General features: G+C 32.8%; 2 protein-coding genes and 1 pseudogene across 6 annotated transcripts in view; all 3 read left to right on the forward strand.

Moving 5' to 3' along the window:
• The first annotated feature begins 12813 nt into the window (after positions 1 to 12813).
• LOC142607945 (putative LRR receptor-like serine/threonine-protein kinase At1g06840) lies at positions 12814 to 32059 on the forward strand (annotated as a pseudogene).
• A 19119-nt stretch (positions 32060 to 51178) lies between these two features.
• On the forward strand, positions 51179 to 54098 carry LOC142606234 (cation/H(+) antiporter 14-like). The gene is made up of 3 exons (XM_075777617.1): positions 51179 to 51409; positions 51554 to 52552; positions 52995 to 54098. Exons 1-3 carry the CDS (start codon positions 51179 to 51181, stop codon positions 54096 to 54098), a joined length of 2334 nt encoding a protein of 777 aa, XP_075633732.1.
• Positions 54099 to 60008: 5910 nt separating this feature from the next.
• LOC142607776 (putative LRR receptor-like serine/threonine-protein kinase At1g06840) overlaps positions 60009 to 72089 on the forward strand; it is a 12125-nt gene continuing 44 nt past the window's right edge. Inside the window, exons 1-21 of one of the 5 annotated variants that reach the window (XM_075779401.1) lie at positions 60009 to 60119; positions 60480 to 60672; positions 61345 to 61495; positions 62028 to 62099; positions 62261 to 62332; positions 62593 to 62736; positions 62819 to 62890; positions 62985 to 63056; positions 63233 to 63307; positions 63886 to 63954; positions 64124 to 64192; positions 64370 to 64441; positions 64777 to 64863; positions 66872 to 66937; positions 67091 to 67596; positions 68166 to 68324; positions 68848 to 69131; positions 69855 to 69906; positions 70142 to 70392; positions 70936 to 71070; positions 71499 to 72089. The exon at positions 71499 to 72089 is cut by the window's right edge and continues 44 nt beyond it. In XM_075779401.1, coding sequence (XP_075635516.1) covers positions 60567 to 60672; positions 61345 to 61495; positions 62028 to 62099; positions 62261 to 62332; positions 62593 to 62736; positions 62819 to 62890; positions 62985 to 63056; positions 63233 to 63307; positions 63886 to 63954; positions 64124 to 64192; positions 64370 to 64441; positions 64777 to 64863; positions 66872 to 66937; positions 67091 to 67596; positions 68166 to 68324; positions 68848 to 69131; positions 69855 to 69906; positions 70142 to 70392; positions 70936 to 71070; positions 71499 to 71843 — 2859 coding nt within the window. In that variant the 5' untranslated portion in view covers positions 60009 to 60119; positions 60480 to 60566 and the 3' untranslated portion in view covers positions 71844 to 72089. Of the gene's footprint in view, positions 60120 to 60172; positions 60390 to 60425; positions 60673 to 61344; positions 61496 to 62027; positions 62100 to 62260; positions 62333 to 62592; positions 62737 to 62818; positions 62891 to 62984; positions 63057 to 63232; positions 63308 to 63885; positions 63955 to 64123; positions 64193 to 64369; positions 64442 to 64776; positions 64864 to 66871; positions 66938 to 67090; positions 67597 to 68165; positions 68325 to 68847; positions 69132 to 69854; positions 69907 to 70141; positions 70393 to 70935; positions 71071 to 71498 lie in introns of those variants that run through there. The other 4 variants (XM_075779398.1, XM_075779400.1, XM_075779399.1 and 1 more) reach the window with 4 other exon arrangements.

Genomic DNA, 72089 nt, shown 5'->3' on the forward strand with positions numbered 1-72089 from the left:
CCACAAAATGAATCATAAAAATCCAAACCCAAAGATTAATTTCCCCTAAAAGTTCAAATACACAATCTCAAAGTCTATTGTGGTTCCATCTTGATTCAAATTAGAACCTATAAATCCCAAATGGAAACCAAAATGAATTAGAATTTAAAATTCCTTATGAATTTCAAATTTATATCTAGAAGAGAAACTATACCCTAAAATCAAGTTTCTAAGTGGTAGACACATGAACCCAGATAAGAATTCACAAAATTAAATCCAAGACCTTTTCATTTTGAACAACAAGACTTCTTTTTTTTTATGAATGAACACAAACACTCACGTGCAAATACACACACACTTAAAAAGATGTAATGTTTTATGTTTTGGGGTGTATTGTGTTTTTTTACTACCTCTATTTTTGCTTTTAATACACATACATTCACTTTGTGTTAGAAGCTTCCACTGCCCATTTTAGCACTGCTCGAATTCTCGCCTACATACTTTATATGCCTTTTTTTTTCTTCTTTTTGCTATTGCTTTTTTATATTTTACAGTTCAAAATTTATGAACCCAAGAAAGACAACTCGAGGGCCCTTATCTTTTGCACTTTTATATTTCCCTTAACTTGTATTCTCTTTGAAGCTATCCATTTCACTAATCAACGACATATGTTCAACCTCATAGAAATTCAAGCTCTTATTGGTGTCTTTGCAATTTAATAGATAATCCGTAATGCATTGGTAGTAAGACCGAACAGCCTACACAACCAAACGATAATATGAATTTATTCTACCATACCAAAAGATATAACCAAAATAGTTTAGCTTAGCCTCTACTTTTTATTTCTAATTGAAGAAACAATCCAGCTTTATTTACAATGTAATTTTCCAGCAAAGCAACTCATTGCTACCAATTCATATAAATCAAAAGATAATCTATTGGCGGTTTTTCTTCAGCATCTGTCAGTATTGAATCGATTCATTTATATGACATTGTAATTTTCTTCAGCTTCTTTCAGTATTGAACCAAAAGACACAGCTCCAATTAAAAAGTCCAGCAATCAAAACAACTGTCCGCACCACAGCAATGCAATTCATTTTTATTTATAATTGAACAAACAATCCAGCTTTATTTACAATGGAATTTCCCAGCAAAGCAATTCAATTTTATTTCTAATTAAAGAAACAATCCAGCTTTATTTACAATGGCATTTCCCAACAAAGCAACTCATTACTGCCAATTCATATAAATCAAAAGATAATCTATTGCCAGTTTTTCTGTAGCATCTGTCAATATTGAATCTATTGATTTAGATGACAATAATTTTCTTCAGTTTCTGTCGGTATTGAACCAAAAGACAGAACTCCAATTAAAAACCCCAGCAATCAAAACAATCATCCACACCATAGCAAAGCAATTCATTTTTATTTTCCAGCAAAGCAACTCACTGAACAATGTCGTATTTCTTTTGTTTAATTATTTTGGTTACATAAACTGAAGAAACAATCCAGCTTGAGGGATACCATGGAACGTGATGATGTGCCTTCTGCATCATAGCTTGTGGCATGAAAGTTGACCCACAATGTTTCGGATGAAAGTTGACAGGTATAAATGTTGTGTTGGGAATTTTTCTTTCGGTTTTGTTAGTATTGAATCTATTATAAATAAGACAATGTCTTTTACATTATATTTTGGTAGTAAAACCAAAGAGCCTACACAATTCATATAATTCAAAACCGAGCAGCAATTCATTACGGATATTCTATTGGCGGTTTTGCTATCAAATCATTACTATGGAAGGTCTTTTGGATGAAAATTGACCCACAATGTTTCGGACGAAAGTTGACAGGTATAAACGCCGTGTTGGGAATTTTTAGTATTGAATCTATTAGAAATAAGACAATCCAAACAGCCTACATAATTCATATAATTCAAAACTAAGTAGCAATTCATTACGGATAATCTATTGGTGGTTTTGCTACCAAACCATTACTACCAATTCATATAAATCAAAAGATAATCTATTGGTGGTATTTCTGCCGCTTCTGTCAGTATTGAATTTATTGATTTATATGACATTCTAATTTTCTTCAGCTTCTGTCAGTATTGATAATCTACCATGTGGATCGTCTCTCTCCTAAGTTTCTCTCTATCAAAATTGTTCTCTTTCATCTCTATGGGTCAGAATATTTTTTTTGAAAAAATTTTAAAAAGTGAGAAAAGGCAAAAAATAAAAAAAATAAAAAACATACCTAACAACTAAAAACTAAAAGTTAAGCTTATAAATTGATAAAAAACAAATACTAGAATTACTATTTAAAAAAAGTGTACACTCATTAAAAACAAATATTATTTTATAAAATTTTGAACCTTTGACAGAAAAACGAGAAAGAAGCCTTTTACAAGTGATTTTTTATTTTTTATTTTCTGTGGTAGGACCTTAGGCCTAAGTAGCCACAAGAGCTTTGTAATTTTTTTTTTTTTTTAAAGAATGAGCTTTGTAGCTCGATTAATATCTTTTACTGTTTTCAAGAAGGCATTTGAGATACTGACCTAAAAATTTTAAAATACTAAATAAATTCATTGGTTATTGTCTTAATGGTCACCTCAGAATCTAACGTGGCATCTGTGCATTTGATGTGCGGCATAAATAATTTTCCTTGGTAAGATGACATCATGACAGCAAAGACTAGATTGATAATAAACTTTTATTTTTGATTTTTAGGGACACAAATGTATTTTTCCCCTCTCGTTTAAACTTAAAATCTTCTTTTAAAAAAAAGCATTTTCCCTCTCGTTTTTTCCTGTTGTTTTCTGGGAAAGAAAAAAAATCCTGAAAATCACAATAACTAAACAAATACTTACTTTACTAATCGATCTTGAATGGGTTTAAGTGGCTAAACCCATTCATAATCAAGCTTAAAAATCTCGGTTTGTGAAAGAGATGGGTGTGATCACCAACATCACCAACAACTTGGGTGTTCCTTATCATGGCGACCTGGTCAGGAAGAAGCGACCGCTACTAATGTCAAGGTTTCCTTTTTCAAACATGTGTATTCTCTGGTTATTATTAAGTTGCAGCTTTTCTCTCTTGTCTACTTGCCATGTATATTTTTATTAATGAAATAGGTTTCATTAAAAAAGTTGTACTAGTTGTAGGGCAAAATAACAAAAAATAGACTTTTGCAGAGTGGGGCGGGGCTTTGCAAGGCCTCAAGGGGTGGAGATGGGGCAAAAAAATTTTCTTCGTCATGCGAGGCGGGGCGGGGATAGGGCAAGACAAAATCTTGCAAGGCGGGGGCGAAAACCCCATCCTTTGGACCCGCCCCGCCCCATTGTCATCCCTGCAGTCCTTAATTGGTTTTGGACGTTTGTCTATATTAAAAAAAAAAAAAAAAAAAAACCTGCATTGATTAGGAGAAAGAGTCATTATAATTTAGGCTAAAATACAAAACCCACTCCCTATGTTTCACCATAATTTATTTCAGTACTCTAACTCTGCTTTTGTTCAATTCAGTTCTCTAAGTTTTAAAAGTATTCAATTAAGACTTTAGTTAGTATTCCATTAGACTGTTTGTTAACTATCATTAAAATTGCATTTGTTTTGGTCTTTCACAATATTTAATTAATAGCATTATTATTTTATTATTTCTTTTGAAAAAGAGGATAGAATTTTATATATAAAAGTAAGAAAATACTGAACAAAGATGCCTGGACCCAACAACTACGAATTGATAGATGATATCATAGGGTCACACTATGAATTCTCAATCCATTCCCCTAGTGCCAATAAGAGTTTGGAGCTATTATTTGAAGATACTAGTCAATAATCCAAGAACTTGAAAGTGATCTTGTTTGAAAATTGAATAGTAAAGAAATATACTTTCAAATTAGTGAATCTAATTTCTGCAATGACAGAGACAGAGTAGGCCTACATCTTTGTTGTTTCCTTCAATTTGCTAACAACTACCTAAACATTGTTTTATTCAGCGATAGGCAATTTTGAAGTGATCGAAAATTTTGTCTTAACGAAAAGACTTTCTTTAATAGATGATGAGTGAAAGAGACTCCGTTTGCAAATTGAAACTTGGAGAAATATACATCTTTTTCTTTTTCCTTCAACTTGCAAAATACATCGTAAATAATATGGGTCGGTCATTGCATGCCTTATATTTCCACATTGAGGTGATCGTTGAAGAACACCGATCCACGTTCATATTTTGAAAAGATATTTTCCGAAATGGGCTCCACCTTTCCCAAAATGCCGATCCCATGTTACTCTCCAAAAGCTGATAATTGTCCTTCTACGCATCTCTCTCACTCTCTACTTACAATTCAAAAATACAAGATAATGAAAATTACTAAAAAGACACTCCATCCATCCCCCACAGGCACAGTACCTTGTCATTTCATTTCTATTCCTATCTTTAGCTATAGCTTATAGCTTCAAGCTCATTTTGTATTTTTAGGGTTTCTATCTTTCAACAACCGGAGAGAGAGAAATGGTGAGCCCTGGATCGCGACGAATCGGAGAGACCGTGCCCTGCGATTTCTGCAGTGAGCAAATCGGGGTTCTCTACTGTAGAGCCGACTCGGCCAAGCTCTGCTTGTTCTGTGACCAGCACGTTCACTCGGCGAATCTTCTTTCGCGGAAGCATCTCCGGTCACAGATCTGCGATAACTGTAGCTCCGAACCGGTTTCGGTTCGGTGCTCCACGGACAACCTCGTGCTTTGCCAGGAGTGTGATTTGGACGCTCACGGGAGTTGCTCTGTGTCCGCCTCACACGATCGGAGCCCAATCGAAGGCTTCTCTGGCTGCCCCTCAGCTCTCGACCTCGCTTCCTTTTGGGGCTTAGATCTCGATGATAAGAAGGCGAATCAATCAGCGCCGACAATCCAGGACTGGTGCGGCGGCGGCGCTGCTCCAGATTTGTTCATGCCTTCGTCGGCGTGGATGTTCAACAACGATTATAACAACAACAGCAACAGCAAATCGAGCGCGGCGTTGTGTTATCAGGACTTGATTGTTCCCAACGACAGCAGCAACGGCGGCGCGATTCTCGGCGCGAATTGCGGGGGGATCGTAACCGCTTCGAAGAGCTGCGGGAAGCAGAGGCACGTGATTTATAAGCAGATATATATATATATATATATATATATATATATATATATGGGTGATTTTAAACTAGCTATCACTGTCAAAGGGGTAAATTGAATTTTTTTTATTATTTAAAAAAGGGGTTCTAACTGAAAACTTTAAAACTTTGTAATCATCCCCAAACTATGGGAATGAATAGTGTGTAATGGTTAAGTGAGCAGTAAGAACTCAAACGCAAAAATCAAAAAGTCAGAGCAGAGGAAAGATGCGGCATGAGGAGAGGATATATGGAAAGTCAGGAAAGATCAAAAGAAAAACTTTTGGGTAAAGAGAAAGAAAAAACATTTAAAAATTGATTATTGAAAATGAAATGAAATAGATTTTTTTTTTTTTTTTTTTTTTTGAGGAAGGACAGAATAGATAGTTTATTGAAGAAGAATAGATAGTAAGATCGTAATTTAGCTAGAACTTTCAAAAAGTTTCAAGATAGGCGGCTTAAAAATTAATAGTCTCTCCATCGTTGTATTCTCTATCACTCTCCCCAATTTGATATACCTTTTAACTAAGAGAATTAGATATATTTTTTTAATAGACAAATGTCTCTTTAGTGCTTGTTTGGGTACTCTGCAATTTTAAGTGGTTTGTTTTCATTGTGTTTATTAAAATTCATAGTTTTTGGTAATTTTTTTGTTAACATGTGTGATAAGAAAATGAAAGCTAACTTCTTCTTCTTTTTTTTTAATAAAAAAAATAAAAAGATTAGATTATTTGCAAGATAAGAAACAATTTTTTTTTCCTCATTCCCAAAAACTCCCCCAATGTCTCTTCGCTCTCTTTGATGTTTGGGATGCCCACAAGGAGATATTGTTTAAATATAGTAGTAGATTATGAACTATTGCTAGAGATACTTTAGTACTTTAATTTTAAAGTGATCACTTTTAGTTCCTATCAAACTTAAGTGATCATTATTAGTCTTTTTGTCAACATCCATTAAATCTCTGTAATAAAATAAATGTGGCCAGAAGCGGCCCAACATAATTTGAAACTTAAGGCAAAAAAATTAAGTGTGGCCTTTTATATGTAAATATTAGTTAAAAAATATTTAATACTAATCTCATCAATGTTAATTTGATACATTAAATATATAATTTGATGAATAATACCAACTATACTAATTTCAATTTCATATAGAGAATTGAATATCATGATTGAACTATAAATTTTAATAAAAATATATTAGGATTAAAAAAGATACGTTATTCTAGATATATAATAGTGCATAGTTAAGTAAAGTTGTAAATTAATTTTAAATTTTATATCTTGATTTTAAGAGATATAGAGATAGATATTATTTGGTATGTGACTTTGTAGGATATTGATTTACAAAAACTAAAGTCTCAAACTATTATAGGAGATTAATTTATAATTGATGATTTAATACATTTGCAACATTTTTTTGAAATATTTTAGGCTTTCAATTTGGTTAGGTTTCTTTTGGTCTCATACTTTAGGAGTCTTGATAGAAATGAAAAGAAAAAAATGCCCTAAAAGCATTACAAACTGTTCACAATATGATGTAACAATAACTATAATTGATGAATTTCATAAATCTAATTAATAAATGTTTATCAGGCTAGAAAAGATAGAAATGCAATGTGAGTGCAGCAACATTAAAAGTTACGCTTCAACTTTTAATGATAGATAGATAGATTACCTGCTTCAGGCTAGCTAATTGCAAATTTCTTCTTTCACACTAACCGTAAGCCCAATGGGTCTCTTGAAAATGTCAGAATTGATACCAGTTTCTTGCCTATGGCGCATTTAGTTGCTTCTTCCTTATACCAGACTATCACATGGTGTGGATCCCATGTTTGAGAGAGACTTAGAGCCTGTTTGACTCGATCCATATGACTGCTACATGAGATAAAATAGATATATTATTAACACAATACAATCTTACAACACTCAATCTAATATTTTATTATTTTATTTTGATCTACGAGGGGTTGACACGTTAGTTATTGTGAAAATGTTATTTGTCGTGGCCTAGCACAACTCATGGAGGTGTGAAAATTGAGGGGTGTTTGGTACATGAACTTAAATAACAGTTTTCAGTTTTTAAACAACATTACACGTATTTTTACATACTTTTTCATCCACATGGGCTCCTCGATTATTGACCAACAACAAATTCTTCGGCATCAAATTAATAATCATTATTTTTAAATAGTAAAGCAATAATAATTAATTGATAAGATTAAAGATGACTAGATGAGAATGTTCCTTTTGGCGTGAACCAAATAGAGCCATATCATATCTACTTTACTTAATTACGACACTCTTCGGATTATGCTAAAAATCTTTAGGTTATCATTAAGCAGACAAATTGACAAAATACGATCAATATATAGGATTCAAAGTTGAAACTCCTTGGAATTGGGAGTTTGAAGATTGAGAGAAGAGAATGAAGCTTAACTATTAAGGGTGTGTGTTTGAAGGTCTTGATTTATAATTATTTAAGTGGTGTTTGTTCATTTGTGTGTGATTAAGGTGCCTTTTTTATTATTTTATTTGGAAAAAAGTGTAATTATAGATTTACATTATACTAATAATAACAATGTAATATCACAATGTAAACTACTTTTTTTTTATTAAATCTTCATAAGATGTCAAAGTCACACATGGCGAGTATGTGTTTGACTAAACATATTTATTTAAAGGTGAAATAATTAATGGGTTTAAACAAATAAATTAAAAAATTTCAAATAATTCAACTTATTTACTTAAAATCGCTTTTTGTCTTACTTTAAAATAATTAAACTAATCATATGCAAATTAACAATTTTTCTAACCGCATCGACTCTTCTAAAAGATTCCGTCTATTTTACACAAAAAACCTACTTTTTCTATTTTACACCATCATTTTTACAAGACACACACATCAGTTCATCTATTATATACTATATTTTATATAAATAATATTTATATGAGTTGAAGAGAGAGAGAGAGAGAGAGAGTAGGTGGAAGAGAGTATGTGAGGGGAGAGAAATAATACTAAAATAATGTATAGAAGTGTTACAGTAACCATGCATATATGCATGGTTACTGTAGCATTTATGCATTTATGCACAATTTTACACCCACTAATGTGGGTGTTTTTTTATATGTTAAAATGTGTAAAATAAGTTACTTTTTGTCTTTTGTAAGATTTTGCAAGAGTTGATGTGGTTGCTACATTTTGTAAGATTTTGAAACTCCCTCCTGAAGATTTTGTAAAATTTCTCTCTCTCTCTCTCTCTCTCTCTCTCTCTCTCTCTCTCTCTCTCTCTCTCTCTCTCTCTCTCTCTCTCTCTCTCTCTCTCTCTATATATATATATATATATATATATATATATATATATATATATATTTACCCTTACATTAATGGTGGATTGAACTACATATCATTCATATCCTCTTGTTTGATTTTTGAGTACTAATTGCTTCATTTATTGAGCCACTGCCTAGAAGTTGAAGTATCATATTAATTATTGACCACTTTTAATGTGGTGGTCACTCCATAAGTATAAGTACTTGTGGGGTGTGGGGAGCAAGAGTTAGGATTCAAGTCTTCAAGGGGGAGTTTCACACACATATACACTTAAATTAGATTAAAGTAGAATTTTTATCTTGTATTTTTTTTTTTTTAAAAAGCCAATGAGTATTGTTTGTCCCATATTGCTTAAGGGAGTGTGTTGTGTGTAGTATAAATTTCCCTACCCTTTCTTAAAAGTTATCATGACTTTTGAGTGGAGTTGTGGTGTGCCTTTGTGTTAGAACCATTTTCCCTCTCCCTTGTATGTGCGTGTGTGTGTTTGTTTTTAAAAAAAAAAGAATGGATAATTGTCCCACATTAAAAGTTACCATGACTTTTGAGTGGAGTTGTGGTGTGCCTTTGTATTAGAACCCCTTTCCCTCTCCCTTATGTGTGTGTGTGTGTTTGTTTCTAAAAAAAAAAATGGATAATTGTCCCACATTGCTTAAAAGAATGTGTTGTGTGTAGTATAACTTGCTCCACCCTCCCTTAAAAGTTACCATAACTTTTGAGCGAAATTGTGGTGTGCCTTTGTGTTAGAACCACTTTCCCTCTCCCTTATGTGTGTGTGTGTGTTTGTTTCTAAAAATAAAAAAATAAAAAATTTCAAATTTGAAATCGTGGGTGGAGCCCACATTTTTAGTTATAAAACACGTGTGTCTAGGCACATGTGTAATAAATTTTGTTTCTAAAAAAAAAAATAATAATAATAATAAACACTGTGTAGAGCATTAGTATTGGTGGAGGAATTTTACTAAAATGCAAAATTTACCATCAAAATATAGAAAAAGTGGGTTGCATCAGTGGAGCCAAACCTATATTTTCTTGTTGTTGAGCTATAGTGCATAGCCAAAAATGGCTATGCACCGTAACTAAGATGGTAAAAAAAATTATTAAAAGGTATATTTTATTTTATTATGTTAGTGGTGGTGGTTGTTGTTTATTGTAGTAAATATTATATTTTATTGTGTTGTTTATATTATTTTATTAAATTAAATGCTTGAATAAAATCACTGATATTAAGTGTTTTTATAAAATAAAATAGTAAAATAAATAAAATTCTTTTTGTGGTGCCAACCAAATTGCTAAATTTTTGGCACTGATGCGCGGTAATAAGTTTTAGCTAAAAAATAAATAAGGGACTTGTCTACACGTCGCATTGTATATGGCAAAATCTGACGTCACTCATTGTCCTTCTCTTCAAGATTAAATCCTCATATTATTTATTTATTTTTTTCTAATTCAAATCTTCAAACCTACTACTACAAGTTTACACAATAATTAAATTTCATCTCTGCCCCTGTATCTCCTGCAAATCACTCATAGCCAAAGGTCCATCTGATCCAAAAACTTTCAACATGATAGTAGACCCATGTTGAATGCTAATATTTTAAGGAAAACAAAAAACTTAGGGTTTAGATACAACTTATTTTGTTGAAAACTGAAAACACTGTAGCAAAATAATTTTTAAATGTGTAAATAGTGCCGTGGGACTCATTTTTTATGAAAGTTTTGTTGAAAAAAAGGTTTGTGAGTTTCGTAAACAGTGCACGAGACCCACTGAACAGTGCCCTAAAGCAAGAGAAACACACTTCAAAAAAAAAAAAAAAAACCACAGACGCTGGACGCTGATAAGCTGAATCCAAACATGTATTTAATGTGTAATTTATTAACTTTCAACATGATAGTAGAAATGGTTTAAAGCTTGCTGCTTAGTTGGGAATTGGGTGCTTGGAAGTGGAACTTGATGCCAAGGTTATTGGGGAGATGTTAAACAATACTGATAGTGCTAATAGTGCTAACATAAAATTCTCTCCATTGCTTTTTGATTGCAGATTCCTCATAGCAAGATTCATACAGGTTCAGGTAGCTCATATATATAGAGAAGTGAACAGGTGTGCTGATTTTTTGGCCAAGAAAGGATGCTACATGAGGGAGGATTTTGTTATATTTGAAACTTCCCCCTCAAATGAATTAGATATATACGATGTTAGTGGATTGTACTGTTATAGGTGGGTAGCCACTACTTTGGCCTCTGTGGTCAAGTTTGTAATTCCCTTTGTTGTTAATATATATATCATGCCTTTCAACCAAAAAAAAAGAAAGAAAGATAGTATCTGCTGCTAATTTTTCAGTTTTCTTGAACTTGCGCTATTGAATATGTGTGTGTATATATATATATATATATTTATATGAATTGTGACTCTTTACCCTAGAAAAAGAAAGATATTTAGACATATTTTTATCATAAAATAATATGTATTTTATATGTATATTACACAGATTTTCTTTTTACAGTAAAAGAGTATTTTATTTTTATTTTTATTTTTTTTACCAATAAGCGGGATAGAGAGGATTCAAACTATTTTTTTTAACCAAAAGCTTTGCATCTCATCATTTCCGTGGTACAACCTACTCTCTTTTACTAGCATAATTAGGGTTAAAATCTCACTTCCCTATTTTTATAAATATCAATTATTAGTTTTTTTCTTTAATTAGAGAAAATTAGGTAATGTGACCAAAATACAACTTCTAACGCATTCTATTGTTTTTAATAAATAAATTATAGTAATATTTGGTTTGGATATATCTATTGAAGTTTTTTTTTGAGAAGAATATGTTTTTTGAAGTTAAAATTTAATTTTACATATACAACATTTTTCATAAGTCATAAGTCATAACTGTAAAGTCGTTCCATTATTTTAAAATTTTGAAAAATAATTGTATGATATGATACCTAAACTTTCATGACTGCCTTCAATTCTTTTTTATTTTTAGTCTGATGCAATGATGTTATTACATGTGCCATTTAATTGATTTTTGAAACACTATATGTCTTACTTACATATAAATAAAAATGGGAGAAATTAATGAATATTCTAAGAACATTGGATTAGAAAATATTTTTAAAAACTTTTATGGAAAATGAAAAAATAAAGTTAAAATGCAAAACCTACTTTCTAAGTTTTACAGAATTTATTTCAACCCTCTAATTTTGCTTCCGTTCATTCAAGTTCTCTATGTTTTAAATTTATTTAATTAAAGCTACTCTGTAAACTTTTGTTATGAAAATATTTTTCAATAATAAATTATAATTTTTTTAATTAAATAAATAAACTTAAAACTTAGAGGGGATTGGAATAAATTCTGGTGAAACTTAGAAAGTAAGTTTTACATTTTAGTGAGAAAAAAATTGATTTTTTGAACATTTTTTACAAAAGTGATATAATTTTTTTTTTTAACAAAGTCTATTAATAAATGGTATAAAGGCACCTATTAACCCAACAAAGTTTTTTTGGGATGGAAGAGACAGAACCCAACAAAAGTTAAAAGGGATTAAGAAGATTCAGAAATGGAATGAGATCTTGCTTGGAAGTAAAAGTGTAAAACAAACAGTCCACCTTAATTTTGTCTTTCCACGTTTCAACTTCCATTCCGTATTACCATTCCTTACACACTTAAATAAAACTTTAAGTGCTTTAATGACTGCACATTCCCCTCATTTTTTACCTCATTAATATCAAAATTACTTTGTCAAAGGATAAACAAAATACCTCAAAGGCTCAAACCCATTTCATCTCAATAGGGCAGGGCACCTTGATCCAACTATATGCTACTCTGATGTGATCCATAATTACATTAAAACTAATCACTTAGAAAGTTCTATAATAATAATAATAATAATAATAATAATAATCACTTACAAGTAGGGATGACAAATGCGCTTTTCCTCACTTGGCCTACTCCTACCCTGCTTTGCCTTGCACAAATTTTCTCCTCCTCGAAAAGATGAAAAAGGTAGAGATTAGTTTTACTTGTCCGGTAACATTTTGTTGTGCCCCAAATATATAAAAATATATTTATTTATATTTAAATTATTTATATAGTTTAATAATATATATATATAACTTACTTATAATTTATTTATGAAAAAAGAAAAAAAAATATTTTGACATATTTTCAATTTCACACAAGAGTGGTATAAAAACTTTGCTAACATAATTTATTAATAATTATCTTAAGAATAACCATTAGCATGACCTTTTATTTTTTATTTTTTTTATATTATCATTATATATATATTGTTTTTTTTTTTTTTTTTGGAATATATATTGTGTCTTGAATATAATAAGAGTGGCCAACAAATTGAGTTGCAACATATTTGCTTACAAATTTGGAAACGTCAGAGTGAGGAGAGCGCGTTTGACTCCACAGTTGCCCATCATCCACTCTCACGTTGGATGAAGTATACGCTGTTACGGTGGGTGCTTCCTTCCTCTCACAAGCTGGCGGGACCCACAGCTGTGAAAGGAGAGAAACGTACCCCCGTAACAGGCTGTAGAGTCTCCTCACTTTCGGTCTCAGTATCAGTATCAGTATCAGTATCAGTCTCAGTCTCTGAAAGTGATGTATGTGATCATCAACGACTTACTCTATAGTTATAGCGACTGGTCACGAAGAGACAACTATTGTCAAAGTCTTTGTCTTATTTTACAATCTTTCCTTTCTATGGTTCATATTTAATTACAGCAACTTATAATATCCACTTGCATCAATCTGATAATCTTATTCATGTAACTGGTATACCTCTCTTTCTCTATTGGGTAACCTTAATATGCACAATTTTGTTGTAAATTTGGCTGCTTTGTTTCTTTTCAATCTTGAGTGAATCACACTAATTTTGTTCCCTAATAGTTGGAGATTTTCGCTCTACTTTACTCACTGTTGAGTTCTTTGATTATACTTTTATTTACCTTACTTATTTTTGAATTTAATTGCATGGGTTTTGATAGTTGTTTCTTACTATCAGGTGGGGTACTCTGTCTCTGATATTACCAACATTTATAGTCTTTGGGTACTAAGAGGATTTTTAGAGTTCTGGGGTTCCATGCATTAGTGGGATGTATCTGCAGTCAAGAGTTTGGACGTATGGATTATTTATGGTTGCATGTTTGTGTTGTTCTTCACTACTTATTGGAGCTTTAAATCTGGTTACCAACCCTGAAGAAGGTCATTTTGCTTTAGTTTGCTGTTCTTTTGCATTTCATGATTCACAAGCTTCTTTTGCAATTAAGTTATTTTGCATTGCGCTCGTGTTTTCTGAAAATTTATTCTTGAACTCTCTAAAAAGTCATTTTATTAAAGACACTGCAATATGCATGAAAAGCACAGAATAGTTAGAAAGTACAAAAAGAGGAAAGAAAAAAACAGAAAGCTAATTACAAAAAAGAAGAGAGTTAATGAACAAAGGGGTGGCGTCACAAGATGCAAGTCCCCAAGTAATTTTTTATTGTTACTTCACATATCAAATATTCACTTCCCGAAGTTGGGAGTGGTTATTGTTGCATATAGTTGAGCTGTAGTGGTTATTTGATTCATTGATTGTCTGTGCTCAAAACTTGAGGCTACTGATACCCTGATACTAGAATTATAGAAACACAAGGATCAGCAAAGATGTTGATGAAACAGGAATTAACTTTTGTCTTAATTTGCAGTGAAGGCTTTGTGGGCCATCAAGAGCAGTTTGATAGATCCTTGTGGGAATCTGAGTGATTGGGATCAAGGAGACCCATGTACATCAAATTGGACAGGGGTTTTTTGCTACAATACATCATTAGACGATGGATATCTACATGTTCAACGATTGTATGAATTTAACCTTTCCTGATTTTTATATCAGAGAGCATTATTGACATGAATAATGTTGCATATTTTAGAACACTTTTTTCTTACTTTGTTTCTTTTGTCCCCCTCACATGATGAGATGTAAATTAGTCCACTTTTATATCTACTCATTTATGGATGCAGCAGAGAACCTTCCTTAATTATGTAATTCATTTGAGATGAAAAGAAATTTATTAGGCTAGGATCTATTATCCACGTATTTCCCAATGATTGCTAGCATCTCCTAATGGGTTTAAAATTTATCTTCGTGATCTTTTCATTTGTTAATGAAATTAATAAATATTGATATATTATAATTTATTGGCTACAAACACATTGTTATCTAATGCCTAGCATTATATTAGCTTTAGACGCTAGTCACAGATGCACATATAAGGCTATCAAGCTTTGATTTGATGAAACTTGGCTATTAATTGCATGTAGGCTTTTCTTATGAAGACTTAGCAATGGGGCTTTAATGATATTGTTTTGGGCTGCTTCTCTGCAGGCTACTACTACGTATGAATTTGTCAGGAAATTTATCACCAGAGCTCGGTCGCTTATCAAAGTTGAAAATATTGTAAGGCAAAGGATATCTGAAGGATGATTTTTTGTGATACAAATATTGTTATCTGAATCATAGTTTTCAGAGACCTCTTTCACTCAATACTCTGGAATCCCATGGTAGCATTGGATTTACTTATGTTCCTGATATAATTTTCTCTATCTACTCTATTGAAGGGGTTTTATGTGGAATAACATCAGTGGGAGTATACCGAAGGAGATAGGCAGTATTGCCTCTTTGGAACTCTTGTAAGTTGAGCAGCTTCTATGTTGAATTAGTTAGATATTAGATATTGTTATTAGATGATTGATTATATGTTTATACTGTTATGAAATGCAGATATGCTACTAATTCATGTATTTAAAGTCGTTGAGTTTTAAATAATATAGGAGATAATCCTTATGTCTTATTTACTTTCTATGTCAGCATTTTTCTGAATATTTGGTGTAAATTTGCTTTGTCTCTAATTCCATATGTGGTATTCTGTTTTTCCAGGCTTCTGAATGGAAACCAATTAACTGGTCCCTTACCAGAAGAGCTTGGTTATCTTCCAAACATGGACAGAATACAAATTGACCAAAACCAAATATCAGGGCCACTACCTAAATCATTTGCAAATTTGAATAAAACGAAGCACTTGTGAGTGTGTTCCTGATGCTATACTGTCTAAAATCATTTCTATAATGACTAACCCTTTTACTTATCTTTTTTAATGAGCAGTCACATGAACAACAATTTGATTAGTGGGCAAATCCCGCCTGAGTTATCCAGATTACCAAGTCTTGTTCACTTGTAAGTATTTGGTCATATTCTTAAATTTCATGAGTCATCTGTGAGATGAGTAACCATCTTCAACTTGCAGCCTTCTCGATAATAACAACTTATCAGGGTATCTTCCAGAAGATTTCTTCAAACTGCCAAAATTAGAGATACTGTATGGTTTCTACTTTCCTAGAACATAAATATATTTTTGTTTATACATAGACGTCTTTACATGTAAAATTTATGGTTTTTATTTATTTTATTTTTTAATTTTCATCTTTAACATGGCTATAATTTTCTAGACTTTCCTTTTTCTAATGTAATATTACTCAAGTAATCTTTTTTCAAGTTTCTTAGTACTTTCATTTTCTTTATTTTGCAGTCAATTGGACAACAATAACTTCAATGGGACTAGCATTCCTGCTAATTATAGCAAAATGCCTAAATTGCTGAAGTTGTAAGTTCGTATTATTATTGTATGTTTGTAACTAGGTTTCAAAAGTAAAGGCAGAGAAAGGTTCTAGCCTTGTAATGTAAGGCTGAGTATTTTTTTTTGGGCTCAATGATTAAATAAGCTATTCCCCCCCCCCCCCCCAACCCCCCTAAAATGCAAACCTGAAATAAAGAGGAAAATAAGAAGTAATATAAGATATAGTGGTTTACATTTTGTTGGGAAAATACATAAATTATACCAACATTGTTTGAAAGCAAATACCTTTTTAATTGGTAAGTGACACTAAAACATGCACTCATTCGGTCTTGAATCCATGACCTCACCTTCCATCCCATTTATTATGGGAGAAGGAAGTGCCAATTGAGCTATAGATCATTGGAAATTGAAAAGGAATACAAGTGGGAAGTTACTCAACTTAGAAGAGTTGTCGGTTTTAATTTAAGTAAGGTGCCATGAGGTATTTAATTGCATTTTTCTGAAATTTCAAGGCTACTGGTACACTGAACAAGTCAGGATTTCCTTGATTAATCCTTTACCATGTGATGTTCCATATTATATTTATGTAGTCTGCTCAAGTTTTAAAGAATCTAGATTATCTTAATCAGACATCACAATCCTTTCATGTTCTTAAAAGCTTTATACACTTACAAGTTGCAAGATGGCAATCAAAGGGTATACACATTCACATGCTGCTTGATATTTCATGGCAAGATTGATAATATATGTGTTTTGGTTGGATTTTCCAGGAGCCTTAGGAACTGCAGTCTGCAAGGACCAATTCCTGATTTTAGCCAAATACGAAGCCTCCTTTATCTGTAAGTTACTTTATTATTTTTTCCCCTTTTTAGAATCATTTTATGATGACCAAGTATGTTTTTAAATCAGAAAAAATAAACGCACCTGGCTGAATAAAATTTTCTCTTTTCTTTGTCAAAACTACTCCATGAGCTACTTATACTTTCTTTATGTTTTACTTTATATAAATTTCAGAGACCTCAGTTCAAATCAGTTAAAGGGAACCATACCTCCAGATAGGTATTCTAAAAATATTACGACTATGTAAGATTCTCCATCTTCTGAATGTGATGTCATCATTGTTTTTTGTTTATTTATTTATTTTTTAATTTTGCATTTGAATTTAGAATGTGTTTGGATCCGGATTATTTTTTTCTACGTTTTGCTTTTTGCGTTTTCCCTTTTTTTTTTTCTTCGTTTCTGCTGCGGGGGGACAAAACACAGTGCGCGTACTGTTCACGTACTTTTTCAGCAATTTTTTATTAAAAATGGGTCCCGTAGCACTATTTACACATTTAAAAATTATTTTGCTACAGTGTTTTTAGTTTTCAGTAATAAATTCTATCCAAACGGGCTCTTAATATCCATATATTGCAAAATATTTACAGACATGTCTGTCAATTTTAATTAAATTTATACCAGAAATTCCCTTGACTTATGTTATCAATTGTTTGAGTGATATGCTTAGCTTGTTATCTCACAACCGGCTTACGGGAGCAGTTCCCTCTAACTTTTCGGTTTCGGTTCTTCCTGATCTTCAAAGGCTGTGAGTAGTCTCCCTTTCTTTTCCCTCCTTTTGTGTTTATTTCTATAATTCAATGTTATTGTAAATTATTCCGTATAAATCTAAATTTGAGATTCCATTTATCTCTACCATTAAGTTTTAAATTTATTAGTTAATTTCTATAAATAAATTAAATTGTTAATAAAGTAATTGGATTTTTATTTGGTAAATTATTCCCCATTTCAGGTCGATTGCAAACAATTCTTTGAACGGCTCTGTTCCATCCTCCATTTGGCAAAAAAGGACTTTGAGTGGAATGGGGAAACTTACAGTGTAAGACATGAGTGACAATGTTGCTATCCCTTGGTTAAAGTGACATCATCTTTTGGCATGAGTGTGTGTGTGTCCGTTCATTCTCTCAAGCATCTTTTTCTTTTAATGGTGAAAAATCAATTGATGCCTTGTTTTGAGAACAGAATTTTGTAAAATTAAAAGGTATAATCTTCTGGGTTAACTTTATAAATTTACTCTCATACTAGACTTTCTAAGCTATTTCTTTTGGCTCTTTGTTATTGCAGGGAGTTGCAGTATAATAAACTTTCAAATATAAACTTTACAAGCAACTCTTCTATACCTCCAAATGTCACTGTTGGGTTTGCTTCTATGCCTCCTTCCAAATTTTCACTTTCTAATTAGTTTCATATAGAACGTCATTTGTAATGAAATGCATCTTCAAAATGTGAATACTTGATTTAGAGATTTTGGATGTGATCTTTTTAATTTTAGTTTTGCAAGGTGTAATAGACATAGCACATTGATGTGATGAATTCTCATTTTTAACTGTCAGCCTTAAAGGGAATCCCTTATGCCGGGACTCCAACCTAGCTCGGTTTTGTGAATCTGAAACAGAGGATAAAAATTACAGTCAGAATTCAACAAACACCACTTCTGTTTGTCCAGCTCAAGCATGCCCACCCCTTACGAATATTCCCCTACATCTCCAGTAGATTGTTTCTGTGCTCTTCCTTTGTTTGTTGGATATCGGTTGAAACGTCCTGGATTCTCAGATTTTCGTCCGTATAGATATAAATTTGAGGTGTTCCTGACATCTCGTCTTGAGTTGTCTCTTTATCAGCTGTACATTGATTCATTTACATGGGAAGAAGGACCTCGACTGGGAATGCATTTGAAGTTTTTTCCTGTATATGATGCTGAAAACAACACACATGTCTTCAATAGGAGTGAGATTCAGCGAATCTTTGATATATTCACATCATGGAAAATTCATAATCCTGACATGTTTGGACCTTATGAATTTATCAGCTTCTCTCTACTGGGCTTCCAGAAAGATGGTTTGCCTCAAAACCCTTATCTGATATATTTTTGTGATATAGCTTTCTTGATGTGGGAACTAATGCTTATTTAGCAGTTGAAGAATGGAGAACTTTCTTCTCTAATTCATTTGACTTATACAATGAAATCCTCTATACTTAAAAGACAATATTAGGCTCATGGCATTATTCTCTGTTATTATTTTGTGTTCATATTCTGAGTTACACGTGATATGTCTGTGGGTGGCACATTTAAGTGGAGAGCACCTTTTCTTTTCCTGCCAACAATGTTGAAGAAAGGCTTGATCTACGCAGTTTAATGCTTTCACCATGGCAATGCTATGTTCAGCAGTATGAACAGATACAGTTGTACCGCTGTGATCCAGCACATAAGTGAATAACTGCAATGCTAAGTTCAAGATGATTTTTAATGTTCTGGAAAATTAAGTTGTGTTTCATATTGATCAAGAAGGAAGCTTCAAATTCACACCCTCTCACTTATGATTTGACCCCAAGGATAGATGAAATATGTCTCAGTCACATTTTCCCTTCTTTCATGTATTAATATATGAGATGAATATTGTTGCGTGGCTTTGATTTTGTTTGTGCTCATTGTTCTCACCAATGTCACAGATGATGCCAACTCTCCAAGTTCTGGTTTAAGCAAAGGCACACTGGCTGGCCTAGTACTGGGGACTATTGCAGTTGCAGTTACATTGTCTGCAATTGTTACTCTACTGATAATGAGAATGCATGTGGGGAAGTACCATTCACTTTCAAGAAAACACCGTTGTGAGTATCTTATGTTTTTGAAGTTAGGATTTTCAGGTATATATGTCGTGATTTTTTACTTTGCATTCTACATCCTGATTAGGCCTGTCAATTGGGCCAGGCTGATACTAGTCCAATTATAAAGGCCTCAGCCTGCTTGGTCAATATCTTAGCCGTATCTCAGCTAAGCTAATGCTATAGAGCAAACTTCAGCCAAGTTTGGACTGGCCTGTGATTGGAAGCATCATTTAAAGATGAATAAAAAATACCATAAGACCTGGTTGCGTACTGGCTCAAACCATATCTAAGTTGAAGAACAAACAGTCAGCAACAATTTTAACAATGTTGTTGACTTGTAAGTTTGTATGTGCTTATAAGTATAAATAAAACGTTCTGATAATCAGTGCATAATTTTATCAGGTATTTTATAACAAACGGCACTGCATCTTTTTGTGCATCACCTATCACTATGTTTTTACTTTAACAGTGGACCTATATTTAATATGCAGCGTCTACAACCTCCATAAAAATTGATGATGTGAAGAATTTCACTTATAGAGAAATGGCCGTGGCTACAAACAGCTTTGACAAGTCCACTCAGGTTGGCGAAGGAGGGTATGGTAAGGTTTATAAAGGCATTCTAGTTGATGGGACAGTTGTGGCCATAAAACGTGCACAAGAGGGATCCTTGCAGGGTGAAAAGGAGTTCTTGACAGAGATAGAATTTATGTCAAGGTTACATCATCGAAACCTTGTGTCTTTGATTGGATATTGTGATGAAGAAGGTGAACAGGTACTTTTTCTCATCTTGATTTTATATACATACACACACACATACATATAGGGTTAGTATCAAATTACACCTTGTGTAGTTTTAAGTAATATTACCACCTAAGAATTTTTTATTGAATGAAGATTTTGGAAATCCTCCCGTTAGATTACATGTTCTCTATGTTTTTAATACACACGTCAAATTTTTTGTGAATTTGGATGTTGTTTACCATTTGATCCATAAACTAATCTTTAATAAATAATTTAAAAATACAAAAACTTGAGATTTAAATGTTTATAGACGAGAGAGTTATTGATCTTAAATCATCTTGAAATTTTGCAATTACAAAGGGTGTAAAGAGAAAACCTAGTCCAATAGTGGACTTATCAAAATTTGCATACTATAAAAAATATTTAATACTTTAACATTGTTTATAGTTACACTATGTGTAAATTAAACCCAACCCTCATATATATATATATATATAATCAATAAAAGATTGGATTATCCAGCAATCTCATTATTGGACACATAAGGAGATGATTCCCATCAACTTAGAAATTTGATGCAAATAAACTACATGAAAATGAAAGCTATAAGAGTTTAATAATAAAATTTTAAAAAAGAAAGAAATATGTAAAACCGTGTATGTAGCTGATTTGAACAGTTGCTAAGAGCCTTGTTCCTCAATTGACACCTCTTAATGTTTTCAATAGAAACGTTTAGGTTTCAAATCATCCCTCCCTCATTGTATCTATCGAATTATCAACAACGGTATATAGATGCTTTGAATAGTTGCAAACAATGGAAGAAGTCAAATTCAATCTAGAGATATTACAGATAAGATTCTGCCAAATTTGTTGCTTAATAATGTAGAAGCATATACAGAGTTCTTCATAAATAAAGGATTATTTAGGCTTTAGGAAATGCATTAAAAACTTACATATCTCCTTTCTCAGTGAAATTGAGACTATAGTTTTTCATATATTTCTTCATGAGCAGTATTTCTTCTCCTGCAAAATTGTGTGGCTTTAATACCTAGGGACTAGATTTTCTTCATCTCTATTGCTTAATTTATTTTGAAAATTTTGCTTGGGAAGAGATTCATGTTAAGTATTGTTTTGCATGCAGATGTTGGTCTATGAGTTTATGTCAAATGGTACTTTAAGGGATCACCTTTCTGGTACACCTTATATTCATTCTTTAAGCTTTCCTTTTATTGATCTCACAATAGGATTTTCTGGGTGTTCCTCATTGAGTATGAATACAAGTAAAATTGCAATTTATAACTTGCAACAGTTAACTCCCCCCCCCCCCCCCTTTCCACAGTTTACTGTCTATTTTTTAGTTAAACGTAACTATTTTACCATTCAAATTCTACATCCCATTCTAATGAGCTTATTAGGGGTCATGTGTGCTATACAGCTAAGTGTAATGAACCACTGAGTTTTGCTATGAGATTGAGAATTGCCCTGGAATCGGCTAAGGGCATTCTCTACCTACATACTGAAGCCAATCCTCCAATATTTCACCGAGATATCAAGGCCAGCAACATATTATTGGACTCTAAGTATATGGCAAAAGTTGCTGATTTTGGACTTTCGCGACTTGCACCACTTCCGGATATTGAAGGGACAGTGCCTGCTCATGTATCCACAGTTGTGAAGGGAACACCGGTAAGTCTTTTTTTTTAATAAAAAGGTGACCAGTAAGACGCTTATAGTTGATGTTTAACCAATAGAATTATGAACTTCATGTGTCTAGGTTGATGAGTGAATTCTTCCCCCTTGTATCATTGATTTTGTTATTAGTGTTCTCTAGCTATGGCACCAAGTGCCGCATGTTAAGTGCATATAAGTTATATATGTTTCGACATTTGAGTCAGTCTAGCCTAGGATCCTGACCCTTGGAAAAACAATAAAAATTAATTGATAATGGTGTTGCCTATTTCCATTTTTGTTTAAGGGTTAATTGAAAAAAAAAAACACCCTAACTATGGGGTACTTGCACACCACAAAGTTTGAAAATTTGCAACTAACTTTATTTTTTTGAGATGGTTACAATATGCTACTAACTTTGCAGTCCAAACTCTTTTCCCCTAAATAGAGAGTACTTTGTGCATGAAGAGATGCCAATTAAGGTACAAGGCTCTTGGCATTGCAATCAGCATTCTAATTGAAACAATTGTGCCAATATGCATCTTGTGATCCAAATGAGGGTTAAAATTAATGGTCATGAGATTTGCGCATGACCCCCAAAGTGTAAAAGGATGGATCTACCCTTTTTAGTAACTAAATTACTAAAATACCATTATTAACTTCACACTTGTTTGAGAAAGATAAAAATAGGGGAAAGGAAAGATAGAGCAGGAAAAACCCTAAGCTTCACCACCTAGAATATTCCTGAAAAACTTAGTCATCACCACCTAAGAGTGCTTGGAGTCACCACCAAGCAAGAGAAACATTCTCTAATTAGAAAATTCTTATTCAAATTGTACTACTTTCACAATTGCGAGAGCCACTATTTTAATAGTTGGCGTGGACACCAAATTTATTTTTGATTTTTACTTATTTGAGATACCAGATTTCAAACTTTTATTTGAATTTTGAATTAGTTTGGGCTTTATTGTGGTTGAGAATTTTATGAGATTTAATTGTGGCATGATTAGAACTTTCCATACTGATGTAATCCTGGAAGCACTTTCCCCCTTTTCTTTCTCCACTAACCCCGGGATCAAAATCACTTTCCCTCTTCCCCACCAACTCCAACCTCCAATCTGCTACCTTATGGCAAGGCTACTTCCATGCCACCACTTCCTCTAACATCTAAGTACACACCTACCTCTCCATCAAACTCATGCCCTCTCTCTCTCTCTCTCTCCTAATAGGCATCTTTTGGGACCATATAATCTTTTCCATACGTCATCTTCTTGCCATTATAGTACTCAATGACATAGCCAACGCCTTTTCACTCTGCTTTCCTAGTATTGCGTCTATCCATTTGTTTCGCTATGTGTACATTTGCTTGTTGCATCCACATACCTTGATTTGACGACCCAATCAAACTCGAAGTTCACCTAGTCAAGCACATGAGAGTTATTGAGTTTGAGATGTGCAAGTCATATGTGATAGGCCAAAAAATGTATTGACCCCTTGTGATAAATTTACCCATTAATTAGCCAAGTGAATTAATTAGGTTTAATTACATGCAACAAGCGTGGCAGCACAAACAAAACACCAATTAACTAAATATGCAGCGGAAATTAAACGACACGGTGATTTTTTTACAAATAGGGAAAACTTACACGGCAAAAACCCTACTGGGTGATTTTAAGGCCACCTCTTCCGAGAATCTACTAATATCAAAACAAACGGTTACAAGTAAAGTAATCTCAGTACTTTATACCAACTTACAGTTGAACCCTTACCTCAATACTCAATTGGACTTGTTCTGTAGTGACAATTTCTCCTTGTATTGCACGACTCCCAGTACGTGACTAACCAAAAGATACGCAGATCCTAGTACACGACTTTATCACCAACTTGAGAAGAATGTTGGCTGTAAAGTTCTTCTGTTCATCAACTAATGAAGATTACGAAGTTGCTTGATCATAAAACTCTACGGTTTACAAACATAGCAGCTTCTTCAAGAACTAGGGCAAACTAGGTTTCTAGTCACACTTGAAGAATTATGCTCTTGTGCAATTGTGCTCTTGGCTGTGCAACTTGATACGGCTCTTAAAATAATCCTTATATATGTTTAGAGTTGTGAGAAAAGAAAGCTCAAACACATATTTATAGATTGGATGAAAATTAGAACTGAAAATCTGTTTTTCATAAACCTCAACAGATACCCTATCTGTCGAGTAGTTGTCGAGCCTCGGGCTTATACAGCTCTTTTAAACCTCGATAAATGCTAGCTATCGAGTTTTAATGAACAACACTTCTTCACTTGTTTCTTGGACAAACTTGCATGGTTTTAACACTTGAATTTGAAATCTTGTTTCTTAAAACATTAAACATATCCTAGATCGACCCAACTACAAATAAAGTGCGTTTTGTCAAAAGATCAGCCAATACATAAAATGTTGACATATATTCTTAACATCCAATTACATATGTCCTAACAATCTCTCCCTTTGGCAATCCGTGATAAAACCACAACAAATAAATGAACATATGAAATGAGTCATAAATCACTTAACTCATACTCACTTGTTAAGTACAATAAAATCTATCCTAACACAAACTCTTAAAAATTTTTGCAAGAAGAGAGTTCATGGCAAGGAAGATTTTGACAACCTGTATTTTTGAAACACTTAAACAAAACTCATTAAGACATCTTTGTGTGAAATAGAAATAAAAGATTGCATATAAATAATAAGAAACATGTGTATAAAGAGAAAAAATAAACAACACATGGAGAGATATGTGAAATAACATATATCAATATATATATATATAAACCAAATATAAGTACAATGTATGTCAAATGGTCACAAGACCCATGTACAAGAAGAATGTATCTAAAATAGAAAGAAAAGAAAATGATACATGAAAATCCTCATTACATCCCTTAAAAACATGAACACTCCCCCTAACAAAAATCTCCTATACTAACCCTCCCCCTATGAGTATGACTACTCTCATCCCAAAACTAATTTCCCTTTTTGTCACAAGTGACAAAGGGTAAAAGTATCAAGTAGATACCTCGTCATCATCGGAAGAGCTAGCATCACCATCCCCATCATCATCATCACCATCCCCATCATCATCATCATCATCATCATCATCATCGTCGGAGTCATCATCGTCCTTGGATGCCTCGAAAGGAGGAGAGGGAGACTCTACGAAGCCACCAAGGCGAGCCTGCTGTCTAGCAATACGGTCGACATGGGTGTTCACCTGACACAACCCATCACTAGGAGTGTCAATGCTAGCATCCATGCGCTGAAGCTGCGCCATGATCGCATCAAGAGTGACACCACTTGCAGAAGAAGATGGAGCAGACGTGGATGGAGTTGAAGGAGTGGGAGGAGCTGCCAACCTGGACCGCCTCGAACGTAGCTGCACCTCGCTCCGTTTAATGGTAGCAGCGTCTATGGCACACATGACATGGAACGGGAAAGGGAACAGAAAAATGGTGTTAAATCCTCGTGATAGCCGAAGGAAAGATGAGCTTATCACAAGTCGCCGTATCCTGATACACATCTATGAGGGAAAGAATAAAATGAGAGGGAAAATCTATCAGTAAGATGCTTTAAAAGAGAAAGCAAAAATCAAGCACGAGGCTCAGTATTAGAGTTATAGTGAAAAAGAGGATGCAAGACAAAAGTTATAACCATGTTAAGAAAACGAGGACCTTTAGCAAAGGCTGAACAAGGAGTGAACTGACGATCACCCTAATCAGAAGGATGCTCATAAAAAGCTGACATAAGCTCAAATATACAAAACCCATCCCAAAAATTTTGGAAAAACCTCTTTGATTTTGAAAACCCCCAAAATTTTCAACAAATCCCAAAAACTAGGTTAGAATGCATGAAATGTATGATTAAAGGCTAGAAAAGAGATCATACTTGTGAAATATGCAATGAAAAGACCAAAGAAAGAGTGGGGAAGATGAAGAGGTTGAGTGAGAAGAGTTTGGGAGTGTGAGAGAAGTCTGTCTATCGAGAGAGATTGAAGAGAAATGAGAGAAATCGTGAAGCGCGAATATATAAAAGTCTCATAATTCTCGACAGATCGAGAGGTGTTGAGAGGTATCGAGCTTTAAAGGCATGAAGAAATACAGCTATCGAGCAGCTATCTAGAGGTGTCCACAGCAAAAATAAGATCGATGGATCGAGGAGCTATCGAGGAGACAAACTTTCTCGATCGAGCGAGGAGCTATCGAGAAGCTATTGAGATTGCGATAAAAAGCAACTAAAGAGCTTGATAGATAAGTCAGGTGTTGAGAGGTGTTGAGGAGCTGTTAAGATCGCTTAAAAACAGTTTTTCAAAGGAGAAAAACACAGATATGAATACAATCAAACATGCAACTTAACCAAGGATCCAAACAACATTTTAACCTCTCAAAAACATCTCTCAACAAGAAAAATGTTAAGCACATAGATCTAAAAACACACACACACACACTAAATAAGTCTAATCAATTTTATATTTCAAAAACAAGTCAAGACAGTTTAATGGGCATACACTAATACATATAAACCTTGTGATGATCAAATCACATTATACCTGCACATGTATCAAAAGTAGTAAAGAATATTGCATGTTGTGTGTGAGAAATATCGCAAGATTACATAAGTGTCTACATGTTATGACAATTTGAGATATGAGTAAATCAATTTAACTCACACATGATCATAACTGTTTGATGGAGACTATCACCTTCGAGGTACATCCTATAATTCCTACATCTCCTAGTATACACGCTTGCAATCATGTTTTAAAGCATTTTGATACTTTTTTTGCTTTTCTTTTTCTTTTTCTTTGCATATTTTTTCTTTTATTAAGCATATCATGCATGAGTATATACGAGAGAGAAAAGAAATACCCAATTATGTTGCACTTTTTGACATTACACTTTTGCTATGCTGAAACGTACCGATATCATTTCATGATTGGCGAGCAACAGTGGTGAAATGGTTATTTATGCCTTTCTCTTAGATTTTTTTAGTCATTCTCGTCAAAAAAAGTTATACGAGTGTTAAGTACAAGAGATCACATAACCTTACTCATCACAAACACGAGCCACAAAGCTCACTTACTTAGTTGTACATAGAGATGCTCATCTAAGTTACAAAAGATACAAAGTTTAGAAAATTTTGTTTCATTGGCTATTCAAGGTACACAAGTACCAATGTACACAAACACACTGTTTTTGTATTTTTCTGATTTTTCAATTTTTTTTTTATTTTTATGAATGAAAATAAAAATAAAAACAAAACTGAAAAAACAACCAAACAAAAACATGTCAAATAAAGCAATGCATAAAAACTAGACTGTCTAAAAAAAACACACGAGTAATGTGAACATAACAAAAAGAGGGAGAGAGAAAAAGTGACTAAATTACTTGGAGTCATTTTCTTTCCACACCTTGGAAGAACCTTTCATTTGAACAAACCCTTGAACCGGCGGTGAGGGGAAAGAATTGAAATTATTCAAGTTCGAAAGGAACATGAGGGCTTTGAGGAGATCTTCAAGAAGAGCAAGAGAGGACGAAAGGTGATTCTGGCTTCCCGACGAAATCATGTCGTTGCTCTGTTGAGTGACTAACCACTTATAGCAATTGGGTCGAGTATGTCTAGCTGCGCCACAATGATGACAGAGATGCTGCTTCTTCTCTTTGGACTTTTGAGCATTACTCTTCTTAGCCTTAGGGTTTTTGATTTCTTTCTTGATAAGGAGGTGCTCCTAAAATCGATTTACCCTTGTCTATGTTCTCACTAGCTATCACAGTTTTAGCATCATTATTCTCAATATTGTTAGTAGGAGAAATAAAAACAGTAGTACTAGAAGAAGCAATATTAGGAGAAGAAAAATCATACCCTAAACTAGTTCGATCGGAGACAGATTTTTGCATGCTGAGCATCTCGTCAACCTTTGCACTTGAGGTCCTCTCCAACTGAGCTCTCACTTGGAATAGTTTCGCCTCAAGTTTCTTGGTCTTCTCAGCCAAGAAATTGTTCTCAAACCTCAGTACTCCAATAGTTTGATTTACTTCATCAAACTTTGTGGAAAGTTGTTCTCGTTCAAGCTCCAAATCACTGAGCTCATTGGTGGCCAACCTATATAGCTTCTCATGTTTCTTCGAGACCTTGTACAACTTTGCATAGGCTGTGTGAATGTCATCTTGCTCATCTATCTTCTCAAATTTTGACTCCACCAAGTTTTCTTCTTCATCCACATCTTCTACAATCCCTTCAGTAGGATTGACAATAGCGGTGAAGGCATTCAGGATTCCGTCATCGTCATTTTCAGAATCATCCTCAAGTTCAATGTCACTCAAGGTAGCAGCAAGTGCCTTGCTTTTCCCAATAGACTTGAGATAAGTGGGGCACTCTTGTTTCATATGACCAAATTCTTGACACCCGAAACACTAGGGCCTTGAAGGAACAATGTACTGACCGCCATCTTTAGTATCCTTCTTCCCTTTGTCTTGGCTCTTAGACTGTGAAGAACTTGATTGCCTAAGGTCCTTGTCGAAGCCCTTTGAATTGACATTCTTCATGAACTTTTTAAACTGCCGGGTGATGTACTTCATTTTAGAATCTTCATCATTGGAAGACTCATCAGTGTCACTACTCTTGGCCTTCAGTGCCATGCTCTTGCTCTTACTTAACTTCCCGAGCCTAGACAAACCCAACTTATAGGTCTGCAGATTTCCAACAAGTTCTGTCAAATGAATTTTATCAATATCCTTTGACTCCTCAATCGTAGTGATCTTAGCATAGAATCTTTCGGGTAGAGATCTGAGCATTTTTCTCACAATCTTGGGTTCGGGAATGGTTTCCCCAGGATTAAATATTGAGTTCACTATGTCCTTGAACTTGGCATAGAACTCATCAAATGACTCATCCTCCTCCATCTTGATTTCTTCGAAGCTAGTAGTGAGCCTCTGAAGTTCGAATCCTTGACGGCCTTGGTTCCTTCATAGATTATCTAGAGAATGGTCCACGCCTCCTTTACAGTTTCAGTGGAGGAGATCTTCTTGAACTCCTCATTTGTGACTGCACTGAATAAAGCATTCAATGCCCTGCTGTTGAAGTTAGCCGCCTTGATCTTTGCATCATCTCAATCGGCCGGCGCTTCCTTCGGCATGGTCCAGTCCAGCCCATCTCCATAGCTTGCCACACCTTCTCATCTAAGGACTGCAAGAAAACTCTCATGCATACTTTCTAGTATGCATAGTTAGTTCCATCAAATAAGGTACAATAAGTGACTGTTCTCTATCCATGACAAACAGGGGTCAATGGATCTCACAGCAAAGATTAAATCCTAATCAGAGTGTGCTTGCTCTGATACCACTTGATAGGCCAAAAATGTATTGACCTTTTGTAATAAATTAACCAATTAATTAGCCAAGTGAATTAATTAGGTTCAATTATATGCAACAAGCGTGGCAGCATAAACAAATCACCAATTAACTAAATATGCAGCAGAAATTAAACGACACGGTGATTTGTTTACGAATGAAGAAACCCTACATGGCAAAAACCCCATCGGATGATTTTAAGGTCACTACTCTCGAGATTTCACTATTATAAAAACAAGCAGTTACAAGTAAAGGAATTCCAGGACCTTATATCAACCTACAGTTGAACCCTTACCCCAATACCCAATTGGACTTGTTTTGTAGTGACAATCTTTCCTTGTATTACATGGCTTCCAGTACGTTACTAACCAAAAGATGCACGGATTCCAGTACGCGACTTTATCACCAACTTGAGAAGAATGTTGGCTGCAAAGTTCTTCTGTTCATCAACTGATGAAGATCACGAAGTTGCTTGGTCACAAAACCCTACAATATACAAACATAGCAGTTTCTTCAAGAACTAGGGCAAACTAGGTTTCTGGTCACACTTGAGGAATTATGCTCTTGTGCAATTGTGCTCTTGGCTGTGCAATCTGATACGGCCCTTTAAATAATCTTTATATATGTTTAAGGTTGTGAGAAAAGAAAACCCAAACACATATTCACGGATTGAATGAAAATTAGAACTGAAAATCTATTTTTCATAAATCTTGACAGATACCCTATCTGTCGAGCAGATGTTGAGCCTTGGGCTTAAACAACTTTTTTAAACCTCGATAGATGCTAGCTGTTGAGTTTTAATGAACGACATTTCTTCACTTGTTTCTTGGACAAACTTGCATGGCTTTAACACTTGAACTTGAAATCTTGTTTCTTGAAGCATTAAACACATCCTAAATCTACCCAATTACAAGTAAAGTGCGTTTTGTCAAAGGATTAGTCAATACATAAAATGTTAACATATGTTCCTAACATCCAATCACATATGTCCTAACAACATGGACATTAAGTTTGATCTTATTTGGATGGTGAAGCTACAGATTAGCACAATTGTTTTGATTAGGGTGTAGACTGCAAGTTTTTATTGGGGTGAAAACTGCGTATACCCATATATATATATATATATATATATATATATATATATATATATTGATAAGTAAGTTACACATATCCCCGATGGGTCTTGATCCACAACCTTAGCCTCCATCCATAATGGGAGAAGGAAGTGTCAATTGAGCATAGTTTGGTGGTTTTTTTTTTTTTTTTTGCAATTAACCATTTGTTTAAATAATAAATTTTTAAAACAATTTTTAAAATTAAATAAATAAATGTAACTCAAACTAGATGAAATAGACTTAATGGTATGTTGTTGGAGATTTAATTGATGCCTATTTCTATATTCTCTCATTTTCTGTATAAAATTTGCAGGGTTACCTAGATCCGGAGTATTGCTTAACTCGTAAATTAACAGACAAGAGTGATGTTTATAGTCTTGGTGTTGTTTTTCTTGAACTCTTGACTGGGATGCAGCCAATCTCACGTGGCAAAAACATTGTTAGAGAGGTAAAACCCTAGACCTATTTGCCTTGGATTTCATAGGGGGTTAATGTTACATCAAGCGATTGTGTATGAAATGGAAATTGTTCTTCTATAATTATAGGTGCAAGGTAAAGCTGATAGCTTTTGGTTATTCTCTCTCTCTTCTTTTCCTCCTACCATATGTCATTTTATTCTAGATGTAAAGACGAGAGATATCCTAATTTGCATGTTTCAATTTTAACTTCAATAAAACATTGAAATCCTTTTAAAATTTTGGCCTTATGCGAAACATTCCTTGTATAACATTTATGATCATTTTGGCATAATGTTCATATTATTTGATCCTTTAGATACAGTGGCTAAATTTGTGTAATAAAATGGTTTCTTATAATTTTTCTATGGTTTCTATCTATTTCAGGTTAATGTTGCATGTAAATCTGGTATGATCTTTTCAATCATTGATGGGAAAATGGGATCTTATCCTCCTAAATGTGTGGTGAAATTTTTGAATTTGGCTCTCAAGTGTTGCGAAGATGAGACAAATGCTCGACCTTCAATGGCAGAGGTGGTTCGTGAACTTGAAAGTATATGGCATTTGATGCCTGATTCCGACATTGTATTAGCAAATCCTTTGGACACTGATGTTGAAAAGGTAGTGACTACACCATCATCATCATCTACGGTGAAGGATTCTTATGTGTCATCCAAGATATCTGACATTGAACTTGTTAGTGGAGCTATTCCATCCATCACCCCTAGATAGAAAACATTTCGAAAATTAGGCTATATCGAAACTTGAGATGCTATGATCTTGAAACTTGAAATTTTGAACTGGGAAATGATATTTACAATCATCTTAGTTGTAGATGTGTCAAGACTCTCACTCTTCTCTTCAATACAATTATTATTATTATTTTGTAAACTAATTAGTTAGCAGTATGTAATAATGTCAAGATAAGAAACTAATGTTGTTCAATAAATGGACTTGTTGATAGTGAAATTTTGAAACACGATTGATATTAAACATAAATAGTTATGTAGTATTGTGTTGTCTAATTCGACACAATCATCTGAGGAAATATTGAGTTGTCTTGAAGCTACAAAAAATAATAATAATGATTAAAAAAAGTTGAATTCCTCCATGAAAACTTGCTTCTTCTATGTTGATATGATCAAGATGGCATCCAATAAACATTCACAATTCAAAGAACTTAAATATACATAGTTTTTCTATCACTTTGACATCAAATGAATTTTTTTTTTTATAAAAAAAAAAAAGAAAAGAGAGAGAGGTAAAAGATACTTGGTCAGTTGGTCTTGTTAGTTGGTGGTCAGTTAGTATCGAATTGCTACAGATCCTAAGAGGCCATCCAATACAAGATTGGACCCAATTCTAACAAATGGCCGGTCAGATTCAAATTGATAAGGCCCATTTAAGCCTGGGCTTATGGAGGACCTTCGGAACAAACCAAAAATGGGGCAAATTGAGTGCAGGACTTGGGCTTCACTTTTTCAAATAGGTAATTATTTTTTGGATCATAACTTTTAATTTTTAATTTTAGGTAAGTACTATTTTTTACACTATATTTTAATTTTGTCTTTAATCTTTTAATTGTATCAATTTAGTTTCTAACTTATTTAATGTTGTGCCTATTTAGTTCTTACCGTTACCTATTGGATAAAAAAAATTGATATGTCAAACCGAATAAAAAAAAATTTCATGTTATATCAATTGCCAACTATACCGCCACAGCAGATTATTTAAAAATAAAAAAAAAAACCCAAATTAAAATTTGCACTTGTGTGCATTAGTATCACCTCACTAAAATCCCTTTTTAACTCTCTCTCTTGCTAAACACTAGTCAGTATCTATTAATGACGCTGGCTTTAGAAACATGAACCTTTTCTTCTTCTTTTATATATGAAAATGTTCCAAATACAAAGCTTTCCTCATTTTTCCTGTCATAGCTTTCCTTGTTGAGATAAAGCTTGATTCGAGCATTTGGTATATAATGAAGATATCGAGGCCTTTGCGAGAGGTAATTGGTTCAGTTAAAGGGATTCGAACAAAGACTATAAAGTTAAGCACACCAATAGCTTCTTTAAGACCATCAATTTGGCCTTGTTTGAGTCCGATGTTTTTGAAGCTGGTTTCTCTAATGTTTAATCTCCCTCTCTAATCTCCTTACCCAGTAAAAATCAACTTGCAATATATTTTTTCTTCTTTCAGTTTTTGGGCTGCCAAACTCTAAAATCTCTAATCTCTTTGCAGCTCGGTCTCTTCTGCATTAGCTTCGCCTCAACCATATCAGATCCCCCCCAAAGAAGAGCACATTGGCAACCACCATTAAAACTTTATTGTTTCTCTCTAAAATCTTTTTTTTTTTTTCTTCTGGTATTCAATTTATCTGTATAAACTAGATTTTTCTTTTTTTGTGTTTTGAGTTTGGGAGATCTGAAAATTTTGCAGTTTTGAGCAAAAAGTTTGATTCAACAATGGTGGATTTTCTTGGTACATTTTGAGTTCTCTATTTTGTTTTAGATTAAATCCATTTTATAGTGTTTGGTTGTCAAGAAAGTGATGTAAAATTGAAGCAAAGATCTCCATGTTTCTTGTTGTAGTTGAGATTTTCCTTGATTATTGTTGTGTTTGGTTTCTTAGAAAATGAAAGAAAAGAAAAAGATACCTTGGTCTTAGGTATTCTATATCACGTGCAGATTTTATTTTGTATTTTTTTTTTTCTAATAATATGACTTGGCAGTTGATGTGTTATGAAAAATAATTATTTCATTATTTTGTTTGACATATAAGTTTTTTTCATCTCAAGATAACGACAGGAACTAAATTAACACGAGTCACTGAAAGGTTAAGGACCAAATTGACACAATTGAAAAATTAGTGATCAAATTTAATTATAGTATAAAGAATAGGGGTTAACTCTGTAATTTACCCTTTAATTTTGTATGGATTTTAAAAGTTTATAAAATCATTCTATCTAATTAGCTCAAATAATATAATTTTCGCTATATTAAAATGATCAATTATTAACATTTACTTGTAAATGGGTATAAAAATTTAGTGGTAGTGATTATTATATATGGGAAATGAACAAGTTAATCTAAAGAGTTTATGTGAAGGAAAAAAATGGTAGGCTAGCTGATATTTTTATCATCCGTTGTGGTGGAACAAAAAATCTCTCATTTCAACCTTGAATAATTTATTTTTGGTTTCCAAAGGATTATTGGTATGTTGCCTTGAACGTTGCACTAATCCTTTGAATCTTGTACCAATGACTATCATCCCCTCAAAATAGCGTTCTCTTTCAGACCTTTCAACCAATCGATATGACCCCATAGAACTATTTATGTGGTATTACTTATTAGGCATCAAAATTTGGATATTTGTAGACGAGGAAGCCTAAGCCTTTATTTGACCTGTCTTTACGTTCTATCGGAAAAAAAAATGACAAACTCTTTCATTCTTTTTCTGTTAAATAAATAAAGAAGGAAATTATATATATATATATATATATATATATATATATATGTATGTATGTATGTATGTATGTATAAAGAGGCTAAAATGCAGTTTTGGCTCTTAAATTTTGGGTTTGTTTTCATTTTTGCCTTTTACATTTGAAAATTTTCATTTTGGTTCTATATGTTTAATTTTGTTTTCATATTGGAGTTGTTACTTTTGTTTGTTATCTAACCATCCTTAATATATAGTTCTACCAACAATAGTGAAATTCTTGCATTCCACAACATTTTAGAGCTAATATTTCACTAAATAATTAAACACAGAGGACACTTAATAGTTATATTATAGATGGGAATGAGTTGCAAAACTAATATAAAAAAATTAAAAATTAAAAAAATTAAACATGAAAGGACAAAATAAAAAAATTTCAACATAAAGGACCAAAATAAAAATAACTTCAAACATTAAGGATAAAAAATGTACTTTAAACACAAGAAAATGAAACAAACTTGAACATGTAATATTGTTTGATATTGAATTTAAGTGCAACTCAGTGTTCAAAATAAAATTAAAGAAAAAATGCATAATTTTTAATACTTGTCTTGGCTAGCCGGTTTACAATTTTAGAGCTAAGAATAACCTAATATATTTAGCAGAGTTTTAAAAACCAGACTAGACTAGATAGTTCAATTGAAAATCGAGCACTATTCAGATCCGGTAAAACCTTGTTGGTGCCCATTTTTTGACAAAATGGCCCAATGGTAGAAGAAGCCCAACAATATAAAAAAGGTGGAGAAAGAAAACAGTAAAACAAAGACCATTGGGCCAGAATGGCAGGAATAATGGTCCGCAAGCTCACAAAACAAGGAGTGGCCTCAAAGAAAGAAAATGGGCCAAGGAAGCCCCAAAGAATGAAGTAGCAAGCCAATGAGAATTGTAAGAAGTGGAAAGAAAGCAAAAACAGGCCGGAAGAGCCTAAAGAAAGGAATTAGTAAATGGGATTGGTTCGAAGACCAATAAACCCAAAGGCAAAGGATGTGGTACTTAGGCCAGGGAAGCCCAAAGAATTGAGCAAAAGCTCATGGGAATGAAGGAGGTAGAAAAGAATGAAATGGGTCAAGGATGCCTAAGGAATGAAACGGGCTGAGGATGCCCAAAGAATGAAATGGGCCGAGGAAGCTCGTCGTGTTGAATGGACTAACCCAGCAAGAATCCTGGGTAGTAAAGACCAGAAGAAGGAATAGTATGAGAAATTGGCATGGCAGACGCTTCAACCTGCAAGCCTAGAAGTAATATAGCAGGAACAATGCAGTGATGTGGCAGGAGCACTAGCTAGTCTGCGGATAAAGGATAAAAAGAGGACATGGGTTGAATTAAAGAAGAGAAACCCACACCCAAGCAGTGCCCAACCTAACGAAGAAACAAGATACAGAGAATAAAGTCCTAAGAACTCATTCACGTTGCAAGAGTTAAACAAACACCACAGCGTGCAGCAGAATCAGACAAACCTGGAGGAAATGGCAAACTCGTGAGAGCCAGAAAAGCAATAGACTCATATGAAAGTGGAGCATGCACATAAGGCTTAGGCACCACCTACCTGTACCTAGCCAATACAGGGGAGGTGGGTCACGAGTCAGAGGTAAGAAAGGGTGTGGTTTGGCAGTGGGAAGAAGGGAGAGCCTATTTTGGGGTTCCCGCTCAAGCTTTTTTGAGGGAAATGTCCTACTGGGATGACATCTCATCCAAAAGAGGTAAACATGAGCTAAAGCCACTAGATGTATACTATAAAGGTTGGTAAGGGAGAGGATTAACCCTTATCCGGATGGGAGCGCCAAGGGGGAGTAAAAACAAAACAAAACCACTTTTGTTTGGGAATAAGGCGTGGCACAACCAACATAGTATAGTGGTGGTGGTGGTTGGGTAGCCGGCAGACTAGTAGGCAGTCTTGAAAGAACACTCACAATAAGTCAAAAGAGGTTAAAGGGTAAAAATGGAAAATTTAGTCACGGCAAGTAGTATAAAAGGCCATAGACGTGCACAGTGAAAGGAAAAGGAAAAGGAAAAAATAGGAAGAAGAAAAAGGAAGAAAACAAAGAAAAACGAGTAAAAGAAAGAAAGAATACAGGAAACCAAGAGTAAGTAAGAAAAATATGAGTGATAGGAGTAAAAGCATGCATCAATAGCCCACTTCTCTCCCTCTCAATAGCCCACTCTTTAACGAGTCAAGAATCTAAGATTAAGTCATCTGAGTCTACTTTCCAAAGTGAGCAATTTCTATAGCAGGATTCCTCTTTTCAGGTTACTCACATTGGAGATTAGTTCCCTTTGTACTTGAATCTACTAAGGGGTCGAGTTCATTCCTTTAGCAAACTACTCCTCTTTTCCTTTACCATGGTTGATTAATGATTAACATGACATCTCGTCATTAATCTATTCCTACTGTAATCATGTTCAGATACTTTTTTTTCCTTTGTGGAACTGTTCACGTATTATTGTTGTTAGCAGAATATATTTTAGTTAAAGTGTTTTAATTATCTTGCTATATTGTATTTTCCTGCTATAACACTTGTAACAGTTATTCCTGCCGTGAGCACGTGAACACGCTCAAGATTCCTGATAGGATGCGTCAACACAAAGAGGGCCCAACTTGTGCATAAGCTGGCCTAAGGTGTGTCTCAGTTAGGCCAATCCCAACTCTCTTACCCCAGAATCATAGAGTCGTGGTACAGTAAGAGCAATCCAGCCCAAGACGCAAAAAAGGCCCATCGCAAACCCCAAAACCAGAGACGTGTGCTTTTTTTTTTACCACCAGTTTTTAAAACCATCATATTTATGCGTGATAATATTTTTAGGGTGGTCTTATTAAATTTATGTTTTACAATATAATTTTTCTCAGCAATTCAAAAGGTAAGTTAGCAAAAATATTAATTAGTTAATAAAAGATATCCATATCATTTTGTGTATCATTAACAAGAATATAAAATTTGCAAATTATTCTTTTAATTTAAAAGAAAAAACTTTCTAAAAACCAATTTTTTCTATTGTACAATCAAAAACACCTAGAAACATACTTAAAAAATTAATAAAATTCAACAAAACTACAATTCAAAATAAAAAAGAAAGGGAAAAATAAAACTCACATCAAAGTTAAACTCCTTCTCCCAAATATGTAAAACATATCAAATGTGATGTGATTAAGCCAAATATCCATTGCAATGAATGTATAATCAAATTCAAATTTTTTAATAAGACTTTGAGATAGCACAATAGAAATTTGTTGTTCTTCCCAAGCAAAAGTGTTGCTTATAGATTTATACATAATGATGGTTACTCTTTTTAAGAAAAAAAATTAAGAAATTTTTTTCTTAATAATTAAGGAAAAAAAACCATGAGTACAATTCCAAAATTGCCCAAGAAACTAAGTGAGAAGATGGATCGGCAACCTCGGAGCAGATCGAAGGCTATCAATTTAATGGCCAGTTCAGTGTAATAGCAAAGAGCCTTGAAAGCAGATTACCAAATTGGAGAATCCCCAAGGCCTTTCAACTATTCAACGCGCCCCCCTAAGCTAGACGCTTCACCTACCTGGCCTCAGAGAGAATAGATTCATTCTTCGTACCTGGTCCAACTTCACAACCCTTCGCGGGTTGGTTAGAAGTCAGTCTTGTTTGGTAAGATGGAATTGGACAAAGAAAAGAGAGTGCTTGACTAGAACAACAGCCAACAAAGATCGTAATTACATAGATAACTACTCCTCCCCTTCTCCGTCTTTAAGGTTTTAACACGAACCGTATGGCAGATAGAAAGAAAGACGACCCCACCTTCTCATGTCAGTAAGAGCAACTTTAGTATCCCCCGTTGATCTTCTTTTGTAGATAAAATCTTCAATGAGTGGAAACAAGCAAGCTTACTAAGAAAGGTGCTTGTTAAGTAAGGCCGGCTTTTGAGCCCAAGCCCCTTGTATAGAGTCAGCAGTTCGACAGCTTAATGCTTGCTAGAGAGAGTTCTATAGCCTTTAGGATAAAGAAATGTGCATAGGATTTCATAGAGAGCACATTTGGGCTTCTCTGAAATACCCAAAAAATTCTTTGTATTCATGTCAGGATTTCGCGCTAAGGAGGCCTCTTCGCTCCGTTGGGGCGAGTTGGTCAAGATGTGCTGTCCAGTCACTCACATTGGTCCCTGCATATTGATTCAAATAGAAATTAGGTTTTAAAGTGAATGGGTTTTTCTGAAAACTTTTCTAACCACATTATTAATTTAGGTTATCATGCATTCTTGAATTGTCTCAGTTCAATCGAATCATAAGTATTTAATTGTATATGAACAATCAATTATGAAATATATAATTTCTTAGATCACAAAGAATTTCATATCAATATAGGGAAACACTCCGATGCCCTAATATTTACATTATTGATTTAAATCAGTTATCATTGTTATTATTGTTTACAGTTACCAGGCAAAAATTATTCTTCATATATCTTCACAAAAAGTTTTTGTTTAATTATATTGCTTTTGAATTTATCCTACTCCTTATGGTTTGATCTCAGTACTTTGAGAATTATATTGCTACGACCTCCTGCACTTGGGAGTGAGCAAGCAAAGACTCTAATAGGAATTCCTCCTATGAGGCAGTTGTCAGGTTGTATATTTTCTACCATCAATGATTAAGCAAGTCCTGTGAACATCTTTTTATAAAAAAAAATTTATAAATATTTTTTATTCTTCATTGATTTCATTTTTTAGTTATAAAAACCAAAAGTAGAGTTCTAAAGAACACAAATATTCATCAATCTAAAGTAGAGATGCAAGAAAAATAAAAAATCAGGCAAAAAATATATTAAAAAAATTTGAGAGAGAGAGAGAGAGAGAGAGAGAGATAACCTTTCTTTTGTGGGAAAAATATGCATAGAATGGGAGAATGTGAATAACTTATAGTAAGATTATGGAAATAAGAGGAGCCAAAATAAAGGAAGATATATGGGAAAAATTATATGTAAAGTTAAAATTGCCTAAAATAAATATGTATAGACAATAGTTTTATTTTGATTTTTCATTGATTTATTACTTAGTTATAACATCAAAATTAAAGTATATGAATATGTAAAGTTAAAGTCATTTGAGATGAATTTGTAAAGCCAATATATTTATATATTTAATATTGTCAAAAAATGAGAGGTAAATAATAAATATGAAAATAATAATAATGTGACCAATGACAAGGCGGATGAGGTGACTCAACATGAGCGTAGTAACAATAGATATTATGTTTCGGCTTTTAGATATATATAGAAATAAATATATATTATTGATAATAGATAGATATAAATATAGATATAGACAGGGACAGAGGTAGGATTCCTAGTTAGGAGGCAGAAATTTAAACAAAAAGAAAATCATGGAAATCCAAATAATCATTTATTTAGTATTAACAAATAAAATTATCGATTCTTATATATTATATTTCAATCATATATGAAAAGGGAACTAGACATTCTTTTAAATCTATAAAATCATCAATGATTGAATCTCATGGAACGAGTAATTATAATTACTAAGTAAAGATGAATACAAGAATGTGAGCAATATGAATAATGTATTAATTATAAATTTTTTTGCTTTTCTAAAGGTATAAATTCATTACTTATCAATTTACAATTAATTAGTTTGCAATTTATAAATTTATATGTTATCAAAATATTAGCTAGTTATAGGACTATGAATCAGTAATGTGGATAGGTGTCACAATTTTATTTAGTTAATTTTATATGACATTTTATGCAATTGTTTTTTGTTTTTGTCTAATTATTCAGGGACACTTGCCCATTGCCCCCACACCAACTGAAATGTTACCCCCACTACCAACCAATCAACTGCTTCTACTAACTTTCCACTATTTTTTTTATTACCAAATCATCACTAACTTTAGTAACTATCTCTATATAATATAAGCTATAACATGTCACACATGCTAGACACCACACAATTTACAACATATCTTAGCAGAAAAATACTGTCACACATAAAATCTGCCTCTGAGACAGAGATACAAAAGGTAAAACACATAAATCAGTATGAAGAGAGAAGATATGCTTGCAATAATGACGGAGATCTAACTAGCAATAGTGAATGGGTGAAGTGTAAATGCATAGGCGTAGCTGCTGGCAATGGCGATGAGGGCATTGCCCTCCAAGGTTGAACTATAGCTCCGTCCTTGGATATAGATGGGTTATATAGGGAAGTTCACTGATACTCTTTTTTCAGCACTTTACTGCAGTGTGCCCTTTTCTGAGACCTTTACTTTTGCTCTAATCATGTGTTGTAGAGGCATTATAGAGGTTGCTACATATGTTATGTGGAAGGATGGCAAGGTAACCGAACTCCTATCTCTGTGTGTGTGAGCTCGTGTTCTTTGAACTAAAGCATCTACTGGTAGTACATATAGCTGAAACAAGAAATGGCTCTACAAGAAAAGAGTCTACTAGCGAGGATAGAATACCCTCACAAAAATTCAAATATCGTCGCAAAAGGTTATTAGCGAGGGCATATAGCCCTCGAAGACTGTCGTATTTGCTCTTGTTGCTAAAAGAGATTTCGCAACCATACTTTCGCAAATAAATAATTTACAAGGGCAATCCACCGTCGTTACTGAACAAATCCGCCCTCACAAATATATTATCAAACGACGAGAAAAGTCGACGACTTATTTTTAGCGAGAGAAAATAGTCGTCGTTAACAACTATTTGTGAGGACCTTTATACCCTCGTAATTAATTATTTGTTAATTCCAAATTGACGACATACTTTTAGAGACAAATAATGTCATCGCTAAAATTTATTTGTAAGAGCCTTTAACCCCTCGCAATTAGTTAGAAATAATAGTGACAACATTAAGTTATTGCTTAAAATGTTTTTGCAAGGAGTTAAGTGGCATCGCTATTCTATAAATTGCAAGGGACTTTTTCGTCACTATAAAATATTTTATATCATTTTTGAAATATTTTATTATTTATTTATTTTTAATTATTATATATATATTTTTAACTATCATGTTACAATAGTACAATAATTACTAAAAATTGATCAATTGAAAGATAAAAATTCATATAAGTTCAAACTTTAAAATATAGAATATACAAAGAAATCCTGAAATTAAATCTTGTTTTAAACTTAAACAACTAGAATTATGACAAGATCTATACTAGCCTTCCTTTGAGTTACCCTCCAAGCTGTTTTCAACCTCCCTCGTGTGATTGATTGAGTTGTCCTCTTCATCTCTACTAGTACCATCCTTAAAAAAAAAAAAACGAAAAAAAAAACATTAAACATAATTCATACACTAGAATATTAGCTTTTATAAAAATAATAACAAATAATGGTTAAAGAAAGTGCAAGAGAGATAGAGAGAATTCTTGACATGTATTTCATTTATACTCACCCCCTAATCTCCATCCATCCATTTATCCACCATTTTTTTTTCCAAAAGAATGTAGAAATGAAAGAAGGATCATTCTTATAAGGATCTTCTTTCTTTGTGTACTTCTTAAAAATAGGATTTTTAATGTGAAACATCCAATCAGAATAACAGCGTTTCACCAATTCTACAAATTCTTTCTTCACTTCCTCATCTGGTTGCTTATGCTTAAAATGTTGAGCTCTATAGAAAGCATATAAAGTTTCGAACTCAGATCTTGGGTATTCACTAAAAGTCGTCCAAGCTCCATTCAATTTTTGGTAAAAAAGAATGGTAATCTCTCGAGTAGATTTTGTGTGATGATTTTGCCTTTTTTGATATAAGATAGAATTCTAATCTAGCCTAATCTAAGTGTATATGTGTGTGAAGCTCTCTCCTGGAGACTTGAACCCTGGCCCTTGCCCCCCACACTCCACAAGCACTTATACTTGTGGAGTGACTATTGCACCAAGGGTGTGCGGTAGTTGTGATGATTCTGCCTTTACTTTTACCTTCCCTTGCCATGTCTACCTTTTTTTTTTTATAAGCCCTTGCCACATCTACCTACTATTAGTTAGTATTAATATGATGAAAGTATATAATATAAATATGTATTTCCAATATGATTGTGTTAAAGACATGACCCACTAGTAAAAGATGATACTCTAGTATAAGATGATACTTGACCTTATCCTCAATCCAACAATACTTATTGCTACAATCAACACACAAATAATTGTTTTGCATATCTTTATTTATTGAATGTTTAAATGCATACTTAAGAAAATTTTCAACCCCATTAATATATCTAGTAGAATGATGCATCCAAAATTTATCAACTGACATTTTATCTACTCCCTATAAAGCATCATAATATATAACTAACAACAATAACGGTTGCCAACACATGTATAATTATGCACTCTTAAAAATAACTAGCACAGTTAATATTGGGTCTTGTAAAATAGAAATATCAAGGATTCACATATCTGGCCACAAAATAGAAATATTAACACAACCTAAAGCAAATCTCAAGCCAAACAATTGAGATTGGACAAATATGTTGTCAATATAATCATCCTAATTAACTTTTTCAAGTAATCTATAGATTTTCAGCTCACTACAAGCCTTACACATTTAAAACTCACATCAGAGAACTCTACTAAATTTCCACATTTAACATTCCTTATAGTGTTCCGAAAATTACCACAATTTATATATTTTCAATAAGATACAAAAGTTTATATTTGCCTATATACAAGATAAAAAAAAATAAAAATAAAACATATATAAATAAATAGCTTCAATCAATATCAGTATAGATATATATATGACTAATTATTTTATGGGTTTATTCTAAAAGAAAACATAGATAACAAATTGAACTTTGTATTATATGCTTAATTTAAATGGCCTGCCCTTGCAAAATTCTTCCTAAGTCCACCAAAAACCAATGTGGCTTGATCCAAGTAGAGGGAGAAAAGGAACTTTTGTGTTAGAGCTGTGAAATTATAGAACATAACAAACAACTTTCATTATAATATAACTTTGTCAATAATATTGGTTAATAAGGCGGGTCTGAGGATCTGAATTATAACACATGAAATCAAGTCAATCAAAGAAATTAAATTAACTTGCATTATATACATAACTAATAAAAAATTCAAACAAGACAACAAATCATACATAGTCCTAAAACACAGAACAAAGGATAAGGATTTGTTTAGACTCAAACATGCATTTGGTATAAACTTATAGTAAGCAATCATCAACGAAGAATAAGCACAATTTAACCCTCCACCCCACTCATATTTTATATGATAATGATATAAATCATATAATATGTACATTCAAAACAGGATTGGCAGGGTAAAAACTGTAAAAAACCAATCTATAGAAAATTATTCATATATTTGTATGAGATATTGAACTAATATTTATTAATCTATAATTTTTTTGGAAGAAGATATTGCAATAATATGAATCTAATATGTAGTTACTAGTTCATTTTTGTCTAAATTGAGAAGTATTGCAATGATAAGGCCATTAAACTAATTCACATAATAATTAATATAAAACTTTTAGTTCAAAAGGAATTGTGAGGGTTTAGATATTTGACAACTTCAAGATTCACCATTTTAAGACACATAGCCCACCCCACATACAGTTGGCATCTCAAATAGACAACACCCAAGGGAACTTATATATCTAAATATGATTGAAACAAACCAGCTAGCATTGCATTTTAAGAACTACAACTAAGTCAACCAATACATGGGTATCATTTAAAGAATTGAGAGGATTAGCAAATGTACCTACACCGTGTTTGATAGCAGCATAGACAATAGCAAAGCTCTCAAGGTGGCGAGGTTGGACTCTTTGCAGCAACAGTTGGAAATTCTGACAGATCCTTATAGTAATGGTAGCTGGTTGGGAGTTTGTATTTGAAGAGTTGGGGTCTGTGGTTTATGCAGGAAAGGTGTTTGAGTTTGGGTTTGAATGGGGATTTTGGGTTTGGTTAGAGAGAGAGGCGTTTGAGGGAGAGGCATTTGTGTTTGGAGATTTGGGATTTAGGGCTTGGTTAGAGAAGGAGAGGCGTTTGAGGGAGTTTTTTTTTTCCTCTTTTTTTAGTCAAAGTAGAGGTTTTTTTTAGTGAGATGGAGAGACCTGGCGGGGGATTGGAAAAAATTGGCCGCCTTTTTTTTTTTTATTCAGAGGGAGAGGGAGAGGGAGGGGGAGGGAGATAGGGTTTTTCTTTTTTGTTTTTAAGGTAAAAACGATATTGGGGGGGATTTATTTGAAATAATAATATATCCCTCTAAAACCAAAAACTACTTATTGTGGGGATTCATTTAAAATAATAATAAAAAACAATATTGTGTATTTTACAGAAATTTAATCTCATTATTTAAAAAATAAAATTTGTATATATTTTTTGACAAAACTACCTCACTCTTTGATCGTTGTTACTTTGAAATTTTGAGATTTGGAAAAACTACACTTCACCCCAAATTTTAAAAAGAAAAAACGTTTTTCACCATTGACATCTGATTTACCAATTTTATTAAACTAATGTTGTGCACTAAACTGCCGCTATAAGTAATAGAACTGTCATTGAAACATTTATATTGCGGCAATTTTTAATACCCCCGCTGTAGAGGGCCACAAAATATAACTCATTTCTTCGATCAATAAAAATTAAATAAAATAACTTTAAGTGCACAATTTGTACCCGGACCCAAAAACAAGTGATGGGCTCAGGCCCAAAGAGCCTTATACAATGAAATTTGTAGAGTATGAGTTTGAAACCTAGGTTTGGGATGTTGGAAGTTGATCAACAGGCTAGAATGCCGCAATCTATGTAAGTGATAAATGAATATGACAAGAAAATCCTCCTCGGACGTAAGCCGAGGACAATTTGTATAGTCTTTCTTTCTCTAAGCAAAAGATTGCAATTTTTAGTTTCTAAAAAAGAAGATCCCCCCTTCTTCTTTCCTCTCTCATCTTCTTATATCCTTCTTCTTCTTCCATGTTTATCCTCGTGTAACACAAATCTTCCTCTCAGATACTTGTCTCATCCACCACCTTCTTAAAGTCTTCAAATAATTGCTGGAAGGCTAAATTTTACTGTTCAGAGGTCATTTCTTCATTAATGCGGCCAGGGAGGTAGATGCGAGGCCTTTAATGCAGTGGTAGCAGCTTTTTCCTCAGATATTTCTCACACGTTTCTGCTTCTAAAGGGTGCTTGGATCACACCTTTACCCAATAGATCTTCCAGAATTCTGCCTTTAAACCGTTTAGCAAGTCCCAAGGCCTTTGCTGGGCCTGTCCGAGGATATACTCCTTCTCGGAAAACTCCTCGGATCACTATAGTGCGGACTAACCTGTGGGCCTAGAGACCCTGATTGAACAGATTTGTACCAACTAATCAAGCCCAAAGCCTAAACGTATATTCAAGCACTTTTACCCCCCCACAATAACATTTTACTAAGCATTTTCTCACACAATCATACACTTAAAAAAAACTTCAGCCACAACCAATAACTTATTATTAAATTCATATTTTGAAAATCCAACCGTTGGATTACATGTTCTACATGTTCTATATGTTCTTAACATGTATGCCAATTTTCATGCCAATCAGATGTAATTTACCATTTGATATTCAAAACTCATCTTTTATGCGTTATTTTAAACTACAAAAATTTGAATTTAGACAATTGATTGATGATATGGCTATTAATCTTTGATCACCTTGAAATTTTGTAAACATGAAAAATATATGAAGATAATGTAATCTAACGGTAGATTTGTCAAAATTCACATCAAATTAGTAAATATAGGGTTGGGTTCAAGTTACACATGATATAACTCTAAAAAATGTTACACCAACCAATAACTTATTATTGAATTCATATTTTGAAAATCCAACCGTTGGATTACATCTTCTATATGATCTTGACATGCATACCAATTTTCATGCCAATCGAATGTAATTTACCATTTGATCTATAAACTCATATTTTATACATTATTTTAAACTACTAGACAATTGATCAATGACATGGATATTAATATTTGATCACCTTGAAATTTCGTCAACATGAACAATATATGAAGATAATGTAATCTAACGGTAGATTTGTCAAAATCCACATCCAATTAAGAAATATAGGGTTGGGTTCGAGTTACACCTAACGTAACTCTAAAAAATGTTACATCACCCAATAACTTATTATTGAATTCATATTTTGAAAATCTAACAGTTGGATTACATTTTCTATATGTTCTTAACATGCATGCCAATTTTCATGCCAATCGGATGTAATTTACTATTTGTTCTATAAACTCATCTTTTATGCATTATTTTAAACTACAAAAACTTGAATTTAGACAATTGATTGATACCATGCTTATTAATCTTTGATCACCATGAAATTTTGAAACCATGAAAAATATATGAAGATAATGTAATATAACAGTAGATTTGTCAAACTTCACATCAAATTAAGAAATATAGGGTTAGGTTTAAGTTACACTTGACGTAACTCTAAAAAATGTTACACCACCCAATAACTTATTATTGAATTCATATTTTGAAAATCCAATTGTTGGATTATATGTTCTATATAGTCTTAACATGCATACCAATTTTCATGCTAATCGGATGTAATTTACCATTTGATCTATAAACTCATATTTTATGCATTATTTTAAACTACTAAAACTTGAACCTAGACAATTAATTGATGACATGACTATTAATCTTTGATCACCTTGAAATTTTTTAAGCATGAAAAATATATGAAGATAATGTAATCTAACGGTAGATTTGTCAAAATTCACATCGAATTAAGAAATATAAGGTTGGGTTCGAGTTACGCTTGACGTAATTCTAAAAAATGTTACACCACCCAATAACTTATTATTGAATTCATATTTTGAAAATTCAACCGTTGGATTACATTTTTCTATATGTTCTTAACATGAATGCCAATTTTCATGCCAATCGGATGTAATTTACCATTTGATCTATAAACTCATATTTTATGCATTATTTTAAACTACTAAAACTTGAATCTAGACAATTGATTGATGACATGGCTATTAATTTTTAACCACCTTGAAAACTTGTAAGCATGAAAAATATATGAAGATAATATAATCTCACGATAGATTTGTCAAAAGTCACATCGAATTAAGAAATATAGGGTTGGGTTCAAATTACACTTGATATAATTCTAAAAAATGTTACACCACTTTTTATTGAGAGTGTGAATTGAAATGATTTAAAGATGTCATAGTTATAGTTAAAATCTTTTTAAAATTTATGGTTTAATTTGAAACCACCCAAAATTATAAGGGAATTAAGTAATTCATTAAAGTCTTTAATTAATCATAGTATTGTGGCGCAATAAGAGTATTGCTACTTGTCATAAAGAGAAAATAGCTATTTGTTGCAATCATGATCTATTTGACACAATTTTTATTACGTAGTATATGATATATTAAACATTACACACACACACACACACACACACACACACACACATATATATATATATATAAAAGCAAAGATCTCATATGAGAGAGCATGAGGTCCTGCCAAGTGGTGTATTGTATGAAATTCTTTTAATTTAGACTTCTACCTCATCTAAATTTAGAATTTATGTCAAACTATTAAGTAATTGTAGATGCATTTATTTCAATGTATTAATAAAATTCAAAAAATTCGTATATATTTATAACTTTAAATGCTTTGGATTGATATGGATGGACATAAAAAGTCAGGAGAAAGGTAGGAACTAAGAAAACTTTTCAATTTCCAACATAATACTAACTTCAATGCAAAATTGCAAGAGTCGGATTCAATAAATTAGATAATATGATATATTTTTTTTAGAGTGGATAATATGATATGATATGTGAAATTGCAAGAGTCGGAGATCTCCATATTCGTCCAATATAAATCCTCATTTGTCCACATTTGTCCAAAATAATTTCTCTTATAATATCTTTGGTTCCCTTTCTGAGAGGTATGTTAATTTCCAAAATATTATGTTCATATTAAGATTTTATGTATACATTTTTACTGATGTAGCATTGTCATGTGTTTAGATTGGGTTTTTCATATTGTGTGTCAATTTAGATTTTAGATTTTTCGTATGATTCATATATATAGTTGGTAGGGATTTGTAGTATTTTTGGTGTTTTGGCTACTTTTAGGAAGGTTAAATTGTGATATTACTATGTCACTATGACAATATTGTTTGTATTGTCGTATCATGAAATTATAGCAATTTTTATAGCTAATTGATTAAAATATTATTCTTTCAATTTTCATCCTATTATAATCACGATCTTAAAAATCAAACTTTTCTTCAATTAAAATGTTAATGTGCCTTAATTTTATCTATCATGTCAATTCTGAAGTTGAAGAAAATCTATTTTGAATGTCATAAAAATCATAGGTGTTGAAATAGTGGAGATGGAGACTTTAGTGGCATACGAAATGTAGAAATTAACACCATAAAATCTATATATAAACCATAAATCATACAAGAAAAACACCTAGGAACCAACAAGTTTATAGGTGATATTGTTAACTCTGATTCTGTGACTAAGCATAACAATATTCATGAAATCAACAAGTCATAAATAATTTTTTATAAAATTTATCAAAATGCATGGTGTATCGCACGGGATATTGGCTAGTTGGGTTATAATTGTAGTCTAATTTTACGCCACGTGTCCTTTCTATATATATATATTTTTAATTTCTAGGTGAGTTAATGTTGTGCAAAAGACGAAGAGTCTAATATAAATAAACCATAAAAAAAAACCCAATAAAAAGAGTAAACTCATGTGTAAACCCAATTCATCCGAACTATAAAAAATAAAATAAAATAAAAATCAACCAAATAAGATGGGGTGAGGTGAGATTGAGGGCTAAGATTGGGAAGTGACCATGGGGCATGGGAGATGCAACTAAGAAAGAAAATAAGTTTATTAAAAAGAAGTATAAACCCAATTCATTTGAACTTAAAAAAAAAATATTAAAAATTAAAAAAAAAAACCAAATAAGATGAGGTGAGGGCAGATTGAGATTGGGAAGCGACCATGGTGCTTGAGAGAATGCAACTAAGACAGAAAATAAGTTTATATACCTAAGGTTTTTAAAGGTATATTGGTAATATGACATTTGTTTAAACGGGTCAAATGAGTTAAATGGTTTCGTTAGTTGGACACAAACACAATACATTATTTATTTAAACGGGTTAGTCATGTCAATTTAAATATGACACGAATTCATTAAGTCTCAAATCATAACCTGCTAAATTCATGTTGTGTACATGTCTTGTTAACGGTTAGTGTCAAATTTTGTCAATCCTAAGTGCTAACTGCTAAGTGCCCATAGTAGATTTTGCAAATACAAGAAATACTTGCGAAGCCGCACATTTTGAGTTAGAAAACTATTGCCTTATGAGGTGGTTTATTTATTTATTAAAAGAAAGAATTTTTTTTTTTTTTTTTTTTTTGAGAAACGAATGAAATTTATGTTGATACCATTAAAATGACCCTGTAATCTTACCCAAAAATAAATAAATAAATAAATAAATATCGCGATTCATGCAGGATTCCTAACATAAATTTTTACTTTATTTTAGACTCGTTACGTCCTTCTTATTTTTTTGGATTTACGTAAGGAAAGATTCTTAGGTAAGTTCAACAAGAACATTGACCACATAATCTATACTATTATTTAAGGGGATTCCCCTGTTTGGATTCCTATTTTTTTAGTTCAAAAATGCCCTTACAGTCTTACGTTTTAGAGACAAAACTAAATGACAATCTGGTAAAAACTCATTTTTTTAGTTCAAAAATGCCCCTACAGTCTCATGTTTAAGTAAAGACAAAACTCAAGGACAATCTGGTAAAAATGTAACTCCAACTCCCACTCCCACTAAAATATTGCCTAAAAAATAGGACCACTCTTCTATTAATTTTTAAATTGATTTATTCACTTATAAATTAGATTTTTAAAATAAAAATCATATATATATATAAAATAATTAAATACAGTTTTTTTTTTACAAAATATGACCACTAAAAGAGAAAAGTCTCATCGCACGCGCGAAGCGCGTGTGATGAGACTAGTAAGACATAACTGACATGACTGTTTCATATTCTAATTTAAAAATATGTTAGAACTTATTACATATATGTGTTTTATAACTAAAAACCTGAGTTCAACCCTTTCTTATGAAATACGTGTGTAACAAGAATGCTCTTAAATTAAACTAACACAACAACCCTTTCCTTTTTAAACCTTTTCAAAAATGCTCTTAAAATTAAACTACCACAACAACCCTTTCCTTTTTAAACCTTTTCAAAAGCCAATTTTAGTGGACAACGTTTAAGTTTTAACTGATTGGCCCTTTGCAACCCTGGAACTCGCAAATGTCTATTCAAACCTCCAAATTAACTACCGGTCTACCCTATCAACACTAGTCTCTTTCTCTCTTCCTACATTTCTACTCTTTTTAAAGGGTTTCCTTCTATTCCTTTTTCATCATTCAATAAGTTTTGACCCTGTTGCTGTATTGTGTTGTAAGCTAATCACTATCCCCTTCATAATTTTTTACATTCAATAAATTAAGATTGTTTCAGCTTGCCATGAACAATACAAAAGGGTTGACAAGCGCCAAAGGGACTGCCCTGGGTGACCAAATGGTGTGTCAATACATCCACATGATTGACTCCGCTGGTTTTTGGTACGGGGATGATCCAATGGGCTATACCACTCCGGTTCTATTGGCCGAGGTCTCTCTGATTTTCATCATCTCTGGTCTCACTCACCTTTTGATGAGACCTCTTCGCCAACCTAAGATCATTGTGCAAATTATTGTAAGTCTGTTTCTTTACAAATTTTTTATTTTGTAGCATTTGGTCCTTCCAACATATTATCCACGTTCAAAATGCATATGGCCGAATCAAAATCAAGTTGCTTACAGTATACATACTGATACTAAAAACAATCTGTTTTTTCAGGCCGGCATAATAATGGGTCCTTCAGTACTAGGTCAAAGCAGGGGGTATGCAGACGCATTATTTCCTCCAGGAAGTAAATTAGTATTTTCAACATTGGTAGAGTTTGGCTTCATGTTTCACCTCTTTATATTAGGATTGCAGATTAATGCAAGCTTAATAAAGAGCATTGGAAGAAAAGCCTTGATAATAGGTCTAGTAGGGACTATGATTCCCTTGGCATTTGGAGGGACTGCATACAAGATCCTACAACATACAAACCCTTCAGAAGATAGAGGAATTAGACTCTTAAGCGTGGTTACTATAAATTCTATGACTTCTTTCATTGGCGTCACCAGCCTCCTTGAGAATCTCAACATTCTTAATACAGAAATTGGCCAATTTGCTTCCTCCATTTCTTTGGTAAGTGATGCAAGTTGTGGGGTTCTCATATTTGTTATGAGAAATGTTGATACAGCACTGAAATACTCCCCAACCAAACCTTTACAAACACTAGTATTGGTGCCCGGTTATTACTGCATCTTATTCTTCCTACTGCGACCACTAGTGATATGGATTGTCAGTTACACCCCTGTAAAAGAACCCATTAAGGAAAGTCATTTTATAGCCATCCTTTGTATAGTTATGGGGAATGGACTTCTTGCAGAGTGTGTTGGCGAACATGCTCGGTTTGGTGCTTTTGCGTTAGGCGTGTCTTTACCAAATGGGCCAACATTAGGTGCAAACTTAATAAAAAAACTTGATGTTCTTTTTACTGGGTCGCTACTTCAACTCTACTGCACTGCCAAGGGGTTCACGACACTTTTCTCTTCCATGGCAAAAATGTCTGCAGTAAAAATCGAGATCATCATTTTTGCTGGTTACATTGGCAAGTTCACTGGCACCATTTTGCCATCGATCTACTATAAGATGCCCTTCAGGGAATCTTTAACACTCACTCTCATCATGTGTTGCAAAGGCGTTATGGAACTCGCTATATACAGTACGTTGGAAGCCGCCCAGGTAACACAAGAAACAATAAGAATTAGTGTGAAGAATCTATAGGATCAATATTAATTTTATATAAAGGGAAATCCTAACCGATGCACTTAGGTACAATGGTTAATAATTTATTTAAAATAAATTTTTATGCAAAAAATATATATATATTTTTTTTGATAATTTTTTATATTTTTCATAAAAGTGATGTCAAATTTTTTCCATAATAAATCGTTAATCATTGAATATTAGCATGGCCCTTATTTAAATGCTCACTTCATTTTTCACTTTCCACGTTCAATACTTTCCAAAAACTATACTTTAGTACTTTTCCTAAAGCTCTGTTTACTTAGTTACAAAAACTATGATTATCTTAGGAAAAAATAATTTAAGACTGAAGTTATGCTTGATTTGTAAGATAATGTTAATGGCGCATTAACCTTTTTCTTTGTTTGTTCATTGACAGATCATAACAAGGCAAACATATACGCTTTTAATAATCAACATGATAATCATAACAGGGTTGGCCTCAATTTTTATACGTCACCTCTATGACACTTCCACAAGATACATGGGTGACACAAGGAGGACAATCTCAAACTCCGACCAAAACTTTGGTCTCAGAACACTGGTCTGCATCCATTCAGAAGAGAATGTATCTTCATTAATTAACCTTCTTGAAGTGTCCAACCCCACAAAAGAAAACCCTATTTTTGTCTCTGTCCTTCAGCTCGTGGAGATCACAAGAAAGGCAGCATCTATCCTTGTAAAACATGATAGGCAACACATCTCATTAGTTTCTAATCTATGTTGCTCTGGACACATTGGCAATGCCTTCGATCATTATGAGAGTTCCAGCGAAGGGAGTGTTATGATACAGAACTTCAAAGCAATTGCACCATGTGCAAGCATGCATGATGATATATGCACTCTTGCAGTGGATCAGAAAACAAGCATCATTATTGTTCCCTATCACAAAACATGGGCAATTGATGGAACAGCCAAAGCAAACACTCCTTTCATTAGGACCATAAACAAAAATTTGCTTAAGAAGACCCCTTGCTCTATTGGAGTTCTTGTTGACCGAGGCCAAATTTGTGGCAACCCAAGCGTTCTGAATGGTAATTCACCATATCGGATTGCCATGCTTTTCCTAGGTGGTGCGGATGATCGAGAGGCACTAGTGTATAGCATCCGGATGGCCGGGCATCCAAATGTCAACCTCACAGTGGTTCAGTTTATAGCGTGGGGTTACAAGACAAACAGTTATCAAGAAAATCTTGACAAGGAAGTGTTGAATGAATTATGGTTTAGTATATTGCGCAAACGGAAAATATACTATAAAAAGGAGACTGTGAGACATGGGGTAGATACAAGACATGTTATGCATAAGATAGCAAACAATTTTGATCTAGTCATAGTGGGTAAATACCATGAACCAGACTCTCCAGTTACATTAGGACTTAGAGAACGGAGCGAAAGCCCTGAGCTTGGAGTACTTGGGGACATGCTGGCCAGTTCAGTTTTTCAGTTTTCAGTTTTGGTGGTGCAGCAGCAGCCCAGAAGGTGAACTCTGAATCTCAGCCAAGATAGGATTAAGGTATATCATTATACATATGATCGATGATCATGTCGAGAACTAGTATTAGGCCTCAGAATATATCTTATGTAGTAGTTTCTCCTGTAAATCCAAAGTTAGAAGGCAAAGAACTGATAAATGGTCTTCTGTTTGATAACTGTTTTTGTTTTCGTTTTTGTTTTCTGTTTTCAAAAACTTTTTCTAAAGCTTGTTTTAAAAAAAAAAATATAGGTATATTTTCAAAGTCTAAAACACGTTTTTGGTAACTTGAAAAGAAAAAAAAAAATTATTTTCCAAAAATAAAAAATTTGTTTGGGAACTGTTTTCATAATAAAAGTTACGATCATCATCAATTGAACCATTTCTTCTTTTATTATAATACAGTGAGACCTAAAAAAAATGAAACTGCATTCAAAATTATCAAATCAAAAGCCATTATGAGTAAGAATTATATTTGGGCCTCCCCACCTAACAACTTGGTACCTGAAGATTGAAGAAGAAGACGAAGCTTTTATAAGTCGTCTCATTTTGATCCATGTGAATATCCTTCTGGCGTGCATTGCGTGAGAATCTCCTTGTCTTGATTGGCCCGTGATTTTGTTCTGGATCTTCTGTCTCAAGCTGCTTGGGAATATTATCCATTAAATGGGTCAATCAACTTTGAATATTATATTCTAACTCACTCCGAACCCGCGCGTTGCGCGTGATAATTATTATTATGGTGGTTTTATTAATATTTTTTTACAATTTAAACTAATATAATAATGAGTAATGTATTTCGTAATTATATTTTTATTTATTATAGGAACAATCATAAATGTAATATATAAACAATCCAAAACACCAAAAAATGTAAACTAAAAAAAATTAATAAAACTTTACAATGATAATTGAATCAATATTAGGATAAAATTTTGTTTTTGATAATCTATTAAGGTTATTTTCTTTGTAAAAATTATAATTTCGGCCACCCAAAACATATTATCAAATAAACAATTATTAGCAAAATCTAAGAATTAAATTTCTATACAAGCATTGTTATAAACTAATAATAATTAAAATAAAATTGCAAAAGTTAAAATTTGTCACCTATCCGATTATTTTCGTTTGGCTAACCTTTGATTTTCTTTAAATGAATGACATTATAGAGTCATTCTAATATTACTATTATGAGTACTTTATCCACCATAAAGGATTAGAAAATAAACAAAAATTAGTAAAGTCTCATAGTTTAACTTCTAAATTGAGCACTATAAAAAATCATGATATGTAACAAAATAAATACTAAATTATGCAAATCATGCTATGTAGTAGGATAATATTATATTTTTATATATTATATTTAATTCTTTAGAACACAATAGGATAACATTTAACAATCAAAGAGAATAAAAAATAAAAAATAAAACAACAACAACAACAATTTAAAAAACTAAACTAAATCGCATTAACCCAAAATAGAGTTTTAAAGAATATAAAAAATTATCAACCTAAAGTAGAGATGCAAGAAAAATTAAAAAATCCACCAAAAAATTTAGAGAGAGAGAGAGAGAGAGAGACAGGGAAAGAGAGAGAACTATTTTTTTGTGAGGGAAAACTATGCATAGAATAGAAGAAATAGTGACAAATTTATAATAAGAGGGTGTGAATAAGAAGAGACAAAAATAAAGGAAGAGGAAGGGAAATAGGAAGAATAATATTAATGTAAACGGTAGTGGGGAGATGAAAAGGTAAGGGAGGAAGAAAGATTAAAGAAGTAGTAGGGAGATAAAATAGTAAGGGAATGAGAAATGTTTGGGAAAGTGTAAATATTAATAAAATAAATGTTAAAAACAATTATAGGAAAATTGGAAAAAAAAACCTTAAGCTTGAAAGGCTTCAACATTGTTGTTGTTGTTGTTGTTGTTGTTTTTTTTTTTTTTTTTTTTTTTTGAAAAGGCTCACACAAAACCCTAAAGCTGAACTGAAAAGCCTTTGGGTTGGATTAATTATACAGATTTATTATAGGGTGATAGTAGAAGTAAATAAATAAGTAGTGGTCTGCATTTATTATAGGATGATAGTGGGAGTAAATAAATAAGTAGTGGACTGCATTTATAGGGCTGAAAATTGTAAAAATCATTTGAAAATTGTAGGACAAATTTTTTTTTAAATGACGTGACAGCTGATGTAGCGCAACATGAGAGTAGCAGCATTAAACGCTACGCTTCAGCTTTTAGTAATATATAGAAATAGATTAGTCTTTACTTTTTTTTTTGGGGGATACATTTTAGCTTAATTTAAAGTGTATATGTGCGTAAAGTTTACTCCTAAAAATTTGAATCCTGATCTTTATCCCTCACACCCCACAAACACTTATAACATTTGTATCAATGCCACTATAATAGGTAAAGTATCACATTTTAACCAATTAAGACCAAAATTCACCAAAATCATTATGCAAAAATACATGGTTGTTATGGTAACTATGTAAATTTATAGTAACATTATTCATTTTGCATTTAGTTTTTTATTCTTTCTATACATATTCCAATGATTAAGGAAAAGAGTGAGCAATGATTATTGTGTGTGAAGAAAGAGAAATAATAAAAAAATCAAGAAAATTGATATTTTAATGAGATTAAGTGTTAAATAGATAATCTGATATGAGGTGTTTTGAAAAGTGAGCATGTAAAATAGAAAAAAGTAGATTCTTATACTAAAATAGACAAAATTTTTGACACGGACTGATGCAAATGCTCTTATATAACATTCGATATATATAAGCTTAATCGTACCATTTACTATTGCTACGTACGCTCTTATCAAGCCACATCATCATTTTTCTTTCTATTTATTTGTTTTCCTTCATTTAAAAAAATATAAAATACTTAAAATATTCAATAGATAGTAAAAGTCTCATATCATGATAATATAAAAACAAAATGGCTTTATATATTTATCTTAAGCAGTTTTAATTTTAGATATACTTTACCGTTACTCATTAATTTACTTTAATTTAAATGTTTACAATTGAAGATTTAAAAAAAAATGATAAATTGCAAATTACACCCTTAAAGTTAGATAAATGTTTGGATTTTACACTCTAAAACTTCAGAATTTGGAATTCACTCTCTGAAGTTTGTTTATGAACCTTCTTAGGCAAGAGCAAATAGAAAAGAAAATCATGAAGAAAATGGGGTTTTTTTTTTTATAGTAAGATTGAGATGTACTTCTCACAATAAAATTGTTATCCAACACACTGCCTTCATCAAAGTTTGGTATGTAATTCAATGTGCTTATAAAACTCTGAATTTTCACTATATTTAGTTACTCTTTAAGTCTATTCTTAATTTTAACCACTTCTCTTTTTCACTAATAGTTCTTTTTTTTCTATCACAGGCTACCAAAGTATAGTCTCAATCACATTAGAATACATTCTTAATCATATGTTCTCTATTTTCATTACTTTGATTTATTTTGAGTTTTTTGTGTGGGAAAAATATGCATAGAATGAGAGAGTGACAAATTTATAATAAGATAATGGGAATAAAAAGAGCCAAAATAAAACAAAATAAAAAGAGCCAAAATAAAACAAAATAAAAAGATAAAGGGCAAAATCTATATCTATATATATCTAAAAGTTGAAACATAACATTTATTATTGTTATGCTCTTGAATACTCTTGTTGAGCCACCTAACCACTACGTCATTGGCCGCATAATTAGTCTTTTTCATATTTATTTGTTTTTTAGAATTCTACTTTTTAAAAGTTTTCTATAAAAAAATATTCACTGCCCATAAGAGGATCTCTTACTAGAGGTTCGTTCCCTTATTGTCTTATTATTAACTAATTTATATGTGTTACTTGATGCAAGTATTTGTTTTGTATCATTTTATTTACAACACTAAATATTTTTAATGAATGGTGTTTGAAGTTGATCTGAATTGGGGAAAAATCATACTACAATATGTCATATTTTGTGTTGTTATCATATTTTAGATTATTTGGAAAACAACAGATAATTTAGACAAGCTAATGAAAAACAGTTAGTATAGTTGAAGACAATGGTTTTTGTGCAGTTTGTTTTCACTATTTGTAAATATTATGTTTAATATATTAGTGGCAAATTGTTATGTCTTTATTATATGGTGTTCTTAGATGCTTAAGTAATTTTTTAAGCGTTTACAAATATCTATATTGTTTTTCATCTTCTTTATTTCATTAGTGTGCTCTTTGAGATTTTAAGAAAATAAATTATATTTTGTCTTTAAAATTATTTATTTATCTATTCATTTTTTATACATTGGATTAGATGTTAGATTAGATTATGACAACATTAACAAAATACTTCTTTTTTCAATAACACTTCTCTACTTTTTCCCCTTTGGAATTGTATTCTTGGTTTTTTTTTTAAGGAAAAAGAGTTGTAATCTTTTTCTTTTTTTTTTGAATAGTAGTTTATTTTGTTGAGTTTTATTAATTTTTTAAGATAATTTTCTCAGTGTTTTTGATTGTATGGTAGAAAATTTCTGGTTTGAGAAAGTTTGTTTTAAAACTAAAAGAAAAATTTTCAGATTTTATATAATTTTTAATAATACCCAAAATATTATAAATAAATTTTATTAAAAAATTAATATTTTTGCTAACTTACCTTTTGAATTCATGGGAAAAATTGTATTGTTTTGATTAGGTACGGCAAAAATAATATCTATACTACTATTTAAGGGGCTTCCCTTATTTGAAATCCTCATTTTTTTTTTGTTAAAAATGCCCCTACACCCCTATATTAAAGTAAAAACGAAATTAAATGACAATTTGGTAAAAACAAAACTCTAACTCTTATTAAAATATTGCCTAAAAAATAGGGTCACTCACCTTTTGATTTTCAAATTGTTTTATCTATTTATAAATTAGATTTTCAAAATAAAATTGTATATAAAAAATAAAGACACATTTTTCTTTAGTATGAAATAGGACTATTAAACAAAAAAAATGTCTCATCCTGCATGTGATGAGGCTAGGATATATTACATTCGTGATTGTCCCTATAATAAATTAAAATATGATTATAAATTACATTGTTATTTATTAAATTAGTCCAAAATGAAATAATAAATAAATTTAATGAGACCACCCTAAAAAAATTATCACATACAACACATGAGGTCTGCCACTTTTGTTTTGACAATACTTTTGTTAAAACCACCTAAGATGAATATGTATAGACAATACTTTTGTTTTGATTTTTAATTTATTTAATTTATTTTTAGTTATAACATCAAAATTAAAGTATATGAATATATAAAGTTAAAATCGTCTAAAATGAATTTGTAGAGCTAATATATTTATATATTTAATATTATCAAAAAAATTAAGGGTAAAGAATATGAAAAAAAATAATGATGTGACGGATAAGATCCCTCGGCATGAGTATATCAACAATAAATGTTAATCTCCTGTTTTTATTTAAAATATATATAGATATATATATATATATATATATATATATATATATAGTTAGATTGGAATCACCCATTTATAAACACAAAAAGTCAAGACAGTAATAAATTATACTAACCAAATAATGTGTGCGCTTATTAATTGGAGCCGAAGGAATCTTTGCTTTAGGTAAAAAAAATTCTAAGCCCCAAAAGTCCATGCACATTGGATTGGGTAAGTGGGAACAGGGGGAGAGGATCAAATATATGGAGTCCCATTTGGCAAAGAATGGTTCCAAATCATGCTCTTTCCTTTTCTTGTCACCTCTTCCTACCCCCTACCACTCAACCCTCCCCACAAGAAGCCAAGCCCACCTTCAACGACCCTTTCTCTAATATATATTCCCAGAGTTTCAAACTTTTATTATGCATTACTGTCCCTGTTATACGTCACTGAACCCATCAAAAGAAAGGGATGGCTGCTATTAATATTATCAACATCACCATCACCATCTTCGCTAACTACTTCAAATTCTTGATAGACGCTCGTTATGGAGACTTGGTCACCAATACACCACCACCCATCACAAGGTCTAATCTGAATATATATATATATATATATATATATATATAATGTAGTCTATGCACGAATCATCCTGCTTAGTTTTTTGAACTATTCAACCTGATACAACTTCTAGATAGGATTTCTAAGCTTTCACCTTTTGTCAACCTTAATAAATGCACATGTTGAAATCAATTTTGCCGCTCTGTTTCTTCTCAAACAGTATGTAAGGAACACCAACTTTGAGTGATTCTCTTACTTGGTTGAATTATTCATTCATTCTCTTACTAGTTGAAAAGGTTATTTATGTTTCTTTCAGGTGAAAACTTAAAATTACTTTTAGGATTTATTTGTGTTGAGTTTCCATAGCTTGTTTCTTGTTATTATAGGCAGAGCATTCAGATTCTACCAGAAATTCTAGTCTTGCGTGCTAGTAAGAGAAATTTGGGAGCTTTGGTGTTCTATGCGTTAGCAGGATGTATCTTTCAAGAGTTTGTGGTTATGGATTATTTGTTGTTGCATGGCTGTGTTGTTCTTCACTGCTTATCGATGCTCAGAATCTGCTAACCAACCCGGAAGAAGGTGAGTTTGCTTTACTTTGCCGTTTTTTTTCATTTTATGATTCACGTGCTTCTTTTGCAATTAAGTTCTTGAGGGCATGCTTATTTTTCTGAAATTTTACTTATAGACCCTCTAAGCCATTTTACGATGGTTAAATGATTAAATTCACAATTTCTTAACAACTAAAGCATTTGAGACAATGGGTAATTTATTATGGTATCAACGTAGATGGTCTTGAGTTCAATCTCTTGTCTTTTCTCTACCTCTCATTTGGAAGTTAAAAATCTCATGTTCTCACTTATTAAGGAAAATTCTAGGCCCACACGCTAGGGGTTGTTAGAATAATGGTTAAATGATTAAATTCTTCATTTCCTAGCATCTTAAGCTTTCGGGAAAATCATTAATTTATCATTTTCTAGTAATTTCACCTATCAGATTTTCAATTCCCCCAAGTTGGGAGTGATTAGTGTTTCTTATAGTTGAACTATAATAGTTATTCGATTCATCAATTGTGTATGTTCAAAACTTGGGCCTGCACATAATGTTGATGCTTATTTTGGAAATTGACTTTGCTTTCCTTTAATGCAGAAATCCTAATACTAGAATTATAGAAACATAAGGACTAGAGAAGCTTATGAACTTTCTAAATTTAATGTTGAAGAGACAATGATTAACATTTGTATTAATTTGCAGTGAAGGCATTGCAGGCCATCAAGAGCAGTTTGATGGATCCCTATAATAATATTAGTAATTGGGATCAAGGAGACCCATGTACATCAAATTGGACAGGAGTTGTGTGCTCCAATAAAACATTAGGCGATGGATATCTACATGTTCAACAATTGTATGATTTTTTTCTTTTCCTGCTTTTAATTCTATTTAGGAGCATCATTGATATGAGTTGTGTAGCATGTTTCCTTTCACATAGAAAACTTTTTCTTACTTTATTTCTTTTGTCCCCCTTGCATGATGAGACATATTATTCCACTTTTATATCTATTCGTATTAGTTGGTGCAGAGAACAAAATTCCTTGGTTCTGTAGTTCATTTAAGATTAAAGAAATTTATTAGAATAGGATCTATTAGCCACAATTTTCCAAATGATCACTAGCAGGTCTTAATGAATTTAAAATCTGTCTTCATGATCTTCTCATTTGTCCAGAATTAATAACTAATGATTTATTATGACTTATTGCCCACAGACTCAATTGTTATCTCATGCCTGGCATTATGTTAGATTATACACTAGTCACAAGTTCACATATAAGAGTGTCAAGCTTTGATAAAACCTGGCTATTAAATGCATTGCATCTAGGCATTTCTAATGAAGATCTAGCTATGGTGCTTTAATAACTTTCTTTTGGGATTCTCTGCAGGCAACTACTACAAATGAATTTGTCAGGAAGTTTGTCACCAGCGCTTGGCCAGTTATCAAATTTGACAATATTGTATGGCAAAGGATGTCTGAAGTCTTATTTTTTGTGCTACAAATATCTTTATTCAAATCATAGCTTTTAGATACCTCTTGCAAAATATTCTAAAATCCGATGGTTTTGCATTTGATTTATATATCCTACTGATATATTTTTCTCTATCTACTCTTTTGAAGGGATTTTATGTGGAACAACATAAGTGGAATTATACCAAAGGAGATAGGCAATATAACATCTTTGAAACTCTTGTAAGTTGAGCAGCTTCTCTGCTGGTTGGATTAGATACTCAACAATGTTATAAGATAATTATATGCCCATACTGTTAAGAAATGGAGATATGCCACTTGTTCATGCATATTTAAAATCTTTGATTTCTAAATAATATAGGAGATAATCTTTATCAAATCTTGACTAATTTACTTTATAGCATTTTTCTGAATTCTTGGTATTTGAATATTGCAGTGCATTTGCTTTTTCTTTAACTCTGTGTAATATTCCGTGAATCCAGGCTTCTGAATGGAAACCAATTATCAGGTCCCTTACCTGAAGAGCTTGGTTACCTCCCAAATTTGAAAAGACTACAAATTGACCAAAACCAAATATCAGGATCAATACCTAAATCATTTGCAAACTTGAACGCAACACAGCACTTGTGAGTGTGTTTCTGTTCTGATGCTATATTGTCTAAAATCTATTCTACTATGACTAACCCTTCTACTTGTTTTCATGAGCAGTCATATGAACAACAATTCAATTAGTGGGCAAATCCCAAGTGAGCTATCTAGATTACCAAGTCTTCTTCACTTGTAAGTCAGTATTTGGCCATATTCTTATATTTCATGAGTTACCTGTCTGTACAATCTGTGAGATCATTAACCATCTTCAATTTTGCATCTGCAGCCTTCTTGATAATAACAACTTATCAGGGTATCTTCCACCAGAGTTCTCCACAATGCCAAATTTACGAATACTGTATGATTTTTACTTTTCCTAGAGCATAAATTTTTTTATCTCATAAATGTCTTTACATGTAATTATATATAGCTTTTTATCTTGAACAAGGTTATAAAATCTAAATTTTCACTTTTCTATTAGTTAAATCTTTTTTTTTCAAGTTTCTTAATGGTTTTATTTTATTTGTTTTGCAGTCAACTCGATAACAATAACTTCAATGGGACTACAATTCCATCTTCTTATAGCAACATGCCTAAATTGCTGAAGTTGTAAGTTCATATTATTATCGTATGTCTGTAACTAGGTCCCAAAAGTAAAGGCAAGCAAGGTGCTAGCCTTGAAGCATAAGGCTGAAAGTTTTTATTTATTTATTTTGCTAAATAATACAAGAAGCTCTGTTTTCCTCTAAAATGCAAAACTAAAACGAAGAGGAAAATACTAGCAAAATTAAATGGGAGTATATTATAGATAGAATGGTATACGTTTTGTTGTGAAAATACATGAAGTATTCCACATTGATTGAAAAGGAATACAAATGGGAAGTTACTCAACTTAGAAGTGTTATTTGGCATGAAGGTATTTTATTGCATTTTTCTAAAACATCATCAAGGCCACTGGTAGACTGAACAAGCCAGGACTTCCTGATTAATCCTTTGCTGTTTGATATTCTACACCACTGTGTATTCTGCTCAACTTGTAAAGAAGCTAGATTGTCTTAATTAGATATCACAAACCTTTCATGTTCTCCATACACTTGCGAGCTAGCAATCAAGTAGTGTGCGCATTCACAAGTAACATGGTATTTCATGCAAGATTGATAATATTTGTGTTTGGTTGGATTTGCCAGGAGCCTTAGGAACTGCAGTTTGCAGGGACCGGTTCCTAATTTGAGCCAAATACCAAACCTTTATTATCTGTAAGTTGCTTTATTTTGTTTTCCTTTTTTAGTATATCTATGATGATCAAGTATGGCATATAATTCCAAAAAATAAATGCACCAAGCTGAATAAAATTTTTACTTTGTGTTATCAAAGACCACTCCACTAGTTACTTATACTTTATATTTTACTTTATATAAACTTCAGAGACCTCAGTTTCAATCAGCTAAACGGAACCATACCCTCAGATAGGCTTTCAGGGAATATGACGACTATGTAAGATTCTCCATCTTCTGAATGACATGTATCTGATTTTTTTTTTTTAATTTAATTTCATGGTATTACAAAATATTTACAGACGTGTCTTTCAGTTTTGAATTTTTCTTTTTCTTTTTTGAGTAGATTTTGAGATAATTTATACCATTCTGATATCTATTATTTGAACGATTTCAGCTTGTTATCCAACAACAGTCTTAATGGAACAATTCCCACCAGCTTTTCGGATCTCCCTCAGCTTCAAATATTGTGAGTAGTCTTCCTTTATTTTTCTTCTTGTGTTTATTTATATGGTTCAATTTTATTGTAAATTATTTCATATATTATTTAAATTTGAGCCAATGAGCTCTAGCTCAAATGACAATTCCTCTTTTTCTAAAAAAGGGTGGAGGGTAAGGTTGTGGGATCAAAACCCACTACATGTGTGTATAACTCACTAATAATTTTATTTTTTTTTAATTCTAAATTTGAGTTTCTGCTGATCTCAACAATGAAATTGTTAAGTATCTAGATAATATGATTCATTAAATTAAACTGTTAATGAAAGAAACTGGATTTATTTGATAAATTATTCCCCTTGGCAGGTCAATTGCAAACAATTCATTGAGTGGCTCTGTTCCATCCGTCATTTGGCAAAATTGGACTTCGAACGGAATGGAGAAACTTACAGTGTAAGAACTAAACGACAATGTTTTTGTTTTTTGATGAATGAATAAGTCGACAGTGTATATTTTTACAACATTTACAACTAGCAAGGAAACTGCTATTCCTAAGAAACACAGCCAATTGCTACACAACTAACAAGAATAAAAAGCCAGTAGATGGAATCCTCCATGAACAACAGAGGACTCTATTCAAAGCAGTATGCTTGATATGTTCACACCAAAAAAACCTATATCTAATGTCGGCAGCTACAGCTTGCAACAAATTTTCCCCAAATCTGTCTCTCCCATTATATATTTTTGAGTATCAAGCTAGCTTACCATTGGACTTTTGAAAACTTCTACCTTTCTACTTCTTTAAAGCCCAATCCAACTCCTCATCCTAACCCCTGCCTGCCTAAAAAACATCTACATCTGATTCAGAAAGCCCAACATCTATCACTGCTACATCCTCCAGCTATACTTCCACCCCTTGATCATTATACTTTTCCTCCTCTAGGTCATTTAGCAAGGAAAATTTGTTTGTAGCATGAGCTTTCCATGAGATATCCACCCCATCTCCACACTTACTACTCATAATGTTCCCTCTTCAATACTTCCCTTTTTCTATTTGAATCTTCAATTGATCCATCATCATCAGTGTTCTCTTTCCCAACTTGCCTCTGTGACTCATTAGACTCCTTTGTTGCCATACCTCCATTGTCCTCTTTATTTTCGAATACCTTACAATTACCACATTTCTATGGCTTTCAAGGCTATTCCACCTCAACATTAGTGAAACCATCAATAATTAAAGCAACACTGACCAACCTGCACACACAACCTCGCATACCCCATCGTCCAAGTACAGAGGCTTCCCAACAGCAGTTGCAATACAACTGAATTACTCATGCTTTCAGTATTGACAGGAATATGATGGAAGTTTACCCAAATATGAAACTTAGTTAACATAGGACTTAAGAACTAAATTCCTGGTTCATATCACCTCAGTATCAGTGGCTTATTGATCACATGCCACTTGCAACATTCTCAACACCTCATCCCTAGACTTGGCAACTTTGAATTTGCTAAAAAACATCACATTTTCAGCAGACATCACTTCAACAGCACCAAAAGATTGCCATAGTTTCGAAACCTTGTTCTTAACCTAGAAGAAAGGAGGAGCTTTCTCCAAAAACTGTCCCACAAGACAGTTTGTCCACTTCTTTATTCCCTCCTGAACCGCCACTAGTGCTGGCCTAACAATATTTTTCCCATCTATCTTCTCCAGTAGAAAAAAGCTTTAAAAATCAGTATTAATGGGCTGGTGAAACAGATTCCTCCACTCCAAACCTTTCTTCTCAGTGGGCTTCAGTACTCCTTCTAATCCCAATCAGTCTTGCGCCCAATAACTTCTCACTGGTTTTCCACCTCAGCATCTAGAACAGAAGCACGTGATTAACCCTCCTCCAACTCAGCATTAACAAATCTAGAATTTTGGCCAACGAACACTTGGGTTCCATTCTTCTTGTGCTCAATCATTCCCCCCAAATCCTAACTGTTATTCTGTTTCCCTCCATCCCGAGCCAGTGGATACTTTTTGGGACTCAAAATCTGACACACTTGGCCAAGCACATTCTGCTGAGAAGCAAGAACTAACAGTTGAACTCTTGCTCGAGCTTCCAATCAGATTCTAATTTGGCTGTGCCAAGTTCCTCCTTGCCTTAAGAACCACCATGTGTCAGCAATCCGGGAATCATCCTCATCAAATCCAACCAACACAACCGACAGCATATTCTGTGATCGTCCAATTTTTATATGACCTGAATGACAATGTTTCTATTTCCCTTGGTTAAATGATGGGGGTGGTGTGTGCCTCAAACAAATATCTTGTTCTTGTATTGGTACAAAATAAAGTTGATTCCTTTTTTTTTGTTACAGCATGGTCTTCTGTAAATTTAAAGGTGTAACCTCCTGGGTTGAATTTAATAAATTTTGGATTTTTAAAGATATGGCTTCTGGATTTTTTGTATTGCAGGGAATTGCAGAATAATAGGCTTTCAAATATGGGCAGTACTAGTCTACCTCCAAATGTCACTGTCTGGTTCGCTTCTATACCTCCTTCCATTTTAGCTTCATAATTACTTTCATAGTAAAAGATTGTGGATGTCATCTTTTTAGTTTTAATTTGCTAGGTGTAACAGATATAGGACATTGATATGATCGTGTCACTTGTTTTTATTTTTTTCTTTTTCAGGCTTCAAGGGAATCCCTTATGCTCGAACTCCACCCTAATCCAGTTCTGTGGTTTTGAAAGTGATAACAATATCAGTCAAAATTCAACAAATACGACTTCTGTTTGTCCAGCTCAACAATGTCCACCCCCCTTTGAATATTTAAGTTCCCCTGCATCTCCTGTGGCTTGTTTCTGTGCTGCCCCCTTGTTTGTTGGATATCGGTTGAAAAGTCCTGGATTCACAGATTTTCGTCCATACATAAATACATTTGAGGAGTACCTGACGTCTAGTCTTGACTTGTTTCTATATCAGCTGTACATTGATTCATTTTTCTGGGAAGAAGGACCTCGACTAGGAATGAACTTGAAGCTTTTTCCTGTATATGGAAATAGCAGCACTACTAAGTTCAATATGAGTGAGGTTAATCGAATCTTCGGGCTGTTCACATCATGGAACATTGACGATAGTGACATTTTTGGACCCTATGAACTTATCAGCTTCCCTCTACTGGGCTTCTATAAAGATGGTTTGTCTTGAAGCACTTTTCTAATATGTTTTGTGACAGAGCTTTATTGTAGTTGGAACTAATGCTTGTTTAGCTGCTGAAGATTGCACAACTTTTTCTCCAATTTGATTGACATATTCCTTGAATTCTACGATACTTTAAAGACAATCTTTAATCTAGTGGCATTATTCTCTATTGTTTGAATTCATATTCTGAGAAATGTGTAGTATGTGTGTGTGGGTGGTACATTAAAGTGAAAATCACCATTTCTTTTGCTGCCAACTATGTTGAAGACAGGCCTTCTAGTGTAACATATACATTTGCACTACTGGATCTGTCACATTAGTTAATAACTGCAATTCTCTGTTCAAGATGATTTGTAAGTTTCTGGGCAATTAAGTTGCGTTCTATTCTTCTATATTTATCAAGAAGGCCACTTCAAATTTACACCCTATGTCACTGAAGACTTGACCCCAAGGATAGATGAACTACTCATTCACGTCTTCTCTTCTTTCATGTATTCATATATGAGAGAATAATGCTGGATAATTTACATTTTTTTGTGCTCATAGTTTTCACTGATGTCACAGAGAATACCAACTCTCCAAGTTCCGGTTTAAGCAAAGGCGCATTGGTTGGCATAGTACTGGGGACTTTTGCAGGTACAGTTGCATTGTCTGCAGCTGTTATTCTACTGATACTGAGAGCGCATATAAGGAAGTACCATGCAATTTTGGGAAAACGTCGTTGTAAGTATCTTATGTTTATGAAGTTAGGGTGTTCAGGTAGATATGCCATGATTTTTAACTTTGCCTGTAATTGTTACCATTTTCTACATCCTGATTAGGCCTGTCAATTAGGCTAGGCTGATGCTTTTCCAATTACAAATGCCTCAGCCTGGCTTGGTCAATGTCTTAGCCCTATCTTAGCTAATGCTGTTGGCAAGCCTCAGACAAGTTTGGACTGGGCTGTGAATGGAAACATTATTTAGAGATTAAAAATTTAAATGAAGAATTCCATGAGACTTGGTTGCAAACTGGCTCAAACCACCTTTAAGTTTGAAAGAAGAACAAACAGTCAGTAATTATGTTAACAATTTTTTTGGCTTGTAAGATGAAAAATGTTTATGTATCTGTTAGCAGAAGTAAAACATTCTGATAATCAATTATCATTTTATCAGTAATTTTAAAATTAATGGGCACAGCATCTTTATCTGCAGCACCTGTCACTATGTTTTCATTTTTAACATTGTATCTGTATTTTAATATGCAGTCTCTAAGTCCTCCATAAAAATTGATGGTGTGAAGGATTTTACTTTTGAAGAAATGGTGAAGGCTACAAACAACTTTGACAGCTCCACTCAGGTTGGTGAAGGAGGGTACGGAAAGGTTTATAAAGGAATTCTAGCCGATGGTACAGTTGTGGCCATTAAACGTGCACAACAGGGATCTTTACAGGGTGAAACAGAGTTCTTGACAGAGATAGAATTGTTGTCAAGGTTACATCATCGAAACCTTGTGTCTTTGACTGGATATTGTGATGAAGAAGGCGAACAGGTACTTAATCTCACCTTGAAGAGAATATATACATATTGAGTATATAGATGCTTTTTTTAAATAATTGCAAACAATACAAGAAATCAAACTCAATCTAGATTTCTTCATTAATTAGGTATTGTTTGTGATGCAGAACAAACTAAAACATGCAAAAATAAAATTGAAAGACAGGAGAAATAAAGATAGAGAACCTAGGATTCAGTGGCTGGAGTTGTTACCACCAAACTATTGTGACAATTTCAATATAATTTTTATTCATAAAAATAAGAGAAATGATATGTCCACAACATTTTCACAACAAATCCTATGTGGTAGGTTGTTACGAGTTGTTTTTAGTGGGGTAGAAAAGTAATTTTAGTAGTAGGTTCAAATTAGAACCACTAATCACTAACCACCTATAATTTGTTGTAAAAATATTGTGGACATAACACATCTCCTTCCTAATAAAAATAATCATTCCTAATAGGAGTACAAGACTTTGCTTATATAGACTATTAAACCCTAATCCTAACTAAAGTTGGAAGTCGTAATTGATTTATTACAAAAATAACCTTGCTTCTAAAAAAAAAATACCAATAGCTAAAATAAAAATACTAGTAACCGATAAAATCATATTGACTACAAAATTAATATTAAAAGTGCATCCCACATCAATTTGGCTTTGAAAAATGCATACAATACTTAAATATCTCTTTTCTCATGTGAGTATTGTTTTGCATGCAGATGTTGGTCTATGAGTTTATGCCAAATGGTACTTTAAGGGATAACCTTTCTGGTACGCCTTATATTCATTCTTTAAGCTAGTGTTTTATTGATCTCACTATAGTTTTTTCGTAGAGTATGAATGCAAGTGAAAATTGAAATATAAAATTTGAGACAGTACACTTTCTCCCCCCCCCCCCCCTTCCCCACCTTTCTGTCATTTTTTGAGTTAAGCAAAACCTATTTACTTCTCACATTCTACATATCATTCTAATGACTAATAGTGGTTCATGTGTGCAATAATACAGCTAAGTCTAAAGAACCACTGAGTTTTGCCATGAGATTGAGAATTGCCCTGGAATCGGCTAAGGGCATCCTCTACCTACATACTGAAGCCAATCCTCCAATATTTCACCGGGATATCAAGGCCAGCAATATATTATTGGACTCTAGGTATATAGCAAAAGTTGCTGATTTTGGACTTTCGCGACTTGCACCTGTTCCGGATATTGAAGGGGTTGTGCCTGCTCATGTATCTACAGTTGTGAAGGGGACACCAGTAAGACTCTTATTGTTGATGCTTAACTAATATAATTATAAACTCTGTATGAGTCTAGGTTGATGAGTGAATTTTCTATAAGGTTGTATAGGCCTCTCTCCTATGTTCAAACGAAAAGTAAATTTAGGGTCACAAGTTAATAACCTAAGCTAACATATTATTTATGACATCAAGGTCCAACCCCTAGTTGAACCCAAGTCTGACTAGAAAGCCAAGAAATTATCTCTTTTTTGATTCTTTGTTCGGTCCAGTTTTTAAAAATATGGTTTCAACATTTGAAAATCTATCATGGGCTCCTAACCCTTAAAAGAAATAAAAATAAATTGGTAATGGTGTTGGCCATCTCCATATCTGTTAAAATTATAAATTTAGCAGCAATTCTTGTTATCTTTATAAACTAAATAAATCAATGAAATTGATTCTAGATAAAATAGACTTAATAATGTTGTAGATGCAATTGGTATCTATTTCTTTTCTTTTCTTTTCTTTTTTAAACTTGATGTCTATTTCTATATTCTCTCATTCTCTATATAAAATTTGCAGGGTTACCTAGATCCAGAGTATTTCTTAACTCGTAAACTCACAGACAAAAGTGATGTTTATAGTCTTGGTGTTGTATTTCTTGAACTCCTGACTGGGATGCATCCAATCTCACATGGCAAAAACATTGTTAGAGAGGTAAAACATTATAGACCTATTTGCCTTTGATTCAATAGGGCCTGATGGTACATTGGTACATCAGGTGATTGGGCATGATAGGAAAATTGTTCTTCTATAATTTATTACTCATTATTTATTCAAGGTAGATAGAGAATAGCTTTTAGTTTGCCTCTCTTCTTTACCTCCTGCTATATTTCATTTTATGCTATGCGTGAATATTGAAGAGAGATATCCTCATTTGCAAGTTTCAGTTTTAACTTAACATTGAAATCCTTTTAAAATCTTCATTTTCCCACCTTATGCCAAACAGTTATTCAATTCTATTAGATTTATGACCACTTTGGCTTAATGTTCATATTATTTGATCCTTTATATACAGTGGCTTAATTTTTTGTAATAAAATATCTTGCAATTTTTTTTTTATCAATTGGTTTTATTCGTTTCAGGTTAATGCCAAGTATCAATCTGGAATGATTTTTTCGGTAATTGATGGGCAAATGGGATCTTATCCTTCGGAATGTGTGATGAGATTTATGACTTTGGCTCTCAAGTGTTGCAAAGAAGAGACAGATGCTAGACCTTCAGCAACAGAGATGGTTCGAGAACTTGAAATTATATGGAATATGATGCCTGATTTTGACATCAAATCAGCAGACCCTACGGTCACTGATGCTGAAAAGGTAGTGACTCCACCATCATCATCTTCTACAGTGAAGAATCCTTACGTGTCATTTGATGTATCTGGCAATGACCTTGTTAGCAGATCCGTTCCATCCATCACGCCTAGATAAAAAACATTGTTGATAATTGATTTTATTCATTTTGTAAAATTGATTTATTGGAACCTGAGGTTGCTAGTATCTAGAAAATTTGAACTGGGAATGGTCCTTACAACCACCTTGATTGTTGAGGTTGTGTAAAGTCTCAATCTTATTGATCTTCATTACATTTTTTTGTTTTTTTGAAAAGTGATATACTTTTCAAAACTAACATCATACTTTACAATATAAACGGAGTTGTAGTGAAATTGTGAAATA

The sequence above is a fragment of the Castanea sativa genome, chromosome 8 (genome assembly GCF_040712315.1).
Source record: "Castanea sativa cultivar Marrone di Chiusa Pesio chromosome 8, ASM4071231v1".
Classification (NCBI taxonomy): Eukaryota; Viridiplantae; Streptophyta; class Magnoliopsida; order Fagales; family Fagaceae; genus Castanea; species Castanea sativa.

Bases quoted from the DNA above. Each gene is read 5' to 3' on its own strand.
- LOC142606234 (XM_075777617.1), top strand. From the start codon at position 51,179: ATGAACAATACAAAAGGGTTGACAAGCGCCAAAGGGACTGCCCTGGGT. The intron at 51,410-51,553 runs GTAAGTCTGTTT...CTGTTTTTTCAG, and splicing joins AGATCATTGTGCAAATTATT to GCCGGCATAATAATGGGTCC. The intron at 52,553-52,994 runs GTAACACAAGAA...GTTCATTGACAG, and splicing joins GTACGTTGGAAGCCGCCCAG to ATCATAACAAGGCAAACATA.